At 59.3% G+C, this 57,794-nt stretch overlaps 3 protein-coding genes across 3 annotated transcripts; 1 reads left to right on the top strand and 2 right to left on the bottom strand.

Moving 5' to 3' along the window:
• The first annotated feature begins 26,060 nt into the window (after positions 1–26,060).
• STRA6 (signaling receptor and transporter of retinol STRA6) lies at positions 26,061–41,866 on the top strand. Its single transcript, XM_066328051.1, has 17 exons — positions 26,061–26,182; positions 27,297–27,375; positions 27,993–28,078; positions 29,652–29,791; positions 29,891–30,057; positions 31,059–31,175; positions 32,951–33,018; positions 33,255–33,328; positions 34,125–34,186; positions 34,820–35,000; positions 36,250–36,325; positions 37,852–37,985; positions 38,721–38,838; positions 39,344–39,445; positions 40,058–40,221; positions 40,951–41,091; positions 41,694–41,866. Exons 1-17 carry the CDS (start codon positions 26,061–26,063, stop codon positions 41,864–41,866), a joined length of 2,004 nt encoding a protein of 667 aa, XP_066184148.1.
• Positions 41,867–45,061: 3,195 nt separating this feature from the next.
• On the bottom strand, positions 45,062–47,528 carry LOC136367186 (immunoglobulin superfamily containing leucine-rich repeat protein-like). Its single transcript, XM_066328683.1, has 2 exons — positions 47,452–47,528; positions 45,062–46,457 (listed from the first exon to the last, which is right to left on the bottom strand). The coding sequence occupies exon 2, from the start codon at positions 46,446–46,448 to the stop codon at positions 45,210–45,212; it is 1,239 nt and encodes a 412-aa protein (XP_066184780.1). The 5' UTR covers positions 46,449–46,457; positions 47,452–47,528; the 3' UTR covers positions 45,062–45,209.
• Positions 47,529–52,702: 5,174 nt separating this feature from the next.
• Positions 52,703–55,133, bottom strand: LOC136367185 (immunoglobulin superfamily containing leucine-rich repeat protein 2-like). Its single transcript, XM_066328682.1, is given in 7 exon segments — positions 52,703–52,939; positions 52,941–53,183; positions 53,185–53,436; positions 53,438–53,536; positions 53,538–53,692; positions 53,695–53,736; positions 53,739–55,133. Coding segments are annotated over 7 exon segments (2,190 nt in total). The 5' UTR covers positions 54,934–55,133; the 3' UTR covers positions 52,703–52,735.
• Positions 55,134–57,794: the final 2,661 nt, after the last annotated feature.

The raw sequence follows: 57,794 nt of genomic DNA, 5'->3' as shown, positions 1-57,794 counted from the left end.
CCATCCATCCCTCCATCCCTCCATCCATCCCTCCATCCCTCCATCCCTCCATCCATCCCTCCATCCCTCCATCCCTCCCTCCATCCCTCCCTCCATCCATCCATCCATCCTCCCTCCATCCATCCATCCCTCCTCCATCCATCCCTCCATCCAGCCCTCCATCCATCCATCCATCCCTCCATCCATCCCTCCATCCATCCACCCTCCATCCATCCATCCATCCATCCCTCCCTCCATCATCCCTCCATCCATCCATCCCTCCATCCCTCCATCCATCCCTCCCTCCATCCATCCATCCATCCCTCCATCCATCCCTCCCTCCATCCCATCCATCCATCCATCCATCCATCCATCCTCCATCCCTCCATCCATCCATCCCTCCATCCATCCCTCCATCCCTCCCTCCATCCCTCCATCCATCCCTCCATCCATCCATCCCTCCATCCATCCAATCCATCCATCCCTCCATCCCTCCCTCCATCCCTCCATCCATCCATCCATCCATCCATCCATCCATCCATCCATCCCTCCCTCCATCCCTCCATCCCTCCCTCCATCCCTCCATCCATCCCTCCATCCATCCATCCATCCATCCATCCATCCATCCATCCATCCATCCATCCCTCCATCCATCCCTCCATCCATCCCTCCATCCATCCATCCCTCCATCCCTCCATCCATCCATCCCTCCCTCCATCCATCCCTCCATCCATCCATCCCTCCCTCCATCCATCCCTCCATCCATCCATCCATCCATCCATCCATCCCTCCATCCATCCATCCATCATCCTCCATCCATCCCTCCATCCATCCATCCCTCCATCCCTCCATCCATCCCTCCCTCCATCCATCCATCCATCCCTCCATCCATCCCTCCCTCCATCCATCCATCCCTCCCTCCATCCATCCCTCCATCCATCCATCCCTCCCTCCATCCATCCATCCCTCCATCCATGCATCCATCCATCCATCCATCCATCCATCCATCCATCCATCCATCCCTCCCTCCATCCATCCATCCCTCCATCCTCCATCCATTTCTCAGGAGAAAAGGGGGAATTTGGGATCAGTGGGGGAATTTGGGATCAGTGGGGGACACAGATCCTGGGAATGCACTCTATGCCCATCCATCACCCTCAAACCCCCTCCCAAGCTGGAATTGCAGCTCATACAGAACAGTGGGAAGCGTGTCCATCCCGGACTCTGATCCATCATCGGGAATGCCATCGGCTCATCCCCAGTGGTGGATCCAAAGGTCAGCCCTGCCACCGCCATCCCAACGCTGGGAATTTATCCACAGCTTCTTCTTCCCTACGCTGCTCCTCCGGGAATGACATCCCGGCTGGCTCCTCCACAGCAGCACATTCCTGCTTCCCAGGGAGGCTGGAAAATCAGTGGGATGCCCCTCGGCTCCCAGCTTTGGGATGGGATCATGGATCCGCCTCTGCTCCCGGCTCTGGGATGGGGATGGGATCATGGAGCTGTGGCCGTGCTTTATCCAGCCTTGGGAATGAGGAGTTGGGATGCTCCAGAGCCGGGAAAACCCCCAGGATGGGCAGTGCCGGCTCAGCACTGGGAATGTGCCTGAGGGATTTTTGGCAGGGCCAGGACCAGGTTGGGATGTTGGGAATCCTCGGGAAAACGCTCAGAACCTTCTGGCTGCTCCTCTCCTTTCCCAGCCCTCGGGAAATCCAGTTTGGGTGGGAAAAGCTCCCTGAATCCAGGGAAATCTGGCTTTTCCTGGCATCACGCTCCCACCCCAGGCCCTGGAGACAGCCCCGCTCCAGCCCCAGCAGGGGAGGGAAAAGCCAGATTCGGGGATTTAACCCCGATCCTCGCCCACGTGTCTCCTGTCACCGTCACAGCGGTGACATTCCCACTTTTCCCTAGATTTTGGATGCGGGGGCCAGATGGCGGCACCGTGGGCGATGTCACCAGCGGTGCGCTGATCCGAGAGGACGTTTGGGCACCGCCACAACAAAGGCGCCGCCAGGAGGAGGGGGAGGAGGGGGAAGGAGCCGCCTTCATCCCGCCGGGCCCCGTCCTTGGCACGGGCAGGGCCAGGCCCCGGGAATCCCAAGGGATGCGCGGCTTCGGCTGGAGAACCCCCGAGGAAAAGAGGCCGAAAATGAATTTATCCCAGGAAGGACCGAATTCCCGGAGCTTGGAGCTGAGAGAGCGGGTGGGACGCCGCTTTTCTGCACCCACGGGGGTTTGGGTCGTGCCCAAATCCACCCTTTTTGGTGAAAAAGCGGGAATTTGGGCATCATGGGAACACACAACCCTCCCACAGGTGGATCCCTGCGGAGTGTCCAAGTCCTGACCAGGAATTCCAGGTCTCCACCATGCCCGGGAAGGGTTAAACCCTTCCGTGATCCCAAAGCAACAAACAAACCAACGCAGGGACAGGGAATGTCCTGCCGGAGGTGAAACCAAGCGCGGCTCTGATGGGAAGCGACAGGCGAGAGGGCGGGCGGGATCCTGGCATCCCATTATCCCGGGAAAAGCCATTAACCTCCGCGAGCGGAGCGGCCGCGCTGCCTCCTCCTCCTCCTCCTCCTCCTCCTCATCATCATCCTCCCGGCCTTTCCCCCCCGAGGCGGGAGGAATTCACCCCCCGGGAACAAAGCTGAGCCCACAGGTGGGGAAACTGAGGCAGGGTGTGATGGGGAGAACCCTCGGGGCTGTGGATGAAGAGGAGGAGGAGGGAAAGCAGGAGGAGGAGGCAGGCGGCCAGGCCAGATGGCCGGGATTAATCACGGCTCGGGCTCCCGGCAGCGCCAGGGATGCGGGATCCGCGAATCCCACAAGTTCCCGGCGGCTGTGTTTGTGTTCATGGCCCGAAATCCCACAGGAACGCGCCGGGGGGGCGCTTGAAAAGCAGGGAAATATTCCCGGGAAAGGACTGGGGAGAGGGCAGGGATTTCCTGCCCCAAATCTCCGTGTGGCTAAAAACACCCCAAATCCGTGCTGGGGCCGGGATTGGGGAGCGGGCAGGGATTTCCTGCCCCAAACCTTAACCCCCAAATCCACGGCGAGCCCAAACTGGGGGGGTTCCTCCCGGGATAAACCCAGAATTCCTGGGAAACCGCGCTGCTTTTTGATGACAATCCAGCGCCTCACGGCCCACCTGGAATTCTGCCGGCCTCTTTTCGGTGAGATTTAATTGCTGGCCTCCCGGGGACGTGTTGCTGCAGGGAATTGTGCTCCGCAGCGCCATGGAGATTCAGCGCACGGAGCCGCCCGTGCTCCAGCAGCCGGATCCGTGTCCCGGGGGCAGCGCACCTCCGCTCCCGGCCGCGCTGCCCGGGGGATGCGGCTCCGGGCGGAGCTCCCGGCGAGTCCAGCGCGGCCCCGCTCCCTCCGCCCGCTTGGGGAACAAAAGCGGAGCCCCGAGCACCGGTTGCCGCGGCAACGGAGAGTTTTGAAGGTGCCGCGGCGGCACTTGAGGCTCGGGGGGAGAAGGTGGCTGCTTCCCTCTCTCCATCCTTCCTCCCTCCTTCCCTCCCGGCCTCTCGCCGCTCCCGGGGCAGCTCCCGAGCCGCGGGAGGACAATGCGGGAGAAAGGCTCGAACCGCGGGATTTGGGGTGGGGGCGATGCTCAGCGCCCCCCAAAATGTTCCCTCTGCAGGGCGGGATAGGGGGAGCCCGAAATTCCCGGGAATCGGCTCCCACTCGTGGGGTCACTTCGGTGTGGGGTCACACCCGGCAGTTGTGGGGTCACACGGTCCCTTTGGGGTCACACCAGCGTGGGGTCACACCCAGCCCTGCTTTGGGGTCACACCCAGCCCCGTTTTGGGGTCACACCCAGCCCTATGGGGTCACACCCAGCCCCGCTTTGGGGTCACACCCAGCCCCTGTAGGGTCACAGAGAGCCCCACAACGGGGTCACACCCGGTCCTGCAGTGGGGTCACACCCAGCCCCACAGTGGTGGGGTGAGGTGATTTTGGGGGATCCCGTTCCTGCCCCGGTGGATTTGGGGGAGCAGAGCGAGTTTCCCAGGTCTCAGCAGCCCTCCCTGGATTTGGGATCCAAGGAAATGGGAATGCCCTGGATTTGGGATCCGAGGAGCACGGAGCTCCCCGGAATGGAGAAGTGGCAAAAGGACGAGCCCGAGAAGCTGCCTCTCCCCGGGGTTAATTAACACCCACCGCTTAATGAGCAGGCCCCTTCCCGGGATGCGGAAGGGGAGCAGCCCTTCCCCGCCCTTCTCCCGAAATCCCGGTGGGAAGGATCCCGGCACAAGGCCGCCCTTGTTCCCAAACCTCTTTTTTGGGCGCCTTTCCCGAGCTGTGCCCTAATTCCCACCGGGCTTAGGGCGTTACACAAGGCTCCGGCCGCAGATGGGAGAAATCAGATTAAAACCGGGAACCGGGAGCGCCCGGAGCCGGCGGGGCGGGGTGGCAGCGGGAATGTCCCCAAGGTCACCGCGGTGGCTTTGTCGGCCTGCCTGAGGGGCAGGGAGGGATGGAGCCGGGATTTGGGGCAGGGAATGGGGGATGGATGTGGGATTTGGGTCAGGAATGGGGGATGGATGTGGGATTTGGGTCAGGGAATGGGGATGGATGTGGGATTTGGGGCAGGAATGGGGGATGGATGTGGGATTTGGGTCAGGGAATGAAGGATGGATGTGGGATTTGGGGCAGGAATGGGGGATGGATGTGGGATTTGGGGCAGGAATGGGGGATGGATGTGGGATTTGGGGCAGGAATGGGGGATGGATGTGGGATTTGGGTCAGGGAATGGGGGATGGATGTGGGATTTGGGTCAGGAATGGGGGATGGACCAAATTCCAGTGGCTCCCTCCCCTCTCCAGCCCCAAACCGGGACCAAACCCGCGCTCATCCCAAGGCCCCGGGGCCAGCACATCCCACACAACCCCCCCCCGGCCGGGATAACCCCCAAATTCCCCTTTATTCCCGATCCATCCCACCCCATCCCCGCCGGCTCGGCTGCCCCGCGTGTCCCCCGGCGCGGTGACATCGCCCCCGCCGCTCCTGCCACCCCCCTGCAATTAACGCCGAGCCGCAATTTATGTGACAGGCGGGAGTGGGAGCTTTTCATGGAGACGGGAATGGGAAAGAAAAAAAAAAAAAAAAACCAACACGAAATCAAAGGAGCTGATGGAAGGGAAAAACGCCCTCTCTTTATGCCGCCAGCGGCACCCGCGCTCCCTTCCCCCAGCCCGGGCCGCTTAACTCCTGCCTGGCCGCGCCGGGAGGGCCACGGGCAAGCTGGAAAGGAAAATAAAACCGGGAATGAGGCGGGAGCGTGCCCGGGGAAGTGCCCCATTTATATGGAAATTTCCCTTCGCTCTGGGAAAATCAAAGATAAAAACGAATTAGTCCTGGCGGTGCCGGCAGGAGCGGCTGAAGGGGCGCAGCGGGATTTTTCCGGGAATGGCCGGTGGGGAATGGGGTGTGCAGGCACAGCGGAGGTGTGAGGCGCACCTGGGAGCGGCAGCTGCGCCAGGAGAACAGCTGCAAACATCTGGAGGCGGTCCCGGCCCCGGCGGCTCCGCCCGCGGCTCTCACGGAGCAGAAAATCCCCCAAATCGCCGCATTTTTCTTGGGATCAGGGATTGGGGCCGAGGCGAAGGTCGCTGTTGTGCGGAGCCGCTTTTGTAACCAAATCCCGGCCCCAATTCCACGGGTTTGTCCCCGTTCCAGGAAAAGCGCTGGGATGCGGCGCTCCTTAAATCCACAACATTCCCATTCCTCAGACCCTAAATCCAGAACATTCCCATTCCCTGGACCCCAAATCCACAACATTCCCATTCCTCAGACCCTAAATCCAGAATATTCCCATTCCCTGGACCCTAAATCCAGAACATTCCCATTCCCTGGACCCTAAATCCAGAGTGTTTCCATTCCCTGGACCCCAAATCCACAACATTCCCATTCCCTGGACCCTAAACCCACAACATTCCCATTCCTCCGACCCTAAACCCACAACATTCCCATTCCTTGGGCCATAAACCCACAACATTCCCATTCCTTGGGCCATAAATCCACAACATTCCCATTCCTTGGGCCATAAATCCACAACATTCCCATTCCTTGGGCCATAAATCCACAACATTCCCATTCCCGGACCCCAAATCCAGCCACATTCCCGTGGGATGCTGTGGGATCATGGCTCCATCCTGGGAACGGCCCCTCTGCCTGAGCACGGCAAAATCCCAAATAATCCCCGCAGGAGGCGGATCCCACATCCCACATCCCGATCCCGGCCATCCCTGTCCCCACCGCTGTCACCTGTCCCACATTCCAGCGTCACCGGGACCGCGGGACACCCACGGCCCCTCCCCGTCCTTTCCTTTTTGGGGAGAAAAAAGGAGGAATTTTTGGGAATGGGGCTCCGGGAAGCGCGGCCCGGCTCTGCCCCTGCTCCGGGGGAATCCAGATTTATTCCCGGCTCCCGGGATGGGGATTGATTTTCTCCCCTTTATCCCGGCCCGGGCTCTGGGGGTTAATTATCCCGGAATTGATGAGGGGACAGGAAAAGGCCGCCGGGAAGAGGGAGAGGGGTCGGAATGTTAACGAGCGCCTCATTAGGGCCGGGCGATAATTATGGGGTGCTCGGGGCTCGTTAGTTCTGGGGTGTTTGGGGACCCTTTATCCGTGCTGTCCCGGCCACCTGGATCGATTAATCCCCATTAATTAGCTCGGGTAATTAAAGACCCCCCCCCCACGGTTTAATGGGGTCTCCATTGTCCTCTTGGGGACATCCCGGGAACCCCAAAACCTCTGGGGGTGGCCTCAAGTCCTGTCACCAAGGGGGGGGTGACATCGATGGGGACACAGGCCTGGGAATGGGAATGTCCTGGATTAGGGGTCCAGGGAATGGGAATGTTCTGGATTTAGGGTCCAAGGAAATGGGAAAGTTGTGGATTTGGGGGTCCAGAGAATGGGAGTGTTGTGGATTTAGGGTCTGAAGAATGGGAATGCTGTGCATTTAGGGTCCAGGGAATGGGGATATTCTGGATTTAGGGTCCAAGGAATGGGAATGTTCTGGATTTAGGGGTCCAAGGAATTTGGAGCACTCTGGGTTTAGGGTCCAAGGAAAGGGGAATGTTCTGGATTTAGGGTCCAGGGAATGGGGATGTTCTGCGTTTTCCCTCGGGTTGTTCCAGGATGGATTGTCCATCCCATTCCCACCGTGCCGAGTGGCCGCTGTGATAAGAGACAGAGATAAGAGCTGCTAAGAGCCGATAAAAGCTGATAAGAAATAGTCAGAGATAAAAGCTGCGGATTTATCCCCACGCCGAGTTATTATCCCTGCAGGGAGATCCATTTCCCGGGGCCCTCATCCAGCTTTTCCCACCCATCCCATATCCCGGCCCAGGGCTGCTCCATCCTCAGCCCGCCGGGATGCCGAGGGGGCGGGCCACAGCTCAGGGGGTGCCGGGAGATTATTTTATTTTATTTTATTTTATTTTATTTTATTTTATTTTATTTTATTTTATTTTATTTTATTTTATTTTATTTTATTTCTCCAGAGCTCTGGGGACAAGGGGGCAGCGCAGCCACGGGGACAAGGGACAAGGGGACAAGGGGACATGGTGGCCATGGGGACAGGGGACAAGGGGACATGGCAGCCATGGGGACAAAGGGGACAGGGGGACACCACAGCCATGGGGACAGAGGGACACGGCAGCTCCGGGGACAGGGGGACAAGGAGACACGGCAGCCGTGGGGACAGGGGGGCACAGCATTCATGGGGACAGGAGGACACGGCAGCCATAGGGACAGTGGGACAGGGGATAGTGCAACCATGGGGACAGGGGTACAAAGGGGCAGTGGGACAAGGGACAGTGCAGCCATGAAGACAAGGGGACACAGCAGCGCTGGGGACAGAGACAGCAGAGCCATGGGGACAAGGGGACACGGGGACAGGGAACACTAAAGCCATGGGGACAGGGGTAAAAAGGGACAGTGGGACAAGGGCACACCGCAGCCACAAGGACAGGGACAACACAGCCATGGGGACAAGGGGACACAACAGCTCTAGGGACAGGGACAGGGACAGCACAGCCCCCCGGCGGGAGCCGCCCCCGCGGCCTTGAGGCGCGCACTCGGCGCTGAAAGGAGCGGGGCGGGGCCGCTGATTGCAGTAATTGCCTTAATTGGGGCCCCAGCCTCGCGCCAAGGTCAGCCCGGATCCCGCGGGCCCCGGGAGAGGGGGAGGGACCCAAACCTCGGGAATGGGAACGGGGGGTGGGAATGGCCGGGGACACCTGAGAACGGGAATGGGGGATTTGGGAATGTCAGGAATCCCTGGAAGTGGAATTGGGGGATTTTTGGGATATCCAGGGGTGAGCAGAGGGGCCGAGGCGCTTCCTGGAGTATCCCAACAGGAAGATCGCCATCCGTGTCCCGTCCTCTCAGGGGTCTCCCACTGCTCCTCCGTCCCCAAATCCCTGGAATTCCCTGGAATTGCAGCTCTGGGGTGGGATTCTTTTGGGACCCAAATGTTTTGCGGTTAGAACTGAGGCCGCCCACTGCCATCGATCCCTGTTTTTCCCGGGAAGGCGCTCCCGGGGCCCTCAGCCCGTCCCTGTCCCTGTCCCTGTCCCTCGCCGTGGTGACTGACTGGCCCCTCCCGTGTCCTGGGCCCGAAAACGCCGCGGTCGCCATGGCAACGCGGTGATGGAGTGCTGCTGATGGCAGCCGGGATACGGACAGGGAACCTCCGGAGACAGGCACTAACTGGGTTATGGGAATGGAGATGTTCCAGAGCCTGGAGAGCGCCTGGCACGAGCGGGGACGGAGAGGAGGGAGCCAGGGATGCCAGCCAACTGCAAATTCCTGCCGGGAATGCCAGAGAGCCGCATCCATCCCTCCATGGATTCCATCCCTCCATCCATGGATTCCATTCTTCTGTCCATCCCTCCATCCCTCCATCCATCCATCCCTCCCTCCATCCCTCCATCCATCCATCCATCCATCCCTCCATCCATCCCTCCATCCATCCCTCCATCCCTCCATCCATCCCTCCCTCCATCCCTCCCTCCATCCCTCCATCCCTCCCTCCATCCCTCTGGAATGTCCAGCACCCCTCAGGCCCCCCGTTCTCCACAGATGTCCCCACCCATCACGTTGGTTTTCCTTGGGAAGCCATTCCCAGCTTTCCCCAGCCCGTGGCCCTGTTCCCTGGAAAAAGGGAAATCCTGGTGGGGGAGATGCCCTGGGAAAACAATCCCGTGGGCAGGGGATGCCCCGAGCCGCTTCCTCCTGCTTTTCCAGGGAAAACAGGGCCCTGACCTCGCTTCTCCATGGAAAAGGAGCCCCCAGCAAGTGCTCCCCAGGTTTTCCCAGGGAGAAGCCCCCAAGAGCTGCTCTCCCCCCACTTTTCCAGGGACAAGAAGTGGCTTTGCTCCCAGTTTTCCATGGAAAAGGAGCTGCCTCCCCCACGGTTTTCCATGGAGAAGGAGCTGGTTTTGTCCCAGTTTTCCATGGAAATGAAGCTGCTTTGGCTTTGCTTTTCCAGGAAAAAGAAGCTGCCACCCTCACTTTTCCAGGCAAAACGAGCTTCCAAGAGCCACTTCCCCCAGTTTTCCATGGAAAAAGAGCAGCTTCCTCCCACTTTTCCAGGGAAAAGGAGCTACTTCCCCTGGTTTTCCAGGGAAAAGAAGGCCCTGACTTCACTTTTCCATGGAAAACTGGTGTTTCCAGGGAGAAGGCCCCAAGAGCTGCTTCCCTCCACTTTTCCATGGAAAAGGAGCTTCCAACATCAGCTTTCCCCCAGTTTTCCATGGAAAAGGAGCTGGTTTTGTCCCACTTTCCCATGGAGCAGGAGCCACTTTGTCCCCGCTTTTCCATGAAGAAGGAGCTTCCACCAGCTGCTTTCCCCTGGATTTTTCCAGGGAAAAGGAGGCCCTGGCTTTGCTTTTCCATGGCAAAAGGAGAGCCCAGCAACCGCTTCCCTCTGGGGTTTCGGGGAGAGGCCCCCAAGAGCTGCTCCCCCCCGCTTTTCCAGGGAAAAGAACTGCTTTTTCCTCATTTTACATGGAAAAGGAGCTGCTTCCCCCCACACTTATCCATGGGGCAGGAACTGCTCCCCCCGGTTTTCCCGGAGCAGGAATTCTCCCCCCGGTTTTCCAGGAGCAGGAATTCTCCCCCCGGTTTTCCAGGAGCAGGAATTCTCCCCCCGGTTTCCCAGGAGCAGGAATTGCTCCCCCCGGTTTTCCAGGAGCAGGAATTCTCCCCCCGGTTTCCCAGGAGCAGCAGCCCCGGGCCGGGCGGGCCGAGCGCTCGCAGACCAAAGGCGGCCGCGCTAATTGCGTCCCCCGGCTCCTGCATAATGCACGAGCAGAAACTTCTGCCTTATTTATCAGCCCCCGCTTCGTTCTGTTTTCTTATTTTATTTTATTTTATTTTTTATTTTATTTTATTTTATGTTATTTTATTTTATTTTGTGTTATTTTATTTTATTTTTTATTTTGTATTTTTATTTTATTTTGTGTTATGTTATGTTATTTTTCTTTATTTTATTCTATTCTAATCTTATTTTTTTAATTTTGTTTTTCAACTCCCCTTTTATTTATCAGCCCCTCTTTTAGTTTATTTCTCAACCTCTTTTTATTTATTGACCCCTTTTTGTCTATCAGCCTCTCTTTTATTTAATTTATATCAAGCCTTTTTATTTATCAACCCCTCTTTCATTTATCAACCGCTTTTATTTATCGACCTTTTTATTTGATTTATCAACCCCTTTCATTGAATTTATCAACCCCTTTTATTGAATCTATCAAAACCCTTTTATTTAATAACTCTTTTTTTTAGAATTTATCAACCCTTTTTATTTAACCACTCCTTTAACTGATTTTATCAACCCCTTTTATTTGTCAACCTCTTTTATTTAATTTATCAACCCCTTTTATTTAATTTATCAACCCCTTTTATTTCACAACCCTTTATTTCTCCTGGTCCCCGCAGCTCTGTGGATCCTTGGGCGACATTTGACCCTTCCAATATTGGGAATTCCCAAATTCTGACACCTCCAATATTGGGAATTCCCAAATTCTGACACCTCCAATATTGGGAATTCCCATATTCTGGCATCTCCAATATTGGGAATTCCCAAACTCTGACCCTTGCAGCGCTGGGAATTCCCAAATTCCTCACCCACATTCCCAGCTCCACGAGCCTGGCTCCCTCCTCACATTCCCTACTTCACAGAGGGAGGGGACAAACCGGGGGCGGTGTCCCCAGCACATCCCCATGTCCCAGATTTGTCCCCTGGTCAATGGTGAGGGGCTGGTGGGATGGCGACATTATCGGGGACGGTGTCCCAAGTGTCCCCAGCACTTGTGAATATCCCAAACTTGTCCCCTGGCTAATGGTGAGGGCCTGGAGGGAGGGGACAGACTGGGGACAGTGTCCCCATCACACCCCCATGTCCCAAACTTGTCCCCGGTTTAATGGGGACAGGCTGCAGGGAGTGGGATAAATTTGGAACAGTGTCCCCAACAGTTCCCCTCATCCCAAACCTGTTCCCCGTTTAATGGGGACAGGCTGCAGGGAGGGGACAAACCTGGGGGCGCTGCCTCGGGGACACCTCCATGGTCCCCAAGAGGTCCCCAAGGGTGTGGCTTGGGGACCAAACCAGGGCCAGTGTCCCCAGCACTTCCCCACATCCCAAACTTGTCCCCTGGTTAATGGGGACAACCTGCAGGGAGGGGACAGGGACTGTCCCTGGGACACCTCCAAGGCCCCCAAGAGCTGGGACAGTGTCCCCAAGGTGTCCCCTCCTTGCGACCCAGCTGGGTGTGACAATGTCACCGCGGTGCCACCCTCCCCGGCAGGACAGCCCCGCGTCCCTCGGAGCTGCCACCACCCCCCGGCCACCTCCTGTCCCCTCCGCGCCACGCCTGGGGACAGCGCTCGGGATGGGAGCCCGGCGGCATCCCGCCCCGCCCGTCGGTTCCCGTTAATTAACGGCCGGCTCATTAATTCCCGTTAATTAACGCCGCGCCGAGGCGCCTCCAGCTGCTCCCCTCACACCCCGGCCGGGTGCGAGACGGAGCGTCTGGGCACGGCTCGGTGCCAGGCACGGCCCGGAACAGCCGGGAATTCCGGATTCGAAGCCGGGAATTCGGGATTCAAAGCCGGGAATTCGGGATTCGAAGCCGGGAATTCGGGGCTTGAAAAGGCGGGAAATCAGGGGTTCAAAAACCGGAATTGGGGATTGAAAAACTGGAATTCGGGGGTTCGAAAGCTGGAATTCGGGGGTTAAAAAAGATGAAATTCAGGGGTTAAAAAGGTGGAACCCCGGAAATCAAAAGGTGGAATTCGGGAGATAAAAACCTGGAATTCAGGGTGTAAACATCTGGAAGTCAGGGTTTTAAAAAACTGGAATTGGGGAGTTAAAAAACTGGAAATCAGGGGTTAAAAACTGGAAATCGGGGTTTTAAAGGCTGGAATTCAGGGGTTTAAAGGCTGAAAATCGGGGTTTTAAAAGGATGGAATTCAGAGGTTAAAATGCTGGAAATCAGGGCTTTAAAAGCTGGAATTCAGGGGTTAAAAGGCTGGAATTCAGGGTTTTAAAAGCTGGAATTCAGGGGTTAAGGCCCGGAGCTGAAATGCCGAGTCCCGGCGCTCCGTGTGCGCAGCCCCGGCCCCGGGGCTCCTCAGAGCCGCGCCCGCAAATCCCGGCCGACGGCTGGCCCCGGCCCGACCCCGGCCTGTCACCGCCTGTCACCGCCTGTCGCTCCTGCGCCACTCCTGTGTCTCTCCTGTGTCGCTCCCGGGTGTGGTCTTGTCCTGAACCTGGCCCGTGTCACTCACTGTCACTCCCTGTCCCTCTCTGTCACTCCCGTGTCGCTCCTGTGTCAGTCCCAGGTATGGTCCTGGCCCGTGTCACTCACTGTCACTCCCGCGCCACTCCTGTGTCACTCCTGTGTCACTCCCGGCACCGCAGGGGTGGCTTTGTCCTGACCCCACTCCCGTGTCGCTCCCATGTCCCTTGCAGGAGTGGCTTTGTCCTGAACCCGGACCTGTGTCACCCCTTGTGTCACCCCTGTGTCACCCCTGTGTCACCCCTGTGTCACCCCTGTGTCACTCCCGACACCGCGGCGGTGCTTTGTCCTGACCTTGTCCCGTGTCCCCATGTCCCTGCCGTGTCCCCCGTGTCCCCGTGTCCCTCCCGGCAGCGCGGGGGTGGCTCCCGTGTCCTGCCATCCTTTGGAGCAGCGCTCCCAGCGCCGCCATCCCCCCGGGCTGGAAACCCGGGAATCCGCCTGGGAAATGTGGGAATCAGCGCTTTTCCCGCTTTCCCCCTGGCTGTTGGGGCCGGGGACAGGCGCGGTGACACAAAGTGACACCGAGGGAGCGGCAATGATCCCAATCCACCCCCAGGGGCTTTTCAGGAGCCGCAGTTCCGGGCGGGAATCAGGCCCCTCGGAGCCACCTCTGTCCGTGCTCCAGCCCCGGAATTTCGGGGAGCGCTCCGATCCCAAATATCCCGGAGGTTTTGGGGTGGGGAGGGACGGCAGCCACGATCCCATCCCACGGACACTCGCCGTCATCCCGGCCCGCTCCGAGCTCCAAAGGCTCTGAGCTGGAGGAATTCCAGCCGGGAATTCCGGCCCTGCTTTAATTGTTCCCACACCTCGGAGCCGGAGAAACGCCCCCAGCCCTCATTCCCGGCTCCAGCTCCAATTTTAGGGCGTTTTGTTGTGGTTTATTCCCTCTTTTCTGGCACATTCCTGGGTTTTCCAGCTCTCATCCCCACCCCCTCCACGGTTCTCTGTATTCCCAAAAATGCGCCCGTTTTCCCGTTGGGATCATCCAGGGAAATTCACCAGCGGGAGAACACAACCCCAAAACCAGCAGATGGCAACGATCCCCAAATAAAAACCATCCCAAACCCCCCAAATCCCAGAGGAGAGCCGGAATTCCCTCCGGGAAGGGAGGCAGAGCCCAGGCTTTGTGTCCCAGGGAGGAAAACTCCCAAACCAGGAATGTGCCGCTTGTTCCCGGCGAGGGAGGAGACAAAGGACATTTCCAGTGTCGCCAGATTTGGGACATTCGGAGCATCCCTGAATCCTGCCGAGCATTCCCAGAGCCTCCCGTCCCCGCTCCGGGCTGCCCTCATTAACGAGCATCATTAATTATTCACGGCGCGGGTTGATTAACGGCGCCTCGAGCCGGAATAATTTGTTTTTCCATCAACACTTCCCGGTCCCCAGCGGAGCTCCGGCATGGAATCGCTGTCGGCTGGAGCTGCCGCCCTTGGATCGGGAACGGCAGCCCGGAATTCCTGGGATATTCAGGGATGGCAGCCCCACTTCTCTGGGATATTCAGGGATGGCAGCGTGAAATTCCTGGGATTTGCGGGAATGGCCCTGGGATATCCGGGAATGGCCCAGGGATATCTGGGAATGGCTCTGGGATATCCGGGAATGGCTCTGGGATATCTGGGAATGGCCCAGGGATATCTGGGAATGGCTCTGGGATATCCGGGAATGGCTCTGGGATATCCAGGAATGGCTCTGGGATATCTGGAATGGCTCTGGAATATCCAGGAATGGCTCTGGGATAGCCGGGAATGGCCCTGGGATATCCAGGAATGGCTGTGGGATATCTGGGAATGGCCCTGGGATAGCTGGGAATGGCTCTGGGATATCCAGGAATGGCTTCCCTGGTCCCTGCCCACTCCTGGCTCTGTTTTCCCGCTACTTTTGGGGTTCTCCTGGGATTTTTGGGTTCAGGGCTCCCCCTTGGCTCCAATTCCAGCTGGGATGGAGCTCCTGGAGCTCCGGGAGAAGCCGCCGGACCCTGTCCCATCCCAGGAGCCTTGGGAGGGAACCCCCAGCACCGGAGAAATCTGGGAGAGATCCAGGATAAATCTGGGAATGATTTGGGATAAATCCAGGAGTGATTCAGTATGAATCCACGATAAATCTAGGATAAATCCAGGAGTGATCCGGGATATGTCCAGGAGCGGTCTGGGATAAATCCAGGGAGGATCCAGGATAAATCCCAGAGTGATCTGGGACAAATCCAGGAGAGATTTGGGATAAATCCCCGAGTGAACCACGATAAATTTGGGAACAATTTGAGATAAATCTGGGAGTGATTCAGGATGGATCCAGGAGCGGTCTGGGATAAACCCAGGAGTGATCTGGGATAAATCTGGGATAAATTCAGGATAACTCCAGGAGCGATTTGGGATAAATCCAGGAACGATTTGGGATGAATCCAAGAGTGATTTGGGATAAACCCAGGAGCAATCCGAGACAAATCCAGGTGCAGTTTGGGATAAATCCAGGAATGATTTGGGATGAATCCAGGAGCAATCCGGGATCTCTCCAGGGCCGATCCGGACGCGCCGCAGCTCCCGCCCGGGGGTGATGGACGAGCGGCTGTTGTGGCTGTGGCAGCTTTATCCCACTCCCGAGACTCCATAAAATACCGAGGCCGATGGAGAGGCTGGGAACGCTTTTCCTGTCTGATGGCTCCCCAGGCCCCGTTCAAGGCTCCGCACGGCGCTAAACGCCCGGAGCAGAGCGGGAATTCCGGGAATAACGGATTTAAACAGGCGAGGAGGGGCAGGGGAAGGGCTGGGGCATCCCGGAGCATGGCCAGGACATCCCAAAACACGGTCAGGACATCCCAAAACACGGTCAGGACATCCCAAAACACAGTCAGGATATTCCAAAACACGGTCAGGACATCCCAAAACACGGTCAGGACATCCCAAAACATGGTCAGGACATCCCAAAACATGGTCAGGATATCCCAAAACATGGTCAGGATATCCCAAAACACGGTCAGGACATCCCAAAACACGGTCAGGACATCCCAAAACATGGTCAGGATATCCCAAAACACGGTCAGGATATCCCAAAACACGGTCAGGACATCCCAAAACACGGTCAGGACATCCCAAAACATGGTCAGGATATCCCAAAACACGGTCAGGATATCCCAAAACACGGTCAGGATATCCCAAAACATGGTCAGGACATCCCAAAACACGGTCAGGATATCCCAAAACACGGTCAGGATATCCCGGGATTTGTCCAGGACATCCCAAAACACAGTCAGGACATCCCAAAACATGGCCAGGACATCCCAAAGAGTGGTCAGGATATCCCAGGATTTGTCCAAGATATCCTAGAGCATGGCCAGGACACCCTAAGCACAGTCCAGGAATTCCAAAATGTGGCCAGGACATCCCAAAGAACGGTCAGGATTTGTCCAGAATATCCTGAAGTATGGCCAGAACATGCTGAATGTGGTCCAGGAATCCCAAATCATGGTCGAGGGATCCCAAAACATGAGCAGGGCATCCCAAAACACGGTCCAGGACATCCCAGGATTTCTCCAGGATATCCTGGTTAATTAGTTAAATTAAATCTCGTTAATTCCGGGAACAGGCCCCAGCCCCACAGGCAGAAAATCGGGAAAAGTGTCCAGATGGGAAAACTCGGCTCCCGGATTTGCCGGGATCACGGAAAATGGGAACATTCAACCGGATCCATCCCTTTGCCGTGGAGGCTTTTCACAAGATTTGCCATCCCAAATTCCTTGGAGCCGCTGGGTGTGGGATGGAGAGAGAACACTGGAATGTTCTGGGTCTGCTGGAAAACCCCAAAACCCTTGGAAAACCAAAAAAAAAAAAACCCCTTGGAAAACCCCCAAAACCCCTGGAAAATGCCAGGACCGGCCCTGATCTCCCCAAAAACCGAGTTCTTCTCATTCCCAAGGAGCTCATTCCCATCCTCGGGAATGCTCCCAACACAAACAGCCACAGGGCTGGAGAATTCCAGCCAATCCCGGATTTATTCCAGCCGGGAATTTCCAGTCAGGAGCAGCAGCAGCTCCAAACCTCCTTTCCAAGGAAAAATCCCTCCAGAGATTCCCAGGAAAAGCAAAGCATTGGTTTATTCCTGGAGTTTTCCTTGGATCCAGGCTGAGCTGGAGAAATTCCAGTTCTTTTCCTCATCATGACGATTTTGTGGGAATTTTCCCCTTGGAGCAGAGCTCGTTAACGATCCCAATTAACATTTTTTTCCTCCATCCCAAATTTCCCCGGAGATCCGCCCAGGAATCCCCTCAGTGTTCCAAAGGCCCAACTTCATTTTCCGGCCGCTTCCCCATCCGCCTGTTCCGGAACGGAACGTGGCACCATTCCCACCCGGAATTCTCCTCTTCCCATCATTCTCCCGTCCCCTCCCCCTCTGCCCCAGTTTTCCCAATTTTCGTGACACTTCCAGGGCTGCCGTGGCCGGAAATTGTGGGAATTCCAAGGGGGAATTGGAGCTTTTCCAGGCCAGCCAATGGAAACCTCCGGAGATTTTCCAGTTTTTCCGTCTTCTCCGTTTTTTCCATCCTTTCCATTTTTCCATCTTTTCCATCCTTTCCGCCTTTTTCACTTTTTCCATTTTTTCCACCCAAGAATTTTCCTCCCCCATTTTAGAGGAAATAAATGTGGATTCCTTCTCTGTGCCGGCTCATTCCCGTCTCAGATCCACACCTGGGAATTTGGGATGGATCCCAAAGTTGTGCTGAAATTTCCTCGGGAATTTCCACTGGGAATGAGTGGCCCCAGAAATCCTGGAATCGAAGCACCCCAAATTCCTGTCCCTGGGATTCCCTCCTTTCCTGGGATGCTCCAGGAATTCCCGGTGGGATGATCCCAACAGCTCCTCAAAATCCTACAAATTCCTCTGGGAATGGGGTCACAACCTCCCCCTAAAAACACCCCAAAAGGGGAATTATCCCACAAAAAAAACCCAGCACTCCACAACCCCTCACCCCCCATTCCCAGAAATTCGGGATTTTGACCCCTCCGAGGGAAAATCCGGCCTGAATCCCACAGGAATATCTTCCCCTCCCAAATTCCCGAGGATTCCCAGTTTTCCTTTCCATATCCTCATGAAAAATCCCGGGATTTTTTTCCTCCAGGGGAATTTTTTGTTTTCCTGCTTGTCCCTGGGGATTTTGGTTCTGAGAAAACCCCATTTTCCGGAATATTTCCCGGAAATATTCTCCATGGAATATTCCCATGGAAAATCCAAAGGGATAAATCCTGATGTTATTGGGGCCAGGAGAGGTTTGATCCCAGTATTCCAACCCCATGAATCTCCAGGATTTGGAATATTTCCATGAAGAATCCAGATGATCAGGATCCAGTTTGATCCCATTTATTCCAATCCTGTGGCATTCCAGGAGCAGGAATATTTCCATGGAAAATCCAAAGGGATAAAACAGAGGGAAAAGCAGAGCCAGGAGAGGTTTGATCCTAATTTTCAGAGCTGTGGAATATTCCAGGAACATTCCAGGAGTCGGAATATTTCCATGGAGAATCCAAAGGGATCAATCCCGATATTAATGGGGCCAGGAGCCGCTTTGATCCCGCTTTTCAAACCTGTGGGGGCTCCACCAATCCCTCCTTTCCCCTGTTTTTTTTCCCTCCTTTTTCCTTCGTCTTTTCCCTCCATTTTCCCTCTTTTCCCCTCCTTTCACCTTCTTTTTTCCCTCTTTCCTCTCTCCTTTTCCTCCCCATTCCCCCTTCCTTTTCCCCCTTTTATTCCCTCCTTTTTCCTTCTTTTTTTCCCTTTTCTCCCTCTTTTTTCCTCCTTCCCCCTCTTTTTCCCTCTTTTTTCCCTTTTCCTTCCTTTTTAACTTCTTTTTTCCCTCCTTTTTTCTTCTTTTTCTCCTCCTGTTTCCCTCCCATTTTCCTTCCTTCCCCCCTCTTTTTCCCTCCATTTCCATTCTTTTATTCCCCCCTTTTCCCTCCCTTTCGCCTCTCCATTTTCACCCTTTTCCCCTCCTTTTCCCCTCCCTTTCCCCTCCTTTTCCCCTCCTTTTTCCCTCCTTTTTCCCTCCTTTTCCCCTTCATTTTCCCTTCATTTTCCCTCCTTTTCCTCCCTTTCCCCCCTCCTCTTTCCCCCTCTTTTTTCCCCTCTTTTTCCCCCCTCCCTCTCCATTATTTCTCCCCCATTTTTCCCTCTTTTCCCCTCCCGGCTCTGGGAACGATCCATAATCCGTGGGATAATTCGGGATCTGCGGAGCAGCCGCTCCGTGCCCGGGAATTCATTATCCAAAGGTTGCTGAGAAATGAGGGACAAAACTCGTTATCCCGACGCCCAGACCTTCCCCATCCATCAGCCGGGGCAGAATTCCCACTGGGAATGTGGGACTGATGGATGTGACCCCTGGAATGGAGAATTCCCGGGATATCAGAGCTCCAGGACCTTGGAGCTGCCCAAATTCCTCCAGGCTGGAACCCAGAATTCCCTAATTCTGGATGTCCCCAAGCCCTGCCTGGATTCGGGGAGAGATTCGCAAATTCTGGATCAACCAAATCCTGGGAATTTAAGGACAGACTCCAGAAAGTATGGATCAGCCAATTTCTGGGAATTCAGGGGAAAAAATCCCAAATTCTGGGTAAGCCGAGTCCTGGGAATTCGGGGAGACATTCCCAATTTTTGGATCAGCCAAATCCTGGGAATTCAGGCAGAGACTCTGGAAATTCTGGATCAGCCATGTCTGCATTTATGGAGGGATTCCCAAATTATGGATTACCCAAATCCTGGGAATTTGGGGAAAGACGCCAGGAATTATTAATCACCAAAATCCTGGGAATTTATAGAGAGATTCCCAAATTCTGGATCAACCAAATCCTGGGAATTTGGGGAGAGATTTCCCAATTCTGGATCAACCAAACCCTGAGAATTCAGGGAGTGATTCCCAATTTCTGGATTCAGGATCCATCCCTGATCCAACCCATCAATCCCATCCCATTCCCAGGAATTCTGGAGCCTCCAGGGAATTCCGGAGAATTCTGGGAATGCCGGCCTCTCCTCCAGGGCCCCTTCCCAGATTATTTTTTTTTCCCAGTTTTTTTTTCGGGATGAAATGTGAGCTGGGCCCGCAGGTGGCTCCTGTCCCAGACAGCTCCACATTCCATAAAAATCCCACATTCCAGGCCTGAAACAACAGGATTATCCCGGGGGAAAAGGTCGGGATCAAACAGCTCCGGAGGCCCCGGGGCGGGGAACGTTTGGGGATTTTGGGGGGGATTCCCAGGCACCTGCAAGGCACAGAGCCACAACCCCCAAAATTCCTGACCCCAAAATCCTTCCCTGGGATCCCAACCCTAAAATTCCAGCCTCAAAACCCCAGACCAGGAATTCCTACCTAAAAATTCCAGTCCAAAAGTCCCGACCCCAAGATTCCAGCCCTACAATTCCAGCCCATAAATCCCTGTCCCAAATTCCAAACCCCCAAAACCCCAACCCTGAAATTTCCTCCCCAAAATCCCTATCCCAAATTTCTGGCCCCAAAATCCCAACCCCAAGATTCCAGCCCTACAATTCCAGCCCCAAAACCCCTCAGTTGGAATTCCCAGATAAATCCCACACCCCCCTGGAAGCTTCCTGGGGTTTCCTGGTCCTTCGGGATGAGGATCCCACAGAATTCGGGATGAGGGCAGGAATTGGGATTCAGGTGAGGAGGATTCGGGATTCAGGTGAGGAAGAAATCAGGATTCCATGGAATTCGGGATGAGGGTGGGAATTGGGATGTGGACATCACAGAACTTGGGATGAGGTGGGAATTGGGATGAAGATCCCATGGGAATCAGGATGAGGTGGGAACGGGGACGAAGTGGAAATCGGGATGAGGATCCCACAGAAATCGGGATGAGGATTCCATGGGAATGGGGATTTCATGGGAATGGGGATGAGGATTCCACAGGAATGGGGATGAGGCTGAGGTGGCTGATGCTGGAATTCTCTGGATCCAGCCCCAGCACCTCATCCAGCAGTACGGGATAAAATGGGGGAAAACCAGGAATTCGCCATTCCTGGAAGCTCCCGAGGGAATTCCCTGGAATCTCCAGCCCTGGAAGTGTCCCTGGATAATCCGGGATGCTTTTCCCACTCCCACTTTTCCAGGGCCATCCTCAGTGCCTCAGCAGCCCCAAATTCAGGGAAAAAACCCCAAACTCCCAGAATTCCAACTTCCCCAGGATGTTGGAGCCCCTGGAGGGTTTTGGCTGCCCTGGAATGATCCCGGTGGGAATCAGGACGGATTTCACGGGAATATTTTTGTTTGGCATTAAAGAAAACCCCCCAGGACTCAGAATTCCGACCACTCCCAGGAATCTCCTCCGGGATCCTGCAGGGATTTTCCTTGGAAAACAACCCCAGGACAGGCAGGAAAACAAAATCCCAACCCCGTCCCGGAGGTCACGAGGGCCGGGCTAAAAATTAATTGGAATTTTCCGCCCGGATGAGTCTTGCCGGGATTTGTGCTCACGTGGGGATTTGTCCACATTCCCGAGGTTTTCCTGGATTTGGGAGGTCGGAGCTGCTCCCGCCCTCTTTGCATCCCAAAATCTTCCCCGGCCATTTCCCGCCTTCTCTGGGAGATCCCTGCGGATGATCCCGGGTTTTGGTGTCCCCAAATCCCCGAAAAATCCCATTAAAACAGTGGGATTTGGGGATTTGGGGACTGGCGAAAGGATTGGGTTCAGCTCTGTGCATCCCAATCCCTGTGGGATCATCCCAACCCCTGTGGGATCATCCCAATCCCTGTGGGATCACCCCAATCCTTTTGGGATCATCCCAACCCCTGTGGGATCATCCCAATCCCTGTGGGATCACCCCAATCCTTATGGGATCATCTCAACCCCTGTGGGATCATCCCCATCCCTATAGGACCATCCCCGCATTCCCGCCTCCATCCCAGGGGGATTTTCCCCCAAATTCCCACACCAGGAGACAGAAAACCCAAAAAAACCCCGGCGGGATTTTGGGATTTGGGGGAAAAGATCCGGCTCAGCTTCCCCTGCACTTCCCTCTCCAACCCAGGGAAGTATTTTTTCCCCAGATTTCCCCAAAAACCCGGCGGGATTTGGGGAAAGGATCACTCTTATCTCCCCCTACTCCTCATCCCAAATTTCCCATCCCATTCCCGACCCTTCCCCCTCCATCCCAGCGCCTCCCAAACCCCGGGAAAATCCTCGGGGCCTCCTCCTCCTGCCGCGGCCCCACGGAGCTCGGCCCCAAATCCCGCGGGGCCGGGGTTAAATCCCTAAACCCGCGGGTGGCCGGGGGCCAGGCTCCCCGCGGGCCGTGCCGGGATAAAGTTCCCGCACTATTCCCGGGCCGGCCCCAAACACCGGGACACCTCGGCCCTAAAGCCCGGCCCCAAATCCCGGCGGGATCCCCGGCGCCGCCCGAAGGAGGAAGGCAGGAAAAGGTAACTCCGGGATTTGGGGTTTTCCCCGTTTTCCCTCCCCCTTGGTGGCGGTGGTGTTGTTTCCTCTCCCGCGGAGAGCTCCGGGAATTCGGGACCAAACCCTGCCCCCGGGGGGAGGTGGGGGAGAATTCCCAAAAAAAATTCCCAATTCCGCTCCTCCCCCCCCCCCCCCAGCCGGGATTTCATTCCCAAGTTCCGTTTCCCTGGAGTTTGCAGCATCCCAGGATCAGAGAAATCCCAAAAGTTTCCGCCCCCCAGCAGGGATTTCAGCTCCAGCGGTCCCAAATCCTGCCCCGGGAGGGGCGGGAATTCCCAAAATCCCCAACCCCCAGCAGGGATTTCACTCCCGGTTCTCACTTCCCTGAGGGCTGCACAATCCCAGGATCAGGTTGGGAATTCTGGGAACGGGAGAACCGCGGCGGTTCGGGGGGAATTTTGGGATGGGGTCGGGCAGAGGCGGAGCAGCGGCCGGGATCGTGGCCATGGGGGAACCGCGGGGTTTTGGGGTGGGAAATGGGGCTGGGAAATCCCTCAGTCCCTCGGGATTTGGAGAGCTCCGGGGCTGGGAAAGCTCTTCCGCTTCTCCAGAGGGTTTCCCAAAGGAGGAAAACCACCGGGAGAGGCTTTGGAGGGTTCGGGAGCCTCCGTCCCTTTGTTCCCAGAGGATTTTCGGGATGTTTTGGGGCCGGCTCACTGAATTTGGGGGGGTTTGGGTGGTGCTGGAGCGGGATCAGCTCCCAAATCCATTTGGGGGGATTTGCAGGGGATGGGAATGGAATCAGAGGAGAGATCGGGGTTATCCCGACCCTTTCCAGCTCCCAGCGGCTTTTTTGGGATGGTTTTAGGGCCGGATTCCTGAATTTGGGGGGTTTTGGCTGGTGCTGGAGTGGGATCAGCTCCCAAATCCATTTGGGGGATTTGCAGGGGATGGGGAATGGGATTCAAGGAAATCGGGATTGTTCCAGCCGCTCCCAGCTCCAACCACTTTCTTTAGGATCATTCTGGGACCAGATCACTGACTTTGGGGGGTTTTGGGGGGTGCTGGAGCAGGATCAGCTCCTAAATCCATTTTTGGGATTCGCAGGGATGGGGAATGGGAATGGAATGAGATCTCGGGATTATCCCGACCCTTCCCAGCTCCCAAACAACTTTTTTTGGGGGCCGGATGGCTGAGTTTGGGATCAGCTCCTAAATCCACTTTGGGCTCAGCAGGGATGGGGAACTCAAGGAAATCCGGATTATCTCCCCAAGCCCTAAAGAATTCCTTGGAAAAACCGGGAAATTTTCATTAAAAGCTGTATCGGGAGCTGGGAATTCCCTCCTGGATCCCCTTTTCCCGGTTGAAGTCCGGGATCCCAGGATTCCCGGGACAAGGGAAGGGGAAGAGCGGCAGTGGGGCCGGCCAGGAGCTTTTGTGAGGCGATCAAAGGGCGGGCCGGGCTCGGAGGGGTCACCGAGAGGAGCACAGCGATCGAATTCCAAGGAAAATCCCGGAGCTGGGACCGGCCCGGAATGCGGATCCCGCTGGGGTTTGCCGCTCCCGCCTCTTTTTGGGGGGGATTTTGGGAGGGAGGAAGGAGCTGAGGGATCCGATCCCATGGGCAGGACAATTCCCGTCACCCCGGGGTGCTCCAGAGGCTGGAAACCGGGAATGAGGGGCTGGAAATGGGGAATGAGGGGCTGGAAATGGGGAATGAGGGGCTGAAAAATGGAAATGAGGGGCTGGAAATGGGAATGAGGGGCTGGAAATGGGGAATGAGGGGCTGGAAATGGGGAATGAGGGGCTGGAAATAGGGAATGAGGGGCTGGAATAGGGAATGAGGGGCTGGAAATGGGAATGAGGGGCTGGAAATGGGGAATGAGGGGCTGGAAATGGGAATGAGGGGCTGGAAATAGGGAATGAGGGGCTGGAAATGGGAATGAGGGGCTGGAAATGGGAATGAGGGGCTGGAAATGGGAATGAGGGGCTGGAAATGGGAATGAGGGGCTGGAAATGGGAATGAGGGGCTGGAAATGGGGAATGAGGGGCTGGAAATTGGGAATGAGCCCTTCCCTGTGCCTGGAAAAAATGGGGAATTGACTCTTCCCTGTGTCCTGGGAGGCTGAAAAAACTTGGGAAGTCCCAAAGCCCACTCCCAGGTCCTAAATCCCAAACTCAAATCCCAAACCCAGGACCTGATTTGGGATGGGATCTTGGGATCGCTGGGATCCCAAACTGGAATCGGGGATCACTGGGATTTGGGATCTGGGATGGGGTTTGGGATCTGGGATGGGGTTTGGGATCTGGGATGGGGGTTGGGATCTGGGATGGGGTTTGGGATCTGGGATGGGGTTTGGGATCTGGGATGGGGTTTGGGATCTGGGATGGGGGTTGGGACCCCAATCCCATGGGATGGCAGAACACCCTGACCAGGACCATGGGCTCTGATTCCCGGAGGAGTTTTGGGAGGGGATTGGGCTCCCAAATCCCGATTTTCCATCCTGGCACCGAGCAAAGCCCTGGAAAAGCTGCCGGGGACAGGCGGGGACAGGCGGTGACAGCTGGGGACACTGGGGACAATGGGGACAATGCCACTGCTGTGTGGCACCTGCGGGGACCTCTTGGATCCATCCCAATCCCGAGGGAATCCCGGCCCTGGAGCAGAGCCAGCCCCGCTGTCCCCTGGTGACACTGGGGACACTGGGGACATCCCTGAGCCGTGTCCCCAAATCCTGGGATGTCCCTGGGGACACTGGGGACATCCCCGAGCTGGCCCTGGGGTGTCCCCAATGTCCCGGGGTGTCCCTGGGGCTGCTGCCACTCCCCCTTGGGGACACTGGGGACAACCCTGACCCATCCGTGGGAGGTCCCCATGTCCTGGGATGTCACCAGTGTCCCCAGGGCTGTCCTTGGGGCTGCTCCTGCTGTCCCCTCACCGCCCTGGGGACACTGGGGACATCCCTGAGCTGTCCGTAGGATGTCCCCAAGTCCCGGGGTGTCCCCGGTGTCCCCAGGGCTGTTCAGCTGTCCCTTGGGGACACTTGGGACATTCCCGATCCGTGTCCCCAAACCCTGGATTGTCCCTGGGGATATGAGGGACATCCCTGAGCGTGTCCCCAATGTCCCAGGGTGTCCCCAAGTCCCGCAGCTGACATCTGGGGACATTTTGGGGACATTTCGGGCTTGTCCCGGCCCCAAACCCCTCCCGGCACGGGGACGGCGACAATTCCCTGGTGGCACCTTGGGGACAGCGCCGCTCCCGCCCCTCCCCGGCCGCGACCTTTGCGCCGCTTTTCCAGCCCGAAAAATTCCTTGGAAAACCCAAACAAAAGCCGGGATCAGCCCCGGGATCAGCCGCGGGGATCTTCCCGCCCCCGGCTCCCGGGAATTCGGGAATCCCGCCGGGAATTCGGGATAAACCGCCGGTCCCGCCGCCTCCAGCCCGCTTTTCCCGGGATTTATTCCCGATTTTCCAGCCCCCATCCCTCTTTCCCGGCGTTTTTCCCACTTTTCCCGGCGTTTTTCCCACTTTCCCAGCCCCCATCCCGCTTTCCCCATCCCGCTTCTCCCACCCCCCATCCTGCTTTTCCCGGGGTTTATTCCCGATTTTCCAGCCCCTATCCCTCTTTTCCTGGGGTTTTCCCCACTTTTCCAGCCCTCATTCCACTTTTCCCGGCATTTTTCGCACTTTTCCAGCTCCCATCTCGCTTCTCCCATCCTCTTTCCCACTTTTCCAGCCCCCATCCCTCTTTTCTTGGTGTTTCCCCACATTTTCCCCGGCGTTTTTCCCACTTTTCCCGGTGTTTATTCCCGTTTTTCCAGCGGGCTCGGGGCTCCCGGTGGGGGAGGGGCGGCCATGGCCTCCAACGGCTCCGCTGGAATTTGGGATTCGCCCCCGGAGCCGGGAATGTTCCTGGATGAGGAGCTGGGATCCGACTGGTACATCTACGAGTCCACGGAATCCACGGCCCGGGATGAGTGAGTGGCCCCAAAATGTCCCCCAAATGTCCCGAAAATGGCCCCAAAAATGTCCCTAAAATGGTCTCAAAATGGCCCCAAAATGGCCCCAAATGGCCTCCAAATTGGACAAAAAAATGGCCCCAAACTGGCCCAAAAAATGACCCCAAAAAGGTCCCAAAATTGTCCAAAAATGCCCCCAAAAATGTCCCTAAAATTGCCTCAAAATGCCCCCAAACTGGCCTAAAATAGCCCCAAAAGGGCCCCAAAATATCTCCAAAATGACCCAAAACCGGCCCCATAAAGGCCCCAAAACGGCTCCGAGATTTGCCAAAAAATATCCCCAAAATTGCCCAAAAATGGCCCAAAAAGTGGCCCCAAAATGTCCCAAAAGTGTCCCTAAAATGTCCCCAAAATGGCCCAAAATGGTCCCGAGTGTCCCCTTCCCATGGAGCAAATCCTGGATTTTTGCCCACTTGAAAAATCCTGGGATTTCTGGTCATTCCCAGATTTATTCCCGGATTTTTTGGCCCCTCTGAAAACCCCTGGATTTTGTGTCCTGGTTAAATTCCCCTTCCCAAGGACGAGCGAATTCCCATAGGGACGATCCCAATCCTATAAAGACTTGGGGACAGCAGGAACTTTTTGGGATGCAAATCCCATTTTTTCCTCTGGGACTCTCCCCTGCTCCCATCCCACTGGATCTGTGGGGTTTGGGAAGGGCTTGGATGGGGTTTTCCCTAAAAATGATGGGATTCAGGGGTTTTCCACAAGATTTGTGGGATCCAGGGATTCCCAGAGCTGATTTATGGGATTCAGGGATTCCCACAGGGGATTTTATGGGATTCAGGACATTTTCCCCATTTTCCCATTGTTTTTTCTGGCCCTTTAAGGATTAAACCCAAAGATGGGATTTTTTTTTTCCCATTTTCCCAGAATTTTTCCAACCCTTTTAGGGCTAAACCCACCCAAATCTGGGATTTTCCCCGTTTTCCCATGGTTTTTCCCAGAATTTTCTCAGCCCTTTTAGGGTTAAACCCAAACCTGGGATTTTTCCCCATTTTCCATCATTTCCCCCGGCCCTTTTAGGGTTACCCCCTCCCCCCAAATCCGGGTTTTTCCCCCCTTTTTCCAGCCTTTTTCCCGAGGAAATCCCGGAATGCCACCCCACGATCTCCCCCCGGCTGTACCACACCGTCATGGCTCCTGTGTCCGTGAGTACCCAAATCCCCAAAATTCCCCTCCCAAAATCCCGGGGAAAATCCCACACAACTCCCCCATTCCCACATTCCCCGCCCCGAGTCCAGGGATTGGATTTAGGGCCGAGCTTCGTCTTGGAGGAATTTTTCCCCTAAAAGCAATCCCAGAATTCCCTGATTTTGGGGATTTTAATTCTCTGTGAGAGAAGAACTCCAAAATTCCTCCCAAATCCTTTCCAGACCCCTTTTCCACGGATTTATGGGATCTCCATTAGGATTCCAGCATTCCCAGACCCTTTTCCATGGATTTATGGAATCTCCACAGGGATTCCAGCATTCCCAGACCCTTTTCCATGGATTTATGGGATCTCCATGGGGTTCACACCATTCCCAGACCCTTTTCCATGGATTTATGGAATCTCCATTAGGATTCCAGCATTCCCAGACCCTTTTCCATGGATTTATGGGACTTCCATCGGGTTCACACCATTCCCAGACCCTTTTCCATGGATTTATGGGATCTCCATTAGGATTCCAGCATTCCCAGACCCTTTTCCATGGATTTATGGGATCTCCATGGGGTTCACACCATTCCCAGACCCTTTTCCATGGATTTCCCATCCATTTCCCAGCTGGCCGTGACCTTGGCCTTGTCCTTCCTGGTCAAGCGTCGCCGCCTCCGCCGGAGCTGCTGGAATGGAGTCCCGGGATTGCTCAGGTACTGGAATTCCCAAAATCCTGCTGATGCCTACCCAGAAAGGGCTGGGAATTCCCCAAACCCCACTGTGACCTCTCCCGAGAAAAGGCTCAGAATTCCCAAAATTCTGCTGCCGGTCCCTGGCAAGGGGTCTGAGATTCCCCAAAAATCCCATCTCATCTCTCCCTGGAAAGAGCTCAGAATTCCCAAACCCCACTGATCCCAGGAAAAGGCCGGGAATTCCCAAACCACTGATCCCAGGGAAGCCGGGGATCCCCAAATCCCCGATCCCAGGGAATCCCCTATCCCAGTGACGTCCTGATCCCGGTGACGTCCCGATCCCAGGGATGCTGGTGACGCCTGATCCCGGGGATCCCAGTGGCGCCCCGATCCCAGGGAATCCCCGATCCTGGTGACACCTGATCCCAGGGATCCCGGTGACGCCCGATCCCGGGGATCCCGGTGACGCCCCGATCCCAGGGAATCCCCGATCCTGGTGACACCTGATCCCAGGGATCCCGGTGACGCCCTGATCCCGGCGATCCCGGTGACGCCCCGATCCCAGGGAATCCCCGATCCTGGTGACACCTGATCCCAGGGATCCCGGTGATGCCCGATCCCGGCGATCCCGGTGACTCCCGATCCCAGGGAATCCCCGATCCCGGTGACACCCGATCCCAGGGATCCCGGTGACGCCCCGATCCCAGGGAATCCCCTATCCTGGTGACGCCCCGATCCCAGGGATCCCGGTGACACCCCGATCCCAGGGAATCCCCTATCCTGGTGACGCCCCGATCCCAGGGATCCCGGTGACGCCCCGATCCCAGGGAATCCCCTATCCTGGTGACGCCCGATCCCAGGGATCCCGGTGACGCTCGATCCCACGGATCCCGGTGACGCCCGATCCTGGGGAATCCCCGATCCCGGTGACGCCCCGATCCCAGGGATGCCGGTGATGCCCCGATCCCAGGGAATCCCCGATCCCGGTGACGCCTGATCCCGGGGATCCCGGTGACGCCCCGATCCCAGGGATCCCGGTGATGCCTGATCCCGGGGATCCCGGTGACGCCCCGATCCCAGGGATCCCGGTGACGCCTGATCCCGGGGATCCCGGTGACGCCCGATCCCAGGGATCCCGGTGACGCCCCGATCCCGGGGAATCCCCGATCCCGGTGACGCCCCGATCCCGGCGATCCCGGTGACGCCCCGATCCCGGCGATGCCGGTGACACCCCGATCCCGGGGAATCCCCGATCCCGGTGACGCCCGATCCCAGGGATGCCGGTGACGCCCCGATCCCAGGGAATCCCCGATCCCGGTGACGCCCCGATCCCGGGGATCCCGGTGACGCCCGATCCCAGGGATCCCGGTGACGCCCGATCCCAGGGATGCCGGTGACGCCCCGATCCCAGGGAATCCCCGATCCCGGTGACGCCCCGATCCCGGGGATCCCGGTGACGCCCCGATCCCGGCGATCCCGGTGACGCCCCGATCCCGGGGATCCCGGTGATGCCCGATCCCGGCGATCCCGGTGACGCCCGATCCCAGGGATCCCGGTGACTCCCGGCGATCCCGGTGACTCCCGGCCGTTCCAGCCCCGCCGATCTCCTGGGGCAGGACGGGCCCCGCGCCGCCGCCGCCGCCGTCTTCGGCCTCCTCTTCTCGTCCCTGTGCCAGCTGCTGCTGGACCCCGACCCGCTGCCGCTCGTGTCCTCGGCGTCCCCCGGCGCCCGCGGTGAGGCCACCACCCCGCGCGGGTCACCTCGGGGACAGCCCCGGGCCGCCCCCCGCGCTGATCCCGGCGTTTTTCCCGGATTTTCCCGGATTCCCGCAGAGCTGTGGAAGCTGGCGGCGCTGCTCTATTACCCCGTGCTCTACTTCCCGCTGCTGGGCTGCGCCGGGCTGCGGCACCGCCTGGGCTACGCCGCGGGGACACTGCTGGCCTGGGGACACTGCGGGGCACAGCTGGGACACCGCCTGCAGTGTCCCCTGGAGCACAAGGTGGGCGCCGCCCCGTTGTCACCTCCCGCCCTGGTCGTGTGGGGTCATCAGCTCCTGGAGTGGCCCTGAGGTGGCACCGCTCCTTTGTCACCTCGTGGGATGGCCCTGAGGAGTTGTGGCTCCCTTGTCACCTTCCTTGGGTGGCCCTGAGGTGTTACAGGTTCCTAGAGTGTACCTGAGGGGTTGTGGTTCCCTCGTCACCTCCCTGGGGTGGCCCTGAGGTGGCACAGCTCCTTTGTCACCTCCCTGGGGTGGCCCTGAGGTGCTGTGGCTCCCTGGCCAGCTCCCAGCATGTCCCTGCAGTGGCCCCTGGCTGGGGCGCTGGCAGTGACACTGCGTCCCCCAGGGGCGGTGACAGTGTCCCCTGGGGCGGTGACAGTGTCCCCAGGGTGTGACAGTGTCCCCAGGGCGGTGACAGTGTCCCCAGGGACAGTGACAGTGTCCCCAGGGGCGGTGACAGTGTCCCCAGGGACAGTGACAGTGTACCCAGGGCGGTGACAGTGTCCCCAGGGGCAGTGACAGTGTCCCCAGGGTGTGACAGTGTCCCCAGGGTGTGACAGTGTCCCCAGGGACAGTGACAGTGTACCCAGGGCGGTGACAGTGTACCCAGGGGCAGTGACAGTGTCCCCAGGGTGTGACAGTGTCCCCAGGGTGTGACAGTGTCCCCAGGGACAGTGACAGTGTACCCAGGGCGGTGACAGTGTCCCCAGGGGCAGTGACAGTGTCCCCAGGGTGTGACAGTGTCCCCTGGGGCGGTGACAGTGTCCCCAGGGTGTGACAGTGTCCCCAGGGGTGTGACAGTGTCTCCAGGGGCAGTGACAGTGTCCCCAGGGGTGTGACAGTGTCCCCAGGGGCAGTGACAGTGTCTCCAGGGGAAGTGACAGTGTCTCCAGGGCGGTGACAGTGTCCCCAGCGTGTGACAGTGTCTCCAGGGGCAGTGACAGTGTCCCCAGGGTGTGACAGTGTCCCCAGGGTGTGACAGTGTCCCCACGTGTCCCCAGATCCACCGGCTGTACTCTGCGCTGTCCCATGTCCCCATCCTGCTGTCCCTGGCCCTGCTCAGTCTCTGGTACCCGGCGCTGCTCATCCGCAGCCTCAACCGCGGGCCCGAGCCGCAGGTATCCCACGGGAACGGGATCCTGGGGAACGGGATCCTGGGGAATGGGGATCCTGGGGAATGGGGATCCTGCGGGAACGGGGATCCTGCGGGAACGGGATCCTGGGGAACGGGAATCCTGCGGGAATGGGGATCCTGCGGGAACGGGAATCCTGCGGGAACGGGGATCCTGGGGAACGGGGATCCTGCGGGAACGGGGATCCTGCGGGAACGGGGATCCTGGGGAATGGGATCCTGCGGGAACGGGGATCCTGGGGAACGGGGATCCTGGGGAACGGGATCCTGGGGAACGGGAATCCTGGGGAACGGGAATCCTGGGGAACGGGGATCCTGGGGAACGGGAATCCTGCGGGAACGGGGATCCTGCGGGAACGGGGAATCCTGCAGGAACGGGGATCCTGCGGGAACGGGGATCCTGTGGGAACGGGAATCCTGTGGGAACGGGAATCCTGTGGGAACGGGAATCCTGAGGGAATGGGGATCCTGCGGGAACGGGGAATCCTGGGGAACGGGAATCCTGCGGGAACGGGGATCCTGCGGGAACAGGGATCCTGCGGGAACGGGGACCCTGGGGAACGGGAATCCTGGCGAACGGGGATCCTGCGGGAATGGGGATCCTGGGGAACGGGGATCCTGGGGAACGGGAATCCTGCGGGAACGGGGATCCTGCGGGAACGGGGATCCTGGGGAACAGGAATCCTGGGGAATGGGGAATCCTGCGGGAACGGGGATCCTGCGGGAACGGGGATCCTGCGGGAACGGGGATCCTGGGGAACAGGAATCCTGGGGAATGGGGAATCCTGCTGGAACGGGGATCCTGCGGGAATGGGGATCCTGCGGGAATGAGGAGTCCTGCGGGAGTAGGGAGTCCTGTGGGAACGGGAATCCTGCGGGAACAGGGCGGGATCGGGACTGAGCCTCACTGGGGTCAGGATTGGGATTGGGATGGACCCGATTGGGGTCAGGATCCAGAGCTCTGCACATTCCCCTTCCAGCCCCAGTGCTGGGGGCTCTCTATGGATATCCCAGGATTGGCGCCAGGAATTCAGGGACAAGTCCCCATGGGATCGGGATCGAGATTGGGACTGAGATCACGATCAAGATCGGGATTGGGATCAGAATCGGGAGTGGGATTGGGATCTCTGCGCATTCCCCTCCCAGCCCCAGGAGTTCTCTGTTGCTATCCCAGGATGGGGATCAGGATTGGGATCGGGATCTCCACACATCCCCTCCCGGCCCTGCTCTGTGGGTTCTGGGTCACTGCTCCCGGCAGCGGGAGCGGCAATCCCCTCTGGAATGAACTCCTTACACAAGAGGCTCTGGCACCAATGGCCCCGTTCCGACCCCGATGGCCCCGTTCAGACCCCGATGGCCCCGTTCAGACCCAAATGGCCCCGTTCAGACCCAAACAGCCCTGTTCAGACCCCGATGGCCCCGTTCAGACCCCGATGGCCCCGTTCAGACCCCGATGGCCCCGTTCAGACCCCGATGGCCCCGTTCAGACCCAAATGGCCCCGTTGAGGCTGCCCGGGCTCCCCCGGATTCCCGGATAATCCCTGGCACTCGCAGGAGCTTTGCCGGGAGGAGAGGAGGGAACACTGGGAGAGGCCTGAGGTGACCCCGGCTGGTGGGAATGAGGGATTCTGGAGGGATTTGGTAGCGGATCACTCCCACTTTTCCACACCCACACGGCACATTCCATATCTCAGCCGGGCTGGGGAATTCCTGGGAAAGCTCTGCCCTCCCCAAATCCATCCCTTTTCCATTTCCCCCCAGATTCCTGGGAAAAGCTATTACAGGAAGTACCTCAAGGCCGTGCTGTCCAAGCGGGGCCGGAAGGAGAGGTAAGGAGGGCAAATCCCATTCCCGGCAAATCCCATTCCCGGCAATTCCCATTCCCAGCAATTCCCATTCCCAGCAGTTCACGTTCCCGGCAATTCCCATTCCCAGCAATTCCCATTCCCTGCAATTCCCATTCTCTGCAATTCCCATTCTCTGCAATTCCCATTCCTGGCAATGCCCGTTCCCAGCAATTCCCGTTCCCCAAGGTGGGGATGTCAGCCCCTCCCTCCTCCCGCAGCTCCAAGATCAAGGAGAGCCTCTGGTCCCGGATCCGCTCCTACCTGCGGTCCTACATCTACATCCCTGAGGAAGGTGGGGAAATGCCCTGGGATGGGGAATGCTCGGGGCTGGGATTCATGGATCAGCCAGGACATTCCCGATATCCTGGGTTGCTCCAAGGCCCATCCAGCCAGGCCTGGGTTGGAGCTCAAATCCAGCCAGGCTTGGGGCAGGGATCCATAAATCCTGGGAAAAGGTGTCCTGGGAGTGATGGGAACCCCATGGAGACCCCATAAATCCATGGGAAAAGGATCCTGGGAAGGATCTGGGAGGAATTTTGGAGTTCTTGTCTCACATGGAATTAAAATCCTGGAAATCAGGGAATTCTGGGATTGTTTTGTGTGGAAATGTCCTCCAAGATGGAGGCCAGCCCTAAATCCAATCCCTGGACTCCGGGTGGGGAAGGGAATGTGGGAATGGAGAAGTTTGGGTTTTTTTTTTCCCTGGAATTTTGGGATGGGAATGATGGGAACCCCATGGAGGCCACATAAATCCATGGAAAAGGGTCCTGGGACAATTCCAGGCAGTTTGGGGCATCCATGGTTTTCCCGGTAATGTTTGGCCTGGGAAGGGTGGGAGCAGCTGGGCTGGAGAAGGGAATTCCTGCACTGGGGGATGAAATCCCGGGAATGTGGAGCCACTACTGGCCCTTCCCATCCATGGAGGGACAGGGAATGTCCCAGAGGTGGCCTCTGAGTTCCCATGGAAAAGCAGGATGGAACCATCCCTCCATTCCCAACTCTCCATCCCGGAATTCCCCTGGGAAATCCCATTCCAGGGTGTTCCCTCCGCCATCCCCAATCCTGGCTCCTCTCCCTCTTTCCTCCAGGATTCCGGATCCCGCTGATGCTGGTGGTATCTGTCACCATGGCTGTCATCGCCGTCTACCAGGTGACACCGGGGACATTCCCCATAAATCCATGGAAAAGGGGCCTGGGAATGATGGGAACCCCATGGACAATCCCAGGGCTCACTGGCAGTAAAATCCCTTCTGGAATTCCGCACTCCCGAGGCTCTGCCGAGCCCTAAATCCCGAAACCCCACAGGATCCCAGCCCTAAATCCTGAACCCCACAGGATCTGAGCCCCAAATCCCTCAATCCCATGGGATCTGAGTCCTAAATCCCTAAACTCCATGGGATCCGAGCCCCAAATCCCTCAATCCCACGGGACCCAAGCCCCAAACCCCTCAATTCCGCAGGACTCAAGCCCCAAATCTCCCAATCCCATAGGACCCTACCTGCGGGACCCTCATCCTGAAATCCCCAATCCTGTGGGATCTGAGCCCCAAATCCCTCAATTCCTTGGGATCTGAGCCCCAAACCCCGCAGGACTCAAGCCCCAAATTCCCCAATCCCATGAGATCCGAGCCCCAAAATCCCCCAGTTCCGCAGGACTCAAGCCCCAAATCTCCCAGTCCTGTGGGATCTGAGCCCCAAATCCCCCAATCCCGCGGGACCCGAGCCCCAAATCCCCCGCCCCCGCGGGAGCCGTGCCGGAGCCGCGGTGTCGCCTGTCCCCGCAGGTGTCCCTGCTGCTGCTGGTGGCCGCGGTGCCGCCGCTGCGCATCGTGCGGGCGGGGCTGACCAAGGACGTGGTGGTGCTGCTGGTGCAGTTCGGGCTGGTGCCCTCGGCCGGCGCCGCCGTGCCCGGAGACATGGAGCGGGAGCTGCGCACCGCCCGGCACTACCTGTGGGCGCTGGAAGGTGACAGCAGCGACAGCGACACGGCCCGGGCGGCCGGGGGCACCGGGAGTGCCGGGGGCACCGGGAGTGCCGGGGGCACCGGGAGAGACGGGGGCACCGGGAGAGACGGAGGGGACCGGGGTGGGACTGGGAGGATTCCAGTCTGGCAGGGATGGGACAGATCTCGGAAGGATTTCTGGAGGATTCATCACCCAGAGAATGGGACTGGGAGGACTCCTGAGGGATTTCAGGAGGATTCCTGGTCTGGAGAATGGGATGGGATGGATTCCTGAGGGATTTCAGGAGGATTCCCGGCCCGGAGGACGGGATGAGGCAGATTCCAGGGGGATTTAGGGAAGACACCTTGCTGGGAGGATGGGATTGGGAAGATGCCAGAAGGATTTAGGGAAGATTCCAGAAGGATTTTGAGAAGATTCCAGAGGGATTTTGGGAAGATTCCTTGCCAGGAGGTTCAGATTGGGAAGATTCTAGGCCCAGAGGATGGGATTGGGAGGATTCCAGAGGGATTTCGGAGCTGCTGGCAGGGATGGGGCTGTGCCAGGCTGGCGCGTGCCAAGGCGGGAACAGACTCGGGGAAGAGACTCCGGGAGAAGCCGTTGGGAAGAGCCGGAGGGAAGAGCCGGAGGGAAGAGGCAGCAGATGCTGCAGGCTTGGAAATCTGCTGGAAGCGAACAGATGGACCCCGGATCCCTGGAGAGTGGAAATCCTTGCATGGGGGGATGAGGGAAGAGCAGGGGAGAAGGAATAGCAGGGCTGGAGGGAGGGCAGGGATCAGGGAATAGGGATAAAGGGGTAGCTGGGATCAGGGAATAACAGGGATGAGGGAATTTTAGGGATGAAGGGAGAACAGGGATGCCCCTTCCTTCCTTCGTTGGGATCCCACCAACTCCAGGGAGGAATTCTGTGGCTTTTCCTGGGTGCCCAAACCTCTCCCATCCCATTTTTTCCCTCCATCCCTCCTCCTACTTTCCTGCACATCCCCTTTTCCCAAGAACCCCATCCCACCTCGTCCCATCCCATGCCATGGATCCCATCCAATCCATCCATCCCATCCCATGCCATGGATCCCATCCCATCCCACTCCAGGGATTTTCCCAGATTTCCCTTCCCGCTGTCCCACCCATTCCCCCTTGGTGGGAAACTGAGGCAGGGGCAAATCCCTCATCCCCAGGGCCCAATTCCCGCTCAAACCCATTCCTGGTGTTATTCCCGAGCCCAAATGCCGGGATTTGTTCCCGTTTTCCCGCAGTGTGCTACATCAGCTCCCTGGTGCTGTGCTGCCTGCTCACCTGCGCCATGCTGCTCCGGACACTGGCCATGCACAGGTGGGGCTGTCCCCAATTCCCGACCCCATTCCTGGTCATCCCGCCCCATTCCCGAATTCCCTGTCCCCATTCCCTATATTCCTGACCCCTTTCCTGAATTCCCTGCCCTCATTCCCAAATTCCTGGCCCCATTCCCGAATTCCCTGTACCCATTCCCTATATTCCTGACCCCATTCCTGAATTCCCTGCCCTCATTCCCAAATCCCTGGTCCCATTCCCGAATTCCCAGCCCCATTCCTGAATTCTCTGCCCCCATTCCCTATATTCCTGATGCCATTCCTGATACTCTTGGCCCCATTCCCCAATTCCCTATTCCCATTCTTGATGTCCATGGGCTCATTCCCAATGTCCCTGTCCCCATTCCTGATGTCTCCATCCCCATTCCTGACATTCCCAGCCCCATTCCCAATGTCCCAGGTGCCATTCCCAACCTTTCTGTCCCCATTGCCAACGTTCCCCATCCCTGTTCCCAGTGTCCCTGTCCCCATTCCTGAAATCCCTGTCCCCATTCCCAATGTCCCCAGCCTCATTCCCAATGTCTCCAGTCCCGTTCCTAATGTTCCCACCTCCATTCCCAATGTCTCTGTCCCCATTCCCAACATTCCTGGCCTCATTCCTGATGTCCTTGTCCCCATTCCTCATTTCCCTGTCCCCATTCCCAAATTCCCTGTCCCCTTCCCTGATATTCCTGGCTCCATTCCCGATGCCCTCAGCCCCATTCCAATGCCCCCAGCCCCATTCCTGGTGTTCCCAGCTCCATTCCCCATGTCCCTGGGCCAAATTTCAACATTCATGGCCCCATCCCTGACATCCTTGTCCCCGTTCCCAACCTTCCTGTCCCCATTCCCAATGTCCCTGTCCCCATTCCCGCTGTCCCCATTCCCGATGTCCCTGTCCCCATTCCTGAATTCCCTGTCCCCATCCCTCATGTCCCCATCCCCACTGTCCTTGTCCCCATTCCCACTGTCCCCATCCCTGCTGTCTCTGTTCCTGCTGTCCCCTTTTCCACTGTCCCTGTCCCCACCTCCGCTGTTCTCATTCCTGATGTCCCTGTCCCCATTCCCGCTGTCCCTGTCCCCGCTGTCCCTGTCCCCGTCCCCGCTGTCCCCGTCCCCGCTGTCCCATCCCCGCTGTCCCGTCCCCGCTGTCCCCATTCCCAATGTCCCTCTCCCTGTCCCCGCTGTCCCCTGTTCCTGATGTCCCTGTCCCCGTCCCTGCTGTCCGATTCCTGTCCCCGCTGTCCCTGTCCCCGCTGTCCCCATTCCTGATGTCCCTGTCCCGTCCCCATCCCCGTCCCCGCTGTCCCCATTCCCAATGTCCCTCTCCCCATTCCTGAATTCCCTGTCCCCATTCCCGCTGTCCCATCCCCACTGTCCCCGTCCCCGCTGTCCCCGTTCCCAATGTCCCCAATGTCCCCGTCCCCGCTGTCCCTGTCCCCGCTGTCCCGTCCCCGCTGTCCCCGTTCCCAATGTCCCTGTCCCGTCCCCGCTGTCCCATTCCCGGGATTCACGCCCCGTTCCCGGCAGGTCCAACCTGCGGGCGCTGTACCAGGGGGCGGTGCTGGACGTGTTCTCCAAAGCCCACATCCTGCGCCCATCCCGGGGAGCCGTGGTCTGCTGGATCGGCTTCTCCGGCTTCCAGGCCGCCTTCGCCTGCCTGGGTAACGGAGTCTGGGATCATGGGACCGGGATTCCCCAATTCATCGAGGATTAGGCCACAATTCCCCGTTTTCACCCCATTTCCAGGAGGGGTTTTAGTCCCGTTTCCTCAAACGGAATCTGGCGGATTTTGGGAACGCCGGATGGTTGGGAATTGGGAAAAACTGGAAAAATAATTGGAAAAGTTGTGTTGGGAATTCAGAGAGGGGGAAAGGGTGGGATGACACCTGGGTAATGGAATTCTGGGAGCATGGGATGGGGATCCCGAATTTATTAAGGATTAAATTGCAATTCCCCGTTTTCACCCCATTTCCAGGAGGATTTTTAGTCCCATTTCCTCAAACGGAATCTAGCGGATTTTGGGAACACCAGATGGTTGGGAACAGGGAAAAAATGGGAAAACATTTGGAAAACTTGGAAAAATCTGAAAAATTGGGTTGGGAATTCAAAGTGGAGGAGGGGGTGGGATGGTGCCTGGGTTTGGCTGGATCCCAAGTGTTTGGATGGGAAAAGCTGTGGAAGCCTCTGGTCCTGGGTGCATTCCAGGGGCTCCTCATCCCCATCCCAGCCTGGATCATCCCGGGAATGGGGTAAGGGGACTCCAAAACGAGGGAAAATCTTCACCCCCAGGAATTGTGGGGACAATCCCTTGGGAATGCAGACCTGTTTTGGAGTTTTTATGGAATTCGGGGAATAAGAGCTGTTTTTCCGTCCTGTATTCCCGCTCCCGTTCCCAGGCCTCCTGATCCAGCAGGTGATTTTCTTCCTCTGCTCCGTGGCCTTCACCTTCCTGGTGGTGATCCCGCTCCAGGATGGCACCAGCTCCCTGCTCTTCAGGATCATCCGGAACATGTGGTGAGCTGGGAAGGGCTGGAGATCCCAAGGGATGGTCCTGGATGGCTTTGGGATGCTCAATCTGGGTTTTTTCCAACACCAATGGAGGTTTCTGCTGCCCAGGGTGGTGTTTTGGGACATTCCCAGTGTCCATCCCATTCTTTGGGATCATCTTGAACAGGATCCCTTCAGGAAGGGCTGGAAACACCAAAGGATGCCCTGGAAATGGTCCTGGATGGGTTTGGGATGCTCCATTTGGGGTTTTTCCGACACCAGTGGAGGTTCCTGCCTGGTGCAGTGTCTTGCGACATTCCCAGTCCTTTGGGACATTCCTGGTGTCTTGAGACATTCCCAGTGTTTTGGGACATTCCCAGTGTTTCGGGACATCCCCAGTTCTCTGTGACATTCCTGGTTCTCTGGGACAGTCCTGGTTGTCTGGGACATTCCTGGTGTTTTGGGACATTCCTGGTTCTCAGGGACATTCCCGGTTCCCTGGGACATTCCCGGTGTCCCTCCCGCCCTCCAGGCCATTCTGGCTGACGCTGGTGGTGGCCGTGCTGGTGCAGCATCTCCTGGCTCGTTTCCAGTTCCTGGAGCAGCATTCCCTGCAGAAGGAGCTCACCAACAGGTACAGGGACACCACCAGCCACTGTCCCCAGCTGTCCCCAGTGTGGGCTTGGCGGGAAATCCAGGCTCCCACAGATGTTTCTCCGGATGTTCTGTCCTGGGTTTGGGTGGGGTGACACCAGCGAGGGTGGCCCGGCCCCACCCACTCCATTCCCAAGGCTGGAAAGCCCCAATCCCTCGGGATCGGCCGGATGGGGTCGGTCACTACAGGCAGGTGTCCCTCACTCAGACACGGTGTCACCACCCGAGGTGACAGAGGGACCCAAGTGTCCTCCTGGTGTGACAGTGAGGCTCTCCTGGTGCCCGTGTCCATCCCAGGCCACCAGCAGATGTCCCTCACTCCCATGTGACACGGTGACAGAGGGACCCAAGTGTCCTCCTGGTGTGGTGGTGACACTCTCCTGGAGCTGGTGGCCTCCATCCCAATCTCCCACCCCACACTGGCCGGTTCCTCAATCCCTGAGGAGAAAAGCAGCTCCTGACGTTTCTCCAGGAGCCTGGGAGGCCTCGGCCTCTCCCAGCGGGATGGACCCACCTCGGCCGGACACAGGGGGTTGTGGGTTGGCCGGAGTTTTCCCAGGAAGGTCCATCCCGGGATCTGTGTCCCTTGCAGGCGCGCCCTGTACATCGTCACCTTCCTGCTCTTCCCCACCAACGTCCTGGTGGGCGTCCTGGCCGGAGTGTGGCGCGTGGTCATCTCCGGCCTCTACAACGCCGTCCACCTCTGCCGGCTGGACATCAGCCTGCTGCACCGCGGCGTGGAGACCTTCGACCCAGGTGGGGCAGCCCCAGGCCACGGGCCACCAGAGGGGTCCCTGTCCCAGGTCACCGGGCCACCAGCGGGGTCCCTGTACCACCCCAGGGGCCTGGGCTGCTGGGATTGAGGGTGGCCTCAGGCATTGGGAATGGGACACCTGGAGCCGGTGGCTTCTCCTGATTCCTGCTTTTATTCCCAAAAAATGTCTCCTGATTCCAGCTTTTTATCCCAAAAAACTGAGTGGTGACCTTTGAGATCACCATGGGCACCTCGTGTCCTGGGAGAAGGAAGAAAGGAGCCTTCCTGCATTATTCCCGCTGGGATTGAGGGTGGTTTGGAAATGGGACAATGGGAGCAGGTGGCTTCTCGGTCCTGCTTTTATGAAGAAGAAAGAAGTCTTGGAGAAAGGAGAGGGGACCTCAGGGGGCCTCAGGGGGCCTCAGGGGACCTCAGACCTCGCTCTGTTTTTCCCGTGGGATTGAGGGTGGCTTCAAACCATCACAACTGGAACACCTGGAGCAGGTGGTGCCAGCTGGATCCCGCTACTTTATCCCCAAAAAAGTGGGATGTGTTTTGGGGTTTGGTCTCATGTCCTGGGATAAAGAGGATGGGAGCTCAGGGGAGCAGGGGCCGGTCCTGCTTGTCCTGCTGGGGCTGTGGGAGCACAGAAAGCAGAGCTGGACCCTGCCCTGGGCTCCGGGGCGGGAATGGGGAATGCTGTCCCCGCTGAGGGCGCGGTGTCCCCGCAGGGTACCACGCCTACTGCCACTACCTGAAGGTGGAGGTGAGCCAGTGCCACCCGCTGCTGAAAGCCTTCTGCCTCCTGCTGCTGCAGCCCGGCCGGACCCAGCCACACCCCGCAGCGCCCCGGGACACGCACCTGGAGGAAGGTGGGACATGGGGACACCACGGGGGCCGGGGGAGGGGACACCCTGGTGAGCTCTTGGTGGTGCCTCTCCTTGGTGTGGGGACAACTCCATCCCTCCATCCATCCATCCATCCCTCCTTTCATCCCTCCCTCCATCTCTCCCTCCCTCCATCCATCCATCCATCCATCCCTCCCTCCATCCATCCATCCCTCCATCCAACCATCTCTCCATCCCTCCATCCATCCCTCTATCCATCGCTCCATCCATCCCAGTTTTGGCCTGGGGCTCTTCGGGGTGTGGTGGGATCTTGGTGGCTCCAGGGAAATGGGGCTGTGCCTGGAATCCAGGAATCCTGGGACGCTTTGGGTTGGAAGGGACCATCCAGGGACACTTCCCACTATCCCAGGCTGCTCCAAGCCCCATCCAACCTTTCCTTGGACACTTCCAGGCCTCCAGGAGCAGCCACAACTCTGGGAATTCCATCCCCTCCCGGAATCCCTTCTCAAATCCCCCCTTTCCCAGCAGGACTCCATCCCTCTGCCCCTCACCCCAAGCCCTCTCGCTCTCTCCCGGCGCTTTTCCAGGCCCTGAATGCTTTCCCTGCTGCTCCCGTCTCCCTCCAGGCCTGCAGCTGATGCCGGCCAAGGCTCCGGCGGCGCTCCGGGCGCGGCGGCTCCGGGCGCGCTGGAGCGTGGCCTACACCCTGCTGCACAACCCCTCGCTGGCGGCGTCCCGGAAAACCGCCCTGGCCGACCCCGCCGCCAACGGCGCCCAGCCCGGCCCACCCAGGCCCTGAATCCCGCATTCCCGGCCTCCTCCCGGCCCCGCCATCCCCACCGGGGATCCCAGGCTCTTCCCGCCCCCGTTCCCAGCCCCCGGACTCTCTCCAAGGGTTTATCCCTAAATCCGCGCTGAGCCGCTCCCGATGTTTGGAGGTGGCACCTCCTGGATGGAGCCAGGCGATGGAAATCGCCCCCGGCATCCCGAAGATATTTTGGGATTCACTCCTGCGACGAGCCTGGTTCTCAGCATCTTTTCCAGCACAGGACAATTCCCAGGGAGCTGGGAGAGGAGCACGGAGGGGGTTTCAGCCACCAGGAATTACCCCTGGAGCTGCACATGGGAGAAAATTCCCATTCCCCGATCCCGGCTCTCTTTGTGCTCCACATCCACCCCCAGGACGTTTTTCTCCCCCGTTTTTGAAGGACCAAATCCCCCCCTGCTCGCTGTCCTCTCCCATTCCCATTTTTGTGGCAATCCCGTGGTTTTCCAGGGCTGGGATCCATGGAAACCTCCCGGGGGAGGAGAATAAACGGACACTTCGTTCCTACTCCCGAGATGTGCGTTTTTCCCTGGATATTCCCTCGGGGTTTGGGACCATCCCAGCCCCGAATCCAATTGGAATGACCTCACCCAGCAGAGATTTTAGGGACCTGCTCCACCTGGCGATGTTGGGATCCAGTCCATGATCCCACTTTAGGGCGGTTTTATGGGAAAACCTGCCCCTCGGCATTCCCGCGGTTTGGGAAAGGCCCCAAGGCACAGCTTTGGGAAGGGCGGGAATGGGAATGGGGAATTTTGGGGATGAAACACCAACGGGATGGGAACGAGGTGGTGCTGGATCACCTCTTCTCGCTCCTAAATCCCAGAATTCCCAACTTTTGGGGCTGGAATGAGCAGGCTGTGGTGGCTCCTTCCATCCCAAACACCCCAAGATTCCCTTGGAATCCTCAGCCCACCCCAGACGGATCATCCCAGGATTTCCTTGGCAGTGGCCAGATCTCCACAGCATCCCAAGGACCCCGTTCCCTCCCTCTGGAATGTTCCCAGCACCCTCCAGGTGATTCCCATGCTTTGGGGGTTCCTTGGAGCCTCCCCTTTCCCAGGATTCCCTCCCAGCCCATCCCAATCCCTGCAGCTCCAAAGGCAGCTGAAAATCCCTTTGAAAAAATCCCTTTAAAATTTTCAAAAGTCCCTTTAAAAATCAAAAAAATCCCTTTAAAAATTCCTTTATAGTCCCTAAATTCCCTTTAAAAATCCCCCCCCCCCCCAAAAAAAAACACACTTTAAAAATCCCTGAAATCTGTGGTAGCTCCATGCTATGGGCGGGGCTGAATTTTGGGATCTGCTTCCACAGCCCCACCCAGGGCTCCCTGGAGATCCATGGAATTTGTGGGGATTCTGGGATAGCAGCAGTGCCCTGGGTGGGATTTGGGATTTTCTTCCTCTTCCTGATGGCTCCCAGGATTCCCAGAGATTTGGGATTTTCTTCCCCTTCCTGGTGTTTCCCAGCTCGCCTGGAAACCCCAAACCCACATCCCCATCCCAGCTGGAATTCCGGGAATTCATCCCTGCGTCCCGCTATTCCCAAGGATAAAACGGAGGGTAAAACTCAGACCCTGTGCAACGAACCCAAAACTTTCCTCAGGGTTTTTATCCCGCAGCAGGAAACATTTGTGGGAATCCAGGGAATCCACAGACACCTCGGCTGCCTCTTCCCTTTCCCTAAGAACCCTCTGGATTAGGAATTCCCATAAAACCTGTCTGGATAAGGAAAAACTGGAGAGCTCCAGGCTCTGCTTTTCCAGCTGATTTTGGGGTCGCTTCCATTCCCGGGCTGCTGCCAGAGGGGATTTTGGGGTATCCCAAATTTTGGGGGTTATTTCCAAAATATTGAGAGAGCAGAACAGGGGAATTTGGGGAATCTGAGGGGATGCTCCAGAACTGGGAAGAACTGGGGAAAACTCCGGCATTGGGGATGATTTGGGGGAGCTGGACGGATTCTCCAGACCTGAGGAAGGTCTGGGAAAGCTGAGGGGATGTTCTGGCACTGGGAAGGAGTTGGGAAAACTCCAGCACAGCGGGATTTGGGAGAGCTGGGAGGATTCTCTGGGACAGGGAAGGATTTGGGAAAACGGGAGGGACCCTCCAGAACTGGGAAGGATTTTGGAAAGCTCCAGCACTTGGAAAGATTTGGGAAACTCCGGCACAGAGGGACTTGGAGGAGCTGCAGGGATGGTCCAGAACTGGGAAGGATTTGGGGATTCTCCGGCACTGGGAAGGATTTGGGGAAGCTGGGAATGACAGAAATGTCCCCTGGTCCGGGAGGGTTGGGGACAATCCGGGGCAGGCCAGGAGCTGCCGGCTCAGGGGGAATTTCGGGATTTTGGGATGCACAGACCAAGCGAAGCCCGGCTGGTTTAGAAAAACAAAAAAAGAAGTTTATTCAAGGTGTTTATAAAAAGTAATTATTAATTAAAGGCGTTTATTAATTAAAGGTATTTATTAAAATTGTTCGTTTATTAACGGTGTTTATTACAGGTATTTCTTAATTGAAGGCATTAATTGAAGGCATTAATTAAAGGCATTTATTGCTGTCCCTACAGGGCGTTACAAGGCCAGGGGCTGCGGGGCGTGCCCAGATCCCAGCGGGAATTCCGGGGCACCGGAGCTGTGTCCCAGTCTGGACATTCCCAAACCCGCCCGAGGCTTGATCGGGAATATTTGTCCTGCCGGGGATGCTCAGGGAGCATTCAGGGGATGTTGGTGGCTTAAAGGCAGCTCAGCCTCTGCTTTTCCCGGTCCTTCCCCCGTTCCCACCGGGAGCGCTTCGGGAATCTTTGGCTGGAGCGGGGCAGCCCGGTGGGTCCGGCCCAGACGGGATTTTTGGGGTCATGGTGAGGGGGAGGTTGGAATTCCTGCGGCATTCCAGGGGTTTGGAGGAGCTCGGAATGCTCCCGACCCTCCTTCAGGGATAAAAGCCGGGAATTTCTCCCCGATCCAAGGCCGTGGGCCCATCCCAATCCTGTGTCAGGACCTCATTCCCAAGGATTTTATCCATGCGTTCCTCCCCGCTGGCAGCCGCGGTGGCTCTGGGGGGGATTGTCCCCGTTGTCACCTCCCGCGGCCGCCCCAGGCTCCGGGCGGGGACAAGAGCGGGACGTGGCACCTCGGGACACCCGGGACGCGGCTGCAGATCCCGCCTGGATCCCGGCTGGATCTGCCCCGCGTTCCCTGAGCTCCCCCAGGAGCGCGGCCCCGTCGGGCTCCGGAGCTCTCCGGGATCCCATCAGCTCAGCAAAGGCACTACGAGAGCAAGAAACTGCGGAAAATCGGGAACCCCGCGGCGCCGCCGCCTTTCACCACAGCAGCAGCGGCAGCCCCAGCGCCAGCGGCAGCATTCCCGGGGGGATGTCCCTGCCCCCGGCGCCGCTCCGCACGCCCCTGGGCACGTGGTAGACGATGACCAAGTTCTCCCCCGCGCCCGGGGGCTCCGGCTCGTCCCTGCCGGCGCAGCCGTGGCCGGCGGGGTGTCCGGCCTGCGGGTCATCGCGGGGCAGCTGCTCGGCCGGGCCCTCGGAGCCGGCCAGCGCCACGTGCAGCGACACCTCCCGAGCGCCCACCTCGTTCACGGCCAGGCACGTGTAGGTGCCCTCGTCGTCCTTGCCGAAGTCGGGGATGGCCAAGGTGCCGTTTTTGAAGGCCAGGAAGCGGCGCCGGGAGCCGGCCTGGCCCTGCGCCGGCCCGCGGATGTCCAGGCTGCGGCCGGCCGCCGTGCGCACCCGCCAGCGCACCTCGGGCGGGGGGCTGCCGGCCACGCTGCAGTGCAGGCTCAGCGTCAGCCCGTCCCCGGGCCCGGCCTTGGCCAGGCTGGACAGGTAGGTGAGCTGCGCCGAGGGAGCCACGCACAGCTCGGCCGGGATGTCGGTGACCGCCCGGCCCCGCAGCCGAGCCGGCTCGGCGCACAGCGTGGAGGCGGCTCCCGAGAGCACGGCCTCGGTGCTCCGGGCCCACTCGCGGAGCCAGAAGAGCTGGCAGGAGCAGTTGAAGGGGTTGTGGAAGAGCTGCAGCTGCGCCAGCGCCGGCAGCCCCTCGAAGGTGCCGCGGGCCAGCGTGGCCAGCGCGTTGTCGTTGAGCCAGAGCGAGCGCAGCTCCCGCAGGCCGGCCAGCGCCCCGCGGGGCACCCACGACAGCCGGTTGTTGCTCAGCTTGAGGATCTGCAGCGCGCCCAGCCCGCCCAGGTCCTGCCACGGGAAATCCGCCAGCCGGTTGTGGCTCAGGTCCAGGTTCTTGAGGTGCAGCAGGTGCGCGAAGGTGCCGGGCTCCACGGCCGAGATGTGGTTGTAGCCCAGCCACAGCGACTGCAGCTCGGGCGCCTCGGCCAGCGAGGAGCGGCCCAGGTGGCCCAGGCGGTTGGCGGAGAGCGTCAGGATGGTGACATTCGGGGACAGGCCCCGCGGCACGGCCCGCAGCTCCCGGTAGGCGCACTCGGCCAGCAGCCGCCCGTTCTTCTTGGTGGAGCAGGAGCACGGCTCGGGACAGGCCAGGCCCGGGGACAGCAGCGTCACCAGCGCCAGGACACCCAGCAGCGGCCTCATCCTTCCGTCCTGCCGGGAACAGAGAGGGGAATGAGCCCGGCCGGGATCCGGAGCCGCTTTTCCCCCCCCAAACGGCGGGAGGAGGAAGAATCCCGGCTGCGAGAGGCGCTTTGGGATGTTCCCTAAAACATTCCCTAAACCCCGGCCTGACGTTCCCCCCGGAGCTGGTCGTTCCCCCTCTGGAGAAGGCCCTTTCCGGGTTGGGGCTGGAATGTTGTTCGGGATGAGGAGCGGGAGCCGGGGGGTTCCGGATTCCTCCGGCCGGGGAGGAGCAGAGCAGCCGCAGCTCTTTCCCAACCCCTTAAACTACGGGAGGTTTGGGATTTCCAGCGGGCTCGAAACCCTCAGCCCAACCCCCGGCTCCAGCTTTTCCCGTGTCATGGAAAAACCCCGCGTTCCGCTGGAATTCTCGGGCTGGGCATTCTCTGCCGGCGAGCTCCCGGCAGCCGGGGCTGCTGCGCTCCGTGTCCAGCGGGAGAGGTTCATTCCCGCTCCGCCGGCAGCTGGCAGCCAGAGCCCTTTGTCTGAGCTCGCGGGCCCGTCCCCTGCCCTCCCCGGCCCCCAGCCCGCTCCTTCCCAGCCGGAGCCCATTTTGGGGCATGCGGAGGAGGCGGAATAAACCTGCGCGCCTCCAGGGGAGGGAGAGACCCCGGCACTGGGATTTGGGGGCCGGGAAAACCTCTGGGGGTGCTGGAGGAGCCCGAGGAGGGCCAGGTGACACCTTGGGGTGCCCAGGATGGGACAGACCTCATCTCCCAGGGACTGAGGAGGGGGATCCCGGAATTCTTTCCCTCCTGGAGCTGCCATCCCTGGCTCCTGTCCCATCCCACCGCTTTTCCAGAGTCCCCCCGGGCCGGCTCGGCGCATTCCAGAGCCGTGAATAACCGCCCTGCCTCCTTTCCTTCCTTCCTTCCCTCCTTTCCCCGGTGGGTTTTTTCCCGTTTTTTCCCGTTTTTCCCCTCTCCCGGCCCCGCTCCCGGCCCCGCCGCCCCTGCCCCGTCACCGGCGCTGCCGCCCGGCTGTTCCCGCTGCTCCGGACCTCGGCCCCGCCGCTCCCGGGGCCCTTCTCGGCCTCCTCCTCCTCCTCCTCCCGTCCCCTCCCCGTCCCCCGGGCCCGGGTTTGTTTTCCATGGCACCGATTCCCTCCCGCCTGCCCGGCCCTTCCTGCGCCTGTCCCAGGACCCCAAAACCCCCTGAACCCCGTGTCCCCACAGCCCTGACCCCAAAACCCCCTAAACCCCGTGTCCCCACAGCCCTGACCCCAAAACCCCCTAAACCCCGTGTCCCCACAGCCCTGACCCCAAAATCCCCTAAACCCCGTGTCCCCGCAGCCCTGACCCCAAAATCACCTAAAGCCCGTGTCCCCACAGCCCTGACCCCAAAATCACCTAAACCCCCTAAACCCCGTGTCCCCACAGCCCTGACCCCAAAATCCCCTAAACCCCCTAAACCCCGTGTCCCCACAGCCCTGACCCCAAAATCCCCTAAACCCCGTGTTACCACAGCCCTGACCCCAAAATCACCTAAAGCCCGTGTCCCCACAGCCCTGACCCCAAAATCACCTAAAGCCCTGTCCCCTCATAGCCCTGAGCCCCAAGTCCCCCTGTCCTCCTAACTCTGTCCCCCAAACCCACTAAAACCCTGTGTTTCCATAGCCCTGACCCCAAATTCCCTAAAACCCCGTGTGCCCACAGCCCTGACCCCAAAACCCCGTGCCCCCACATCTCTGCCCTCCCGAAGTTCCCCAAAACCCCGTTCCCCCCACACCTCTGCCCCTAAAATCCCCTCAAATTCCATGCCAAAATCCCCTAGACCCCATCCCCCCACACTCCTGTCCCCCAAAATCCCCTAAAAGTCCGTTGTCCCCATACATCTGCCCCCAAAATCCCCTAAAACCCCATCCCCGCACCACCTCTGATCCCTAAAATCTTTCCTCATCCCTAAAACTCCGTCCCCCCACACCTCTGCCCCTCAAAATCCCCTAAACCACATCCACTCACATCTCTGTCCCCCAAAATCCCCCCAAACCCCGTGCCCCCCTACACCGCCTCGCAAAATCCTTTAAAACCCTGTCCCCTCCACTCCTCTGCCCCTCAAAATCCCCCCAAATCCCCCAAACCTCGTCTGCCCCACATCTCTGTCCCCCAAAATCCCCCAAAATCCCATTCCTCCCACGTCTTGGACCCCAAAATCCTGTTCCTCCCATACCTCTGCCCCCCAAAATTCTCTAAAATCCCGGTCTCCCCATACCCCGACCCCAAAATCCCCTAAAACCCCATTCCCCCACATATGTGCCCCCTCTAATCTCCTCTTGCCCTTAAAACCTCTCCCCAAATTCGGGGTTTGTCCTCCCTGCCCCTGGGGAGCTGTCCCGGGGTTTGGGGACAGGGTTTGGGGTCAGGGTTTGGGGACAGAATTTGGGGACAGGGTTTGAGGTTAGGGGGCGGGGACAGAGGATGGGGACAGATTTGGGGTCAAGGTTTGGGGTCAGGGTTTGGGGACAGAGTTTGGGGTTAGGGGGTGGGGATAGATTTCAGGACAGGGTTTGGGGTCAGGGTTTGGGGTCAGGGTTTGGGGTCAGGGTTTGGGGTCAGGGTTTGGGGACAGGGTTTGGGGTCAGGGTTTAGGGACAGGGTTTGGGGACAGGTCTGGGGACAGAGGGTGGCACTGTGTCCCCACAGAGGACTTGTGGGGCCGGGCGCTGGATCAGGAAATCCCAAAGTGCCGGGATGTCACCCGGAGCTGTCCCCGCGGCCCGTTCCCGAGGACAGGCTGGGAACTCGGGGTTTCGTCCCGCGGATTGCAGCCCGGGAACGCGGGACTGGGAATGCGGGGATGGGAATGCGGGGCTGGGAATGCGGGACTGGGAATGCGGGACTGGGAATGCGGGACTGGGAATGCGGGGATGGGAATGCGGGGATGGGAATGCGGGACTGGGAATGCGGGACTGGGAATGCGGGGATGGGAATGCGGGGATGGGAATGCGGGACTGGGAATGCGGGGATGGGAATGCGGGGATGGGAATGCGGGACTGGGAATGCGGGGATGGGAATGCGGGGATGGGAATGCGGGACTGGGAATGCGGGACTGGGAATGCGGGACTGGGAATGCGGGGATGGGAATGCGGGGATGGGAATGCGGGGCTGGGAATGCGGGACTGGGAATGCGGGGATGGGAATGCGGGACTGGGAATGCGGGGCTGGGAATGCGGGACTGGGAATGCGGGGATGGGAATGCGGGGCTGGGAATGCGGGACTGGGAATGCGGGGATGGGAATGCGGGGCTGGGAATGCGGGGATGGGAACGCGGGGGGGGGGTTCCCGGCTCCCAGCCCGGCCCCAAACTGGGAAACTCCCTACTGGTCAAACTGGGAGATCGCCGCCGCGGGGCTGGATCCACCCGGAGCCCGAGGGCGGAGCGGGAGAGGAGCCGGAGCCCGCCGGGAGAGCCGCAATTCCCTGGGGAATGCTCCAGCCCTGGGATAAACCAGAGCCCGGGCGGGCGGGAGCGGAGCCTCGGGAGTGCCGTGGATGATTTACCCGTTCCCGGATGGATTCCTCCCGGAAAAACCCACTCTGGATGCAGAACTCCATCCTCATCATCATCCTCGGGCTGCTTTAACCATTCCCAGCAGGATTTTTTTCCAGGGAAGCTGCAAATCCCCGCCTATTTTTTTTTTTTTTTTTTCTTTCTTTTTTCCCTTTTCTTTTTTTCCTTTTTTTGCTCCTCACTGGAGCCCTCCCGGAGAGCAGCAAATCCCGGCCTAATCCCGGCCTCGCCGCCAATTCCACGATTCCCTAATTAAAGGCGGTTGGGATGATTGTTCTTTTCCCATTCCCGCCGTGACTGCCGAGCGTGACGCTCAATTACGGGAATATCCACAATTATTACGGGAATATCGGCAATTAGGACGGGAATATCCACAATAATGGGAATATCATTGCGCCGGGGGGCTCGAAACACCTGGAGCAGCCTCGGATTCGCGGGATTTGGGGATTTTGGGGGGATTTTGGGAGGACTTTGGGGGATTTGGGGGGGATTTGGGTTCCCCTCCGCACTCCGGGGTTTTAAACGGGAATTTTTTTCTTTCCCTCTGGAGAAAGGAATGTTGGATTGCCAGGGGGATGAAATCATCAGCGGGATGGGATTCGGGAGCGGAAATCCAGCGGGAATTTTGGGATGAGCGCTGGGAGCGCTTGGGGACCGAGGTGACACCGGCAGGGAGAGGAGTTCGGGGAGAAAAAAGGGGAAAAAAAAAATAAAGTGTGTTTTTTTAAACAAATACTGAGCAGAGACGCGGGGATTCATCTAAAATGAAAGGAATGCCAGATAAAATGATATAAATTATGGATAAAACGATATAAAATACAGATAAAAGATATCTGAAATGATAGAAATTATCTCTAAAATGATAAAAAATTATACCTGAGACGACAGGAAGCCTGTCTGAGATCATCCAAATTCCATAAAAACGATAGAAATCATAACCGAAATGATAGAAATTACAACTAAAGCGACAGGAAACGACGCACGAAATGACAGAAAACACATATCCGTGGGATGTTTCCTTGCTCCAGTGGATTCCGATGCGCACCGGGGGGAAAATGGAATTTCTTGTTATCCCTCTCGGGGGTGAATTTATAGGGAAGATTTAATGGATTTGGGCGGTTCCATTTTTTTTCCCTCGCGACACCCGCGCCCGCTTTATGGTCGGGGAAAAAAAATAAAATAAAAAAAATAAAAGGAAAGAAGTGATTTAATCTTTTCGTGCGGCCGTGGCGGTGCCACCTCCCTGGCGGCTGTCCCCTCCCCGCCCCGGGGACACCGAAGCGAGGATTTTCCCCTCCAGGCACAGAGGCGGCTCCGCTTTCAATCCCTTTTATTGACTCTTGCACACACAGCAGCGCGCAGAGGGAGCGCCCGCGGCTCTCCCGGGCCCGGGGCCACCGGGGACGGCCCGGGGCTACCGGGGCCACCGGGGCCACCGGGGCCACCAGGGCCACCAGGGCCACCAGGGCCACCGGGGTGCCCGGCTCTGCGGCACACACACTTGGCTACAAGGCTACTCTACCCAAAACACATCGATGGAGGGGCGCCGCCGGGAGCGGGAGGGAGCGGGCACAGGGAACGGGAGCCGCCGGCACACGGCGGGGCGCGGAGCTGGCCCCGGAGCCGCGGGCTGGGCGGGGACAGCGGCGGGAGCGGCCCGCACCGGGGGCACCGGGACCCAGAGGGGACAGGGAGCACCAATATCCACCGGGGGATGGACAGAACCGCCCGGGAGCGCCGGGGACCGGGAATGTCGGCACCCGCCCGGGAAAACCGGGATGCGCAGGAGCGCGGCGGGCACGCGCCGGGGAGCGGAGGGGACAGCTCCGGGCTCGGTGGGGACAGCTCCGGGCTCCGTGGGGACAGCTCCGGGCTCGGTGGGGACAGCTCCGGGCTAGGCAGGGACAGCTCGGGGCTCGGTGGGGACAGCTCCGGGCTCCGTGGGGACAGCTCGGGGCTCGGTGGGGACAGCTCCGGGCTCGGTGGGGACAGCTCCGGGCTCGGTTGGGACAGCTCTGGGCTAGGCAGGGACAGCTCGGGGCTCGATGGGGACAGCTCCGGGCTCGGTGGGGACAGCTCCGGGCTCGGTGGGGACAGCTCCGGGCTCGGTTGGGACAGCTCTGGGCTAGGCAGGGACAGCTCGGGGCTCGATGGGGACAGCTCGGGGCTCGGTGGGGACAGCTCCGGGCTCGGTGGGGACAGCTCCGGGCTAGGCAGGGACAGCTCCGGGCTCGGTGGGGACAGCTCGGGGCTCGGTGGGGACAGCTCGGGGCTCGGTGGGGACAGCTCCGGGCTCGGCAGGAGAGAACCGGAGAGCAGAGAGGACTCACCGGGCACCGAGGATCGGCGGGGAGCCGCCGGAGACTGAAGGGATTCCAGGAAAGAGAATTTTGGGGTGTCGGGCTTGTGCTTTAAGCCGTTTTTTCGGGGTTGGTTTTTTTTTCGTTTTTTTTTCCTCGCAGGGGAAAGCGAACCCGGGGCTGGCGGGCGGCGGCGGGGGGCGGGGGGGCGGGAATCGTTGTTGTCGCCGAGCCCGAAATGGAAACGAAATCGTGGGAGGCTCATGCCGGCGGCACGGAGCGTGCCCGAGGGGCGAGGAGGAGAAGGAGGAGAGGCGGGGACGGCTCCGGTTGTTCCCAGAGGTTTTTCCCCGGGCGGAGCGGGGGGTGGGGAGCGGGGGGCGGCGGGGCCGGGGTCTCGGGGGGGCTCGGGGGGGGCTCGGGGGGGCTCGGGGGGGCTCAGCGGGGCCGGGGCCGGTAGTTGCCGTTGATCTCCGGGGAGATGGTGACGGCCTCGGCCCCCAGGGGCAGCTTATCGCTGTACTCGGAGCGCACCTCGAACTCCTCGGCGCCGCCCTTGGACTGCGACTCGGCCATGGAGCTGGCGGCCACGCTCTCCTCCCGCTCCAGCTCCAGCTCCGCCGCGCCCTCCCCCTCCCTCCCCGCGCCGCCACCGCGCTCCTTCCTCGTCCCCCTCCTCCTCCTCCTCCTCCTCCTCCTCCTCCTCGGCCTCGCCCGCCTCGCCGGGCCCGAAGTTCTTCTCGGAGTCGAGGTAGGAGGCGCGGGGGTCGAAGTCGGCGGCCATGCGCTTCTCCATCTGGTCGGGGTTCTGCGCCTTCATGATCAGCTTGTAGGGCTTGGCCTGCAGCTTGGCGAGCAGGTGGCACCACGTGGCGCCCAGCAGCGGCCAGCGTGGCCAGCAGCAGCAGGAAGATGGCCACCACCACGATGATGATGAGCGACGGGATCTCCCTCTTGGTGGTGAACACCACCTGCACGCGGCACTCCTCGCCCTGCGCCGAGCTCAGGCACACCGAGTAGTTGGTGCCGGGGCTCAGGCCCTGGAACCAGTACGAGTTGACGCCGGCCTCGATGTGCGACCACTGGAGCAGGGCGTGGCCGCGGCGGCCCTGCTGGCACAGGTAGAGCACGCCCAGGCGGCACCCCGCCGGGCTGGGTGGGCGTCAGCTGCACCCGGGCGTCGCGCTCGGCCACGTCCAGGGCGATGACGCCCAGCTCGAAGCTGTGCCGCTTGAAGTCCTCCGCTCTGGTTGAAGGCGTGGTTGGAGATGTACTTGGTGCCGCCCGCCGGAGAGCCGCACTTGTCCCCCAGCCCCGGCGGCTCGGCGGGCAGCCCGCCCTCAGCCCCCGGCCCCGCGGCCGACGGGGGCCGGCTCTGCCGGGTGGGGCCCAGCGCTTGCCGCTCTCCTCGGGGGTCAGCACGCTGTTCTTGGCGCCCTCGCGCCGCCTTTCTTGTCGCCCGCCTGCCCCTTTCTGTCGTCCCTGCCGGGCCCCGGCGGGTATTTCTGCGCGCCCGCCACCGCCACGCTGACCGAGGAGTGGTTGGTGCCCACCTCGTTGGTGGCCACGCAGGTGTAGGTGCCCTCCTCTCGCTTGCTCAGCCGCGGGATCACCAGCGTGCCGTTCTTGAACGCCACGAAGCGCTCGGGCTCCTGCCGCTGCCGCTGCTGCGGCGCCTCCTTGGCCGCGCTCTCGGGGCCGCTCCCGCCCAGCTCCAGGCTCTGGCCGGCCGTGCGGATCTTCCAGCGCACGTCGGGCGGCGGCGAGCCGCTGGCGGAGCAGTGCAGGCTCAGCGAGAAGCCCTCGGGCAGGCCGGCCGCCTCCAGCGCGGGCGCGGAGCTGAGGCGCACGGCGGGCGCGGCGCAGGGCAGCTCGGGCAGCCTGGCCAGCGGAACGCCGCGGAGCCGCTCGGGCAGCGCGCAGGCGATCGAGTCCTTCTCGGGGATGGAGATGAGCGTGCTCTCCATCCAGCGCTTCAGCCAGCGCAGCGCGCAGGAGCACTCGAAGGGGTTGTTGTAGATCTGCAGGTGCGACAGCGAGCCCAGCGAGTCGAAGATGCCCTCGGCCAGCGTGGAGAAGCGGTTGTTGTTGATGCGCAGCGAGCGCAGGTCCTTGAGCGTGCGGAAAGCGCCCGGCGGCACGGCGGCCATGCGGTTGTTGTTCATCTTGAGCAGCTGCAGCGCGCTGAGGTTGCGCAGGTCCTGCCAGGGGAACTCCACGATCTGGTTGTGGCTGATGTCCAGGTTCTTGAGGTGCACCAGCACGGCCAGCGCGCCGGGCTCGATGGCGGCGATCTCGTTGTGCGCCAGCCACAGCGAGCTCACCTGGGTCACCTCGGCGAAGGCGCCGCGGGGCAGCGAGCTGATCTTGTTGGCCGACAGGCTCAGCGTGGTCACGTTGGAGGGCAGCCCCGCGGGCACGGCCTGCAGCTCCTTGTAGGCGCAGTCGGCGAACTGGTGCGCGTACTTGTCCACGCAAGCGCACGGCTCCGGGCACGCCCGGCCCGAGCCCAGCAGGGCGGCCAGCAGCAGCGCCAGCAGCGGGGCCATGTCCCCCTGGCAGGGGACAGCGCGGGGCTCAGCGCCGGCCGCCCCCGGCCCCGCCCGGCCGAGGGAGGCGGAGGGGCCGCGCCCCATTGTCTGTGCCCGGCCTCCCCCCGGCTGCCGCCCGCTGCCTCCCGCTCATCCCCTCCTCGCCCTCTCCGCCGCTCTCCTGCCCTTCCGGCGGCTCTTCCCACCCTTCTCACGCTCTTTTTCTCGGCTCTATCAGGTTTTCCTTCCTCCTTTCCCAGCCGGCTCTTTCCACCCTCCTCACTCTCTTTTTCCTGGCTCTATCAGGTTTTTCCTTCCCTCTCCCCCCTCCTCACTCTCTATTTCCCTGCTCAATCAGGTTTTCCTTTCCTCTCCCCCTCCTCACTCTATTTTTCTCGTCTCTATCAGGATTTTCCTTCGTTCTCCCCCGGCCGGCTCTTCCCACCCTCCTCACTCTCTATTTCCCGGCTCGATCAGGTTTTTCCTTTCCCGCTTTTCCAGCCGGTTCCTCTCCCCCTCCTCACTTTCTTTCCCCCAGCTCTATCAGGCTTTTTCCTTCCCTCTCCCCCTCCCTCTCTCTCTTTTTTCTCGGCTCTATCAGGTTTTTCCTTCCCCTTCTCACCAGCCAGCTCTTCTCGCCCTCCTCACTCTATTTCCTGGCTCGATCAGGTTTTTCCTTCCCCCTCTCACCAGCCAGCTCCTCTCGCCCTCCTCACTCTCTCTTTCTCGGCTCTAACAGGCTTTTCCTTCCCCACTTCCCCCCTCCCCCCCCCCCAAATAACCAATTAATTAACCTCCATTTTCTTTATCGTCTGCCTTAATTCGTCCTTCCCCAATTATTTCCCTTCTCTTTTCCTTCCCTCGGTCTCTCCGCCGTCTCCCCGCCCTGTTCCCCGCTCGGTGACCGCCCCACTCACCCTCTCCTAGGAGCCTGTCGGCCACCCGCCGCTCCTCATGCCCGTGCTGCCAGCCGGCCGAGGGGCGGGGGGACCGGGGGGACCCCGCCCGCTGCCCCCGCTCCTGCCGGGGCTGAGCTGCGAGCGGCGGCGGGGCCGTGCGGGCTCTGGGCTGCCGAGGCGCAGCGAGAGGCAGCGATTTGCATTTCTGCCAGCCTCCCCCTTCTCCCAGCCCACCACTCACCCACCCACCCACCCTCCCGCCCGGCCGGCACCGCCCGCGGCCGCTCCCGCACCGCCGCTCCCGCTCGAACGCACAGAAATCACCCCAAAAAAAGCCCCGCCGAGCCGCCGGCGCGCCTCAGCCCGCGGCCGCTCTCCCCTTTCCCGGTTTTCCCCGATGCCGTCGGGGCGCGGCTGGCCCCGTCCGGCCCGCGCAGCCCTGGGAGGCTGCAGGAGAAGGCTGGAGCTCCCCGCGCCGCGATTCCCGATCCGCGCGGGAATGCCGGGGGCGAGGCGCTCCGAGCAGCGGGAGATGGGAGCGGGGGACGCTTCTCCCCATGCCGCCCCCGCAGGGCCCGTGCCGGGGGACAAGCGGGATAAAGGGAGCGCGGGGGAGGCGGGGCAGCTCCATCCATCGATTTGGGGATCGATGCCCGGCTCTCCGCACCCCGCCCTGCGCAGCCCCCAGCCCCGGCCCTCCATCCCCGCCCCGCGGCCGCCGGGAAGGGCCGGGGGGATCGGCGGGGATTCGGGGGATAGAGCCGCTCCTGCCGGGATCGGCGACATGGCTCTGTCGCGACAGGCACCGCCCCGCCCCCGGCCGTGCCTGCCGCACCCATTCCACATGGACCACTCTCCAGCCCCGTTCCCAGTCCCCATTCCCCACAACCCATGGATGGATGGATGGAGGGATGGATGGATGGATGGATGGATGGATGGATGGATGGATGGATGGATGGATGGATGGATGGATGGAGGGATGGATGGATGGAGGGATGGATGGATGGAGGGATGGATGGAGGGATGGATGGAGGATGGAGGGAGGGAGGGATGGATGGATGGAGGGATGGAGGGATGGATGGATGGATGGAGGGATGGAGGGATGGAGGGATGGATGGATGGATGGATGGAGGGATGGATGGATGGATGGAGGGATGGATGGATGGATGGATGGATGGATGGAGGGATGGAGGGATGGATGGATGGATGGAGGGATGGATGGATGGAGGGATGGATGGAGGGATGGAGGGATGGATGGAGGGATGGAGGGATGGATGGATGGATGGATGGATGGATGGATGGATGGAGGGATGGATGGATGGATGGATGGAGGGATGGATGGATGGATGGATGGAGGGATGGATGGATGGATGGAGGGATGGATGGATGGATGGAGGGATGGATGGAGGGATGATGGATCCATGGAGGGCACGGATCCATTTCCACCACCAGACCGGATTTATCCCGTTATTTTCCCATCCCATTTCCCAGTGTTGGTTTAGGAACTGATTGATGGGGCCGTGAATTATTGATCACATCCCATCGGGATGATCAATTCCATTCCAGCAGAGCCCTAAAACCCCCCGCAGAGGCTCCTGCTCCTCCCGGGAACGGGATTTTCCTGGCGCAGAAGAGAAATCCGGGACAATGGGATTTTTATGGAATTTTTTGACCCCTTTTCCCAGGATTTGGGGGATGGGGAGCTGCTCTGCCCCTGGAAGTGCCAGCCCCGTTTGATGGGATGGAGGAGCTTTGGGGCAGGGAAAAGCGGATCCTGATCCCACAGCCGCGGGAGTCTGGGAATGACGGCCTGGGGCCTTTGGGGTCGCCCCCCTCCCCTCCCTGTTCCCCCCGCCCGAGGCTCAGCAGCGCCACCCGGGGGTGACCAGAGGACCTTTGGGGGGACACTTTGGGAGGCCCGGGTGACAAATGTCACTGTGACACTGCCAGTGTGACAAATGTCAGCGTGACCAATGTCAGTGTCACCAGTGTCAGCGTGACCCGCGTCACCATGTCAGCGTCACAAGGTCGGTGTCACCATGTCAGTGTAACAATTGTCAGTGTCAC

The sequence above is a fragment of the Sylvia atricapilla genome, chromosome 13 (genome assembly GCF_009819655.1).
Source record: "Sylvia atricapilla isolate bSylAtr1 chromosome 13, bSylAtr1.pri, whole genome shotgun sequence".
In the NCBI taxonomy this organism is placed as follows: Eukaryota; Metazoa; Chordata; class Aves; order Passeriformes; family Sylviidae; genus Sylvia; species Sylvia atricapilla.
The sequence above is the reverse complement of the archived record's forward strand: the minus strand, read 5'-3'. Positions and strand labels throughout refer to the sequence as shown.

Excerpts from the sequence above, each read along its gene's own strand:
- STRA6 (XM_066328051.1), top strand. The coding sequence starts at position 26,061 with ATGGCCTCCAACGGCTCCGCTGGAATTTGGGATTCGCCCCCGGAGCCG. Across the intron at positions 33,329-34,124 it reads CATCTACATCCCTGAGGAAG|GATTCCGGATCCCGCTGATG; the intron begins GTGGGGAAATGC and ends TCTTTCCTCCAG. Across the intron at positions 39,446-40,057 it reads CAGAAGGAGCTCACCAACAG|GCGCGCCCTGTACATCGTCA; the intron begins GTACAGGGACAC and ends TGTCCCTTGCAG.
- LOC136367186 (XM_066328683.1), bottom strand. The coding sequence starts at position 46,448 with ATGAGGCCGCTGCTGGGTGTCCTGGCGCTGGTGACGCTGCTGTCCCCG.